Genomic DNA, 72,089 nt, shown 5'->3' with positions numbered 1-72,089 from the left:
GACCCTGCTCTAGCAAGGCAGGGAGCTGCATCCCCTCCCCATCAGGTTTTCAGGCTTAAGTGGTATAGAGCCAAGAAACACTTCTCCCAGAGGACATGGGGACTCAGGCTATGTCACGTAACCAGGGTAGGGGGCATGGGTCCATTGCTCCCTCTTTGTTGCAGCCCCCCGAGTCCTTCCATGATGGCCTCCCAAGTGATCGAGTCTGGCTTAGGTTGCCACTCCCTGTGAGGAGTCTTACCCATCGTCAACATTGACCATGCTTTGGGGGCAGGGGCAGGAATATGAGACAGCATTTGCTACCAGAGACAAGCTTTTGTCTCCTTTGGCTCAAATTCCAGAGGTCATTCACTCATTCTTAGCCATGGGGGGTATTTACAATTCCTGAAACCAGGCAGAGCAGTTCCCAACAAGAAATACTGAAATAAAGAACAAACTGAGAGTAATCAGCTGGGGTGGGGGAGAGGGATAATGGGGGGAAATAGAGGAAGGTCCATCAATGAACATGTATAAAGGACACAAGGGCAAAGCCAAAGGGGGTAGGTTCGAGGGTGAGAGGTGGGGGGCAGTGGAGGGGTGAAAATGGAAATAATTGTACTTGAACAACAATAAAAAAAAGACAAGCTAAGGCTATTTTAAAAAAGCAATGAAAGTGGACAACCCTGACTTGTTGCTGAACTAAAAGGGAACACTTTTACTTTTTGCCCCTTGAAAATGTTAGTTGTATGTTTTTCATATATGACCTTTATTATGTTGAGGGATGATCCCTGTACTCCATTTTGCTGAATGTTTTATTATAAATGGGTGGTGGATTTTATTGAATGCATTTTTCTTCATTTATTCATATAGTCATGTGATTTTTCTTTCATTTTCTTTAGGTATTGAATCATATTTATTGATTTCCAGATATTGTTCCAACCTTTCATTCCCAGGATAAATTCCACTTATCATGGTGTATGTTCTTTACAACATATTGCTCGATCTGGTTTGCTAATATTGGTTTAGGATTTTAGCACCTCCATTCATCAAGGATATTGCCTATAATTTTCTTTCTTGGTTGTGCCTTTACCTTGTTTTGAAATTAGGATAATACTGGCCTTGTAGAAAGAGCTTAAAATTCTTCCCTCCTCTTGAATTCTTTGGAATATTTTTAGAGTTTGTGACAGTTCTTTGAATTTTTGGTAAAATTCAACTGTGAAGCCATCTGTTCCAGAGATTTTGTATACCAGGACTTTTTTGATTACTGATTCAATTTCATGCAGTTATTGCTCTATTCAGGTTTTCTGCTTTTTGTTTCAGCTTTGGGAGATTGTATGTTTCTAGAAATTTATCCACTTCGCCAAGTTTGACCAATTTCTTGGTGTATATTTCTTCATAGTAATTTCTTACAATCATTTATATTTCTTTTTTTAATATATTTTATTGATTATGCCATTACAGTTGTTCTATTCCCCCCTTCATTCCCCTCCACCCTGAACACCCCCTCCCCCACCATTCCCCCCTTTAGTTTATGACCACGTGCCTCAAGTTCTTTAGATTCTATATTTCCCATACTATTCTTGCCCTCCCCCTATCTATTTTCTACCTACCATCTATGCTACTTATTTTCTGTACCTTCTCCCCCTTCTCCTTCTCCCACTCCCCTGTTGCTAACCCTCCATGTGATCTTCATTTCTATGGTTCTGCTCCTGATCTAGCTATCCTCTTAGTTTGCTTTTGTTTTAGGTGTGGTTGTTAATAACTGTGAGTTTGTTGTCCTTTCACTGTTCATCTTTTTTATCTTTTTTTTCTAAGGTAAGTCCCTTTAACATTTCATATAATAAGGGCTTGGTGATGATGAACTCCTTGAATTTGATCTTATCTGAGAAGCACTTTATCTGTCCTTCCATTTTAAATGAAAGTTTTGCTGGGTAGAGCAATCTTGGATGTAGGTCTTTGGATTTCATGACTTGGAATACTTCTTTCCAGCCCCTTCTTGCCTGTAAGATCTCTTTTGAGAAATCCGCCTACAGTCTGATGGGAAGTTCTTTGTAGGTGACTGTCCCCTTATCTCTTGCTGTTTCTAGGATTCTCCTTCATTTTAATCTTGGCTAATGTAATTATGATGTGCCTTGGTGTGTTTCTTCTTGGGTCCAACTTCTTTGGGACTCTCTGAGCTTCCTGGATTTCCTGGAAGTCTATTTCCTTTGCCAGATTGAAGAAAATCTCATTTATTATTTGTTCAAATAAATTTTCCACTCATGGCTGTTCCTCTTCCCCTTCTGGCACCCCTATAATTCGGATGTTGGAATGTTTAAAGATGTCCTGGAGGCTCCTAAGCCTCTCCTCATTTTTTTTGAATTCTTGTTTCTACATTCTTTTTAGTTTGGTCATTTTTTTTCTCTTTCTGGTCCACTCCTTTGATTTGAGTTCCAGTTTCCTTTCCATTACTATTGGTTTCCTGTGCATTTCCATTCATTTCAATTAGTTTAGCCTTCATTTGTTCCTCTAATTTGTGACTAAAATCAACCAGTTCTGTGAGCATCCTGATCTCCAGTGTTTTGAACTGTGCATCTGAAAGTTTGGCTGTTTCTTCATTGCTTAGATTTATCGGCTCTGGGGCTCTAAGTTCTTCTTGAGCTATGTTTTGATCTGTTTGTGCCTGTTAGGTATGAGGAGCAAAGCTTTAGTTGTTTATCAGGGTGGAGCCACCCAGGTCACTGGTTTGTGACACTGTAGGTGGGGGCGGGTCCGAGAGGGACAATGGTGGTCCCCTCTGCCACTTCCTGCCACTGGCGCCTGCATGGTCTGTCTCACCGCTCCCTCCTTCACCGGTTTATATGTGTGCAATTGTGTGGCTGTGGTCAGCCCTCAGTGAGTCCGCTGCCTTGCACCTCAGTGAGTCCGCCCGCTTCTCCGCACCAGGTATCCACCTAAGGCTGCCTGGGTCACGCGCCCATGTAGCTCCGGTGGATCTTTCCTGCCCGACCCTACTCTGTTGCTGGCTCTGCCCCTCTTACCGGTTTGGCTGAAGGGTTCCTTGTTGTCAGACTTCCGTGAAGTTCAATTTTCTGTGGTTTTGGTTGCGTTTTTGTTGCTAAAACTTTATTGTTTTTAAACTTGGTTGTGGGAGGAGGCACAGTGCTTCCACCTACGCCTCCATCTAGGTGGAAGTCCCTCGTTGATATTTCTGTTATACCAGTTGTTATTTCACCTTTTTCATTTCCGATTTTATTTGGGCCTTCTTCTTCTTCTTCTTCACCTCCTCCTACTCCTCCTTCTTCTTTTGTGATGAGTCTGTTTAAAGGTTCATTAATCTTGTTTATCATTTCAGACAACCAGATCCTAGTATCATTGATCTGTATTTTTTTAGTGTCTATGTCATTGATTTCTGCTCTGATATTGCTTCTACATGCTCTGGGCTTTGTTGTTGTTTTTTCAGGGTTTTTTTATAAGTAATGTTAGATTGCTTATTTGAGATTTTTCTTGCTTCTTGGGGTAAGCCTGTGGTGCTACAAATGTCTCTCTCAGGGCTGTTTTCTATGTGTTCCACAGATATTGGGTTGTTGTGTATTAATTTTTATTTGTTTTCAGGAACTTTTCCTCTTCTCCTTGATATCATTGGTTACCCATTCATTCTTAAATAACATTCTATATAGCCTCCAAGTATTTGAGTATGTTTGAGTCTTTTGATTGAGGTTAATTTCTAACTTCATGCCATTTTGGTCTGAAAAATGTTTGACATTCTTTTATTTTTTTAATTTGTTAAGGCTTGTTTTGTGACCTAACATGCAGTCTATCTTTGAGAATGATCCATGTGCACTTGAAAAGAATATATTATGCTTCTTTGAGATGAAATATTATGTAAATATCAATTAAATCCATTTTATCTAGTGTGTCATTTAATATCACTATAACCTTGTTGATTTTTTTGTCCGGAAGATCTGTCCATTGTTGACAATGGGGTGCTAAATCTTCCTATTATGACAGTGTTGTTGTCAATATCTTCCTTAAAGTCCACCAAGATTTTTTATATATATATTCATGTGCTCCTGTACTGGGTGCATATATGTTTATAAAGGTTATGTCCTTTTGTTGAATTAATCCCTTTAGTAGTATGTATTGACCCCCTTTGTCTCTTTTTATGATCTTAACTTTGAAGTTTATTTTGTCAGATGTAAGTGTTGCAATCCCAGGTTTTTTGTTTGTTTGTTTGTTTGTTTCCATTTTCATGGAAGAATTTCCTCCATTTATTTACTCTCAGCCTTTGTAAATCTTTTGCCCTGAGGTGGGTCTCTTGCAGACAGCATGTATATGGATTGCATTTTCTTATCCATTTGGCTACTCTATGTCTTTTTTTTGGAACATTAAATTTGTTTATATTTAAAGTTATTAGAGATACCTACTTATTTGTTGTCATTTCTTATATTGTATCTATGTCTCTCTCTCTCTCTCTTCCTCTCTCTCTCTCTTTCCTCTTTTTCTTAAAGAAGGTCCTTTAACATTTCTTGCAGTGCTGGTTTGGTGGTAATGTACTCCTTTAACTTTTCTTTGTCTTGGAAGCTCTTTATTTGCCCTTCAATTTTGAATGATAGACTTGCTGGGTAGAGCAATATAGGTTGCATATTCTTAGTTTTCATCACTCCGAATATGTTCTGCCAATCTCTTCTGGCCTGTGGTGTCTCTGTTGAGAAATCAGCTGAGTTTCTGTGGGCTCCCTTGTATGTAACTGACTGTCTCTCTTGCTGCCTTTAAAATTCTCTCTCTGTCTTCAGGCTTTACATTTTAATTATAATGTGTCTTGGTGTAGTTTTCTTTGGGTTCATCTTTATTGGAATTCTCTTCCCTTCTTGAACTTATGTGCTCTTTTCCTTGACCAGGTTGGGAATTGTTTCTGCCATTATTTCTCAAAATAAGTTCTCTATTCCTTTCTCACACTCATCTCCTTCTGGCACTCCTACAAAGCATATGTCATTACATTTGATGTCATTACAAAGGTCCCTTAGACTTTTCTTGTTTCTCTTAAGTCCCTTTTCTTTCTCATGTCCTGTTTGGGTTGATACTGTCATCTTGTCCTCTAACTTGCTTATTTGATCCTTTTTTTTTTTTATCTAACCTGCTCTTAATGCTTTCATTCAAGAGAATTCTTTATTTCAGATATTGTAATCTTCATTCCTGACTCATTTTTATGGTTTTTATATCCTTTTTAATGCTTACTATCTCTTTATGTTCTCACTAAGAACATCTATTCTTCCTTAAGATATTTGAGCATCCTTATATCAATTATTTTAAACTCTGCATCTGGTATTTGTGCTGCTCTCTTTTCATCTATATCTTTTAACTATTTTATGGGGATTTCTGTTTCTATTTTGTTTGGGACATTTTTTTAATTGCTCCATTTGATCTCTGTGTGTTAGGTAGGTGTGCTATGTTACCTGAACCTGCTTTCAATGGTTTTATGATAATGGTATCCTGCTGGGGTTAGTTGCCTGATCCTTCAGAACACCTGGATTCCATGGTTAGGGAGTGTTTCTTGTGGGTTCTGTGACCCCCTACTGTACTTGCATCTTAAATGCTGGCAGCTTTTTTGTGGGTAGGGTTATCCCTTCAGTCTCGGTGACTGTAGGTATAACCCTTGACCTCTGTGTGTGGGACCTCTGTGTGTGGGATACAATGCTGTTTCTTCCCCTTAATGAGGTGTTATTCCCAGCAGGGTGTGGAGCCCTCAGGAATCCCCCTTTTGGTATATTGATTATGTGGCTAGTTGGTTTGAGCTTTGGTGAGGGCCAAAGTCCACCACTAATTTTGTTGGTTCTGGGTCCAGTTGCATGGAGTTCAACTACCTGTCCCTTTCATACATTGTGTGTAACTGGCCTTAAGCTCTCTATGTTTAGCTACCAGGCTGTTCACTGCCTGTATCTGTGTTTACTGAATTTGTTTATGGATGTGAGGAGCCAATCTGTGTAAAAGAGTCAGCTTTTCCCTGCTTGGAGCTCATGACAGCTCTGTGAAAGAACAGAGGCACCCTGGGGTCAGCCTTCCCCTTTCAGCCACCTTACCCCACCCTGAGTTTACTTGATTTTTCTCCTGAACCTTTTGATGAAGGTCTGTAAGTTGAGGCCAGGTCTGTTGATATAGTGCTAGCAGGTTTCCACTTTGTTGGTCCTGAAGTCTGTAGGGCACTCAATGAGGGGAGAGGAGCCTCTACTCAAAGCCAACCCCTTCAGTCTTTGCCAGAGACTCTGGCACTTGCTTCCTTAGGGGTGTTCACTGCAAATTCAAGATGGGTACAGTCAGCTTTCCCCTTTGCAGGAGTGAGCTTCAGAAACTCTGGAATATATCAAAAGAGTCTTCCACTTGGCCTGGGAAAAGACCAGACTACAGGTGGATGCTAAGCTTTCTTTCTCATTCCAAGACCTTATTAAAAGGCCAAGCTCTCTCTCTCTCTGTCTTGTTCCCAAGTGATATCCTCCAAAACACTCACTTTGAAAGTTCCTCTTCAGAGTTTCTCTTTCCTCCCCCTGTAGAAATGCACCCAGCAGGGGCACTCTTAGACCTGGCAGTGATGTTCTGCAGAGTTTCCTCATTAGTGATGTGCCTGCGACCCTATAGGAGGAGGACAGGCATTCCTTTCCCTTCCCAGAATAGTTTGGCCTCAGAGCAGATTTGCCTCACTGCAAAGTATCCCAGGAGCTTGACTCTCACCCACCTAACTCCCAGCCCACATCCTTTGCAGGAGATACTCCTAGAGCTCTCCACACTATGCAGCACCCAGTTTGCTCATAAGTCAAACTGTGTAAGGCCCAACAAATCCCTCCTTGCACAAATTTTTTATCCCTCTACCCAGTTGATCTCAGTGGAAAAGGACCCAAAGATCTAATGTGGCTGAGAAAATTTCAAAATGGGCCAAAATTTTTTTCTCATTCTCCTAGGTTACTTTCGGCAGCCACAGCAGCAGGGGTAGCTCCCAAGGGGGGAAGGATGACACCCACATGTCTGACAATTGGGAAATCAGTTCTCTTTTCCAAGCCACTCGGCCAGTTCTCTGTTTTTGTCTACATCCTGTGCTTCCCCAGCAATCAGAGATCCTCTTTATGCCACTACTCACTGCCACCCTCAGAAGTTCTATTGCATCAGCATGGTTTCTCTCAGTCTGAGCTCATACAGTACACTCTTCAGTCTGGTGTCCAAACTGTAGACACTTCACACTGAATTTGCAATCTCTGATTTTCACAGGTGTGGTGGAACCTCATTGCTTCCCACCACCAAAGACCCGACAGTCTCCCCTTCCCTCTTTTGCTGTAGGTATATTTACAGCTCCACAGTCCAAATGGGAGGGAGCCCCAGAGCTGCAATTTCAATCTTGTCTCTGTTGGCAGAGCAGATCCATACAGGGTTTTTGTCCTGCCATGTTTCAGTTCCTTCTATCAGTCTATATGCAGTACCAACACCAAAAAACTGAGTCACTCTCTGGGTCTGTGTGCATAAAACATCCCTGAAGAATTATCTGTCTCTCAAAGTCACTGATGAATGCAGCCTGTGGGTGCCTCTGACAGACCCAGGTAGGGCAACCTGGTCCCTTTATCAGTCTGAGCCCCTATCCTGAGATCCCCATGTTGGCGTTGCAACAATGGAAGCTTTGCTAATTGTGAATGTGTAGCCTGGGTCTCACAGACATAGTGGATCCTTGCAAGTTTCCCTTGATTTGGGCTGGGGAATCCCTGTATGAAACTAATGCTCCTGGATCTGAGGGGAGAGGGAGTTCCAAAGCTGTGAATTCTGTCTGGTCTCTCAGCTGCAATAGGAGCCACACACCGGGTATTTCCCCTTCCACTTGTAAAACCACCGTACTAGATTCTGTGAGCAACTTTCTGCGCTCCTTGGCTTTAAAACTTCATATCAGCTAAGATTCAGTTAAGTGTTCAGGTTGATTGTGAGACATTCAGCTGTACATCTATATTGGAGCAGGAGCAAGTGGAACTCAGTTTCCACCTACGTTGCCACCATTTTCCCTCCCTGCAATTCTTGATGTAAGTAATTGTTCCTCTTGGAGAAAACAGACCCTTAAAAAGCCCTTACTTGGTTATAGATACAAAAAGATGATATTAAATAATGAGGAAAAGATAAATTATAATTCCAGTACACATAACAAGATTCTTAGATGAAGATATGCATGATACATTTGCATGAATGAGTTAATTTTATAAATTTGTTTAACACAGTTGGAAGATACCAATAAAATGTATAACAAATAGACCACAGCTTTCTTTTTTTAATTATTTTTTTTCAATTTCACTTGATGTACGATATTAGTTTCAGTATACAATATACTACTTGGACATTTCCATACCTTATGAAGTGATCGCCCCAATAAATCCCATCTGATTACATACATAGTTACTATAATATTACTGACTATATTTCCTATGCTATGCTTTACATACTCATGACTTTTTTGTAACCACCAAATTGTATGTCTTATTCTCTTCATCTTTTTCACCCATTCCCTCGACCTCCCTATACAGGCAATAGTCAAATTGTTCTCTGTGTCTATGATTCTGTTTCTGGTCTTATTAGTTTGTTTTGTTTTTTAGACTCCAGATGTAAGTGAAATCATTCAGCAGTTGTATCTCTCTGTCTGACTTGTTTCATTCAGCATAGCACTCTCTAGGTCCATCCATGTTGTTGCAAATGGCAGGATTTCATTCTTTTATGGCTCAGTCATATTCCATTGTATATATGCACCACTTCTTTATCCATTCATCATTTGAATTTTTTCTCTCATAAATTATATTTTATTGTTCATTATATTACAGTTGTTCCCACATTTTCCCATTCATTTATTGGTAAACACTTAACTGGTTCTATATTTTGGTTATTGCAAATAATGTTGCAATGAACATATGGATGCATATGTCTTTTTGACTTAGTGTTTTGAGATTTTTTTGGATAAATAACTAGAAGTGGAGTTGTTGAGTCCTTCTTTGAATCTTGTTATATCTTTTATTTTAGTCAGTTGTGTGAGGTATAAGTTTTGCAACCAGAGCGTTTTCTTGTTGTTGTTTCCATTTTCATGAAATACATTTTCCCATCCTTGTATTTTCATTCTCTGTATGTTTTTCTTTCTTTTATCCCCTCACATGAGGATATGCTTACTAATTTTAGAGAGAAGGGAAATGTGAGAGAGAGAGGGAAACAGCAATCGTTTGCCTGTCACACATGCCCCAATGAGGGACAAAACACACAACCTAGGTATGTGCCCTTTTAGTTTATGAGACAAGTCTCCAACCAACTGAGCCACACCTACCAGGGCTCATTCTATGTGTGTCTTTTGATGTGAAATGTGTCTCTTGTGGATAGCATATGTAAGAATAATGTTTTCTTATTTATTCAGCCTCCCTATATCTTTTGATTGAATATTTTAAATCATTTGCATTTAAAGTAATATTACTTTGAATATTTTGTGTCAGTCCTTTATGACCTGCACAGTTTCTGTTAAGAAACCAGCTGAAAGTCTTGTGGAGCTCCTTGTTGGTAACTAACTGCTTTACTCTTTCTGCTTTTAAGATTCTCTGTTTGTCTTTAATCTTTATTGCACTTTAATTACAATATGTTTCAATGTGTGCCTCTTTGTGGTTATCTTGTTTGGGTCTCTCTGTGCTTCATGGACTTGTGTGTCTTTTTCTTATACCATATATGGCATGTTTTTAAGTCATTATTTTTTCAAATAGGTTCTTAATACCTTGTTCTTTCTCTTCTCGTTATGCTACCTAGATGATGTGGGTGTTGTTACACTTCATGTTGTTGTAGATGTCCCTTAAACTATACTCATTTTTAAAAGTTGCGTGTGATGTTTTTTTAAATCCTCACCCAAGGATATGTTTATTGATTTTAGGAGAGACAGGATAAAGAGGAAGAGGAAAATGGAGTAAGGGAGAGAGAAGGGTGGGGAGGAGAGAGAGAGAGAAACACCAATTTGTTGCCTCCTGTACTTACATGTACTGACATGGGATTGGACCTGCAACCTCGGTATGTGTCCTGACAAGGAATTGAATATGCATCCTTTTGGTGTATGGGGTGATGCTCTAACCAACTGAGCCACCTGGTCAAGACAAACTATCCTTATTTTTTAATTTTTTTTATTTTTGCTATACTGGTTGGGTGTTTTCTACTACTTTGTCTTTTAAATTGCTAATGCATACTCTGCCTCATCTTATGTGCTAATGATTCCTTCTAGTGCATTCTTCATTTCAGTTATCATACTCTTCATCTCACTGTTTTTTTATGGTTTCTGTGTTTCTCTTTATGCTATTGATGTTCTTGCCTAGTTTCTTGTGAATCTTTATAATTATTGTTCTGAATTCTGCATCTGGTAGATGGTTTGCCTCCACTTTAGTTAGTTCTTTTTCTGGAGATTTCTCCTGTTCTTTTACTTGGAATATGTTTCACTGTCTCCAGTTTTGGCTGCCTCTCTATGTTTGTTTCTATGAACTAGGTAGATCTTGGTAGGATAGCCTTACAGTGTAGGTGTCCATTGGGGCACAATGGCACAGCCTGCCTTGTTGTCACCCAAACCAGGTGCTTCAGGTGTGCCAGTCTGTGGGCTCTGTGCACCTTCCTATTTTAGTCGAGCCTTGATTGCTATTAGTATATCAGTGGGAGGATTGATTCTCTGGCTAATTGGCTATGATAACCAGCTGTAACAGGAGCTTATGTGCAGGGGCTTACCCCATAGAGCAGAACTCACTTTAGTAGGGTCTTGTTGCCTAAGTCTTCCCTTTGAGTGTGTTGCTCTTGGACATGGTTGAGAGGTGCTCTTATGTGGTCTGAAGGTGTTAACTGGGTATGTGCAGGCTCTGGGACCTCTCAGGGGATGCAAACCAAGTTCAGTTGCTGCCTGTGCCCTGCCTAGGGCCAGCTGGATTGAGGTACAAAGTGACTTACAGATGGTCACCACTTAATATTGCCTTGGAGGTGCCCTGGAGAGGCCTGTGAACTGAGAGGCCTGACTCACTAGTGCTAGCATAGGGGCTGCTTAGCAAGAGGTATGGAGCATGGGGAGGACAGATACTGCTTGTTTGGGGTTTGTGGGCCTTTGAGGTAGAATGAGTCAAGATAGATAGTTTATATGGAAAAACCACTGGAAGTAGCTGGGGTGGGCCTAAATTTTGAGTGGGGCAGGATATCAGGGAATCACTAGGGTGGGGCAAGATGTATTAGCTAAGTTAATGGAGTCTCAGATATGGTGATCTCCTGTGTCTGCAAGGGGCAAGATCAGCAAAGGAACAATGGCCTCTTCCACCACTTCTACCTGGGAGAAAGCTTCTTCTCCAGCCCTCATCCTAAAGCCACACAATTGAGCTCAACCCCACATGTCCCCAAGGCCTTGTAAGCTGTTGCCCCAGCACCAGAGAGAGTATGTTCAGGGAGAGTATGTTCAGTAAGTCCGTGCACTGGCCCTTTAAGAATAATGAATGCCTGGGACTGCAGTAGCCCCTCCACCTCCAATTTTCCCTCAGGCAGAATCCCTGATGGTTTTCACAGACAGAAGTTATGGGGTCTCCTCCTGACACTGAAACCCTGGACTGAGGGAGCTGATATGGGATTGGGACCCCTTACTCTTCAGGGTAAACCTCTTAAGCTGAGATATTCTTACCACTTTATAGTTTTTTCTGCATCTTCAATCCTCCTATCAGTCTTGAAGTGTCTTCTTTATATTTCTAGTTATTGGACTTTTTTTCATCTAGATTTCAGGCATTTCTCAATGATGATTATTCTCTAGTTTGACTTGCTATTTTGACATGGTCATGGGAGATTGCCACTACTGCATTTTGTTTTAATCTGCCATATTGACTGGAAGTCCCCAAACATAATTCCTAGAATCATAAACATTTTAACCAAGAATAAAGTGGTGGATTTTAATTTATTATTTGTACTCATAAAAACAGCCTTCATGTAGTCTTCCTGATGTTGAAAAAGACTGAAAACTGTTATTCTATTCAGCATTTAAGATCTCAACAATGTTGCCATTTTGATTCATATAAGTTATTACACAAATTCTCTACAGGTTTGGATGTGCTTACATAACAGCTGAATGCAGAAACAGTCAGATGGAAGAGATGCACAAGGTAAGGTATGGGAAAAGGTTGTGGAGCTCTCATCTTCTTTCCTGGTACACCACTCCGCCAGTACCTGCACATATTCACCTACCCAGAAGCTCTCCAAATCGAGTGAAAATTTTTGGTAGCTGTCCTTTAAGAGTATATTTGATGTCCATTTGGTCATACTTTTAAAATGTTTTGTTATTATATCCAGCCAGAAAGACATCCATTGTCTTATTACACTACTTCATAATTAGAATGTTTCTTCGTATTTTCTTCTAGATGTTTCTTAACTTTCTGAATAGAGTATTGCTTTTTATTTCATGTGACATATGTTCTCTAAGGTCCTAGTCAATTAAAATGTAAATATGGTGACTTCCTGGTATAATTACAACCAGTATAGAGATGACTAGTACAGAGATGACTAGTTTCATGATATGTAGTCTTTGAAACAATTAACCTTTACTGACTCAGCATAACTTTGTTTAAAAGGGTACACATTGATTCAGCTATGAAGGAAGGAAAGGGAAACTAACAGACAGTTTTGCTACCCACTTCAGCTTGCCCTGTTCAACAGATATTGAAATTGTTAGATCCTAAGATACTTAAGAATTCTAGCTCTAAGTAATTCACCTCTGTTACTGTTACTGTATAAAGGTATACAATTACATGAATAAATATCTACTTCCAGAAAGTTCATTAAAGTCTATTTGTACTATTTTATCACAAACCACATAGGTATATGAAGGTGTGTGGGGATATTATAATTTTTTTAAAGATTTTTTTCTTTATTTTTAGAGAGAGAGGGGAAGTGAAGGAGAAAGAGAGAGAGAAACATCAATGTGTGGTTGCCTCTCATGCACCCACCACCAGGGACATGGCCTGCAACCCAGGCATGTGTCCTGACTGAGAATAGAACTGATGACATTTTGGTTCACAGGCTGGCACTCAATCCAGGGCATGTTGTAATTTAATGTTAAAGTAATTTCGTAAAAGGACTCATTGTGGTGAGGAGTAAGTATATTTTTAGAACGTGTGCGGCATAAAGTTATGTTCCTAGAGCTCACCCTTCAAGGTCTTTTCAGAGTTCAAATCCAAGAAAACTAGGTTAATCTTGTCTAGAGGCAGAGAAATCCTCTTATTGGCCTAATCAGTGTTTCATCTTAAACCTCATATCATAGGAAGTCTACAAGGGGGTCCTTGTAATGACTCACCTTCTCTAGTAGTTAATAATCAACACTGACTGCAAATGTAGCATTGTGTCTTGTAGTTCATTAAAATATCTTCTTTTATTAAATAAATGTGACATGTAATATTGTGTAAGTTTAAGAAGTTCAAGGTGTGACTTTAATACATGTAGCACTATTTGTAAATTACATAATTATGATACAATATAATTATCTAGATTCAATATACTGTGCATTAGATGTCTATAGCTTCTTTACTACTTGTTATACATTTGTACCTTTAAACACAATCACTCTTAGTCCTCACTCCCCATACCCTGCTAAACCACCATTTTTCTCTGTTGTTTTGGTTTTTAGAGGTTTAACAATTTTAGATTACATATATAAGTGATACCATAACACTTGTCTTTCTGTTTGACTTAATCTCATGTAGCATAATGTGCTCAAGGTCTATCAATGTTGTTACAAATGGCAAGATATCCTCCTTTGTAATGGCTGAATACATCCCATTGTGTATATTTATATCTTTCTTTTTTTCATTTATATCTTTCTTATCCATTCAACTGTTGATGAGGATTTGGGTTGTTTTTGTTCCTTGGCTAATACTTCAGTAAATATGGGAGTGCACATTTTACATTAAAATTCAGTTTTTATTTCCTTTGAATATATACCGAGAAATGGAATTACTAGATCATATGCTAGATCCATTTTTAATTTTTTGAGGAACCTCCATATTGTTTCCCATAATGGTTGGACCAATTTACATTCCAAGCAACAATGTATAAGGGTTCCCTTTTTACTACCTCCTCAACAACATTTGTTTGCTGATTTATTGATTATAGCCACTACAACAGGTGTGAGGTGATATCTCATTGTAGTTTTTATTTACATTCCCCTAATGATTAGTGATGTTGAGCATTTACACGTGCCTGTTGGCCATATGTATAGTTTCTTTGGAAAAATGTCTCTAGTTCTTCTGCCCATTTTTTAAATTGAATTGGTCAGTTCTACTGTTGTATTAAGTTGTATAAATTCTTTATATATTTTGGATTTAACTCCCTATCTGACATATGGTTTGTAAAAATTTTCTCCCATTTTCTAGGTTGTCTTTTAATTTTGTTGTTTCCTTGGTGAAGAAAATTTAGAGTTTAATATAGCCCTCATTGTTGATTTTGCTATTTCCTGATCTGGAAGAATTCAAATAATAATTATGTAATTTTTACTTAAGGCTTTGTTTGCACAGAATAAAAAATAAAACAAAGAATTTACAAAAATCTACATAAGTATGAAAACTTTGTTTGTCTGCTTTTTAAATTTAAATTATTTTATTGTTGTTCAATAGAAGTTGTCCCTATTTTCTCCCCACACCTCTCCCCACCCCCTCCAAACCTACCACCCTCCCTTGCTTCCACTCTCCCCTTGGTTTTGTCCATGTGTCCTTTTTAGTAGTTCCTGAAAACCCTTCTCCCCACTGTCCCTTCCCTCCTTCCCTCTGGCTATTGTTAGATTGTTCTTAATTTCAATGTATCTGGATATATTTTGTTTGCTTTTTTCTTTTGTTGATTATGTTCCAGTTAAAAGTGAGATCACATGGAATTTGTCACTCACTTCCTGGCTTATTTCACTTATCATAATGCTCTCTAGTTCCATCCATGTTGTTGCAAAGGGTAGGAGCTCCTTCTTTCTCTCTGTTGCACAGAATTCCACTGTGTAAATTTACTATAGTTTTTTGATCCACTCATTTGCTGGTGGACACTTAGGTTGCTTCTAGCACTTGACTATTGTAAATTGTGCTGCTATGAGCATTGGGGTGCATAGGTTCTTTTGAATTGGTGTTTCAGGGTTCTTAGGATATAATCCTAGCAGTGGAATTACCAGGTCAAAAGGCAGTTCCATTTTTAGTTTTCTGAGGAAATTCCATGCTGTTATCCACAGTGGTTGCACCAGTCTGCATTCCCACCAACAGTGTACTAGGGTTCCCTTTTCTCCACATTCTCTCCAACACTTTTTTGTTGATTCGTTTATGTTGGCCATTCTGACCAGTGTGAGGTGGTATCTCATTGTGGTTTGACTTTTCATCTCTCTGATGGCTAGTGATGCTGAGCTTATTTTCATGTATCTCTGGGCCCTCTGTATGTCCTCCTTGGAGAAAAGTCTGTTCAAGTCTTTTGCCCATTTTTTTAATTGGGTTTTTGTCTTCCTGGAGTGGAGTTGTGTGAGTTCTTTATATATTTTGGAGAGCAAACCCTTATCTGAGGTGTCATTGGCAAATATGTTTTCCCATACAGTTGGTTGTCTTGCTAATTTAATACTGTTTTCTTTAGCCATGCAGAAACTTTTTAATTTGATGAGGTCCCATTGTTTATTCTTTCTTTTATGTCCCTTGCTTTAGGGGACATATCCATGAAGATGTTGCTGCATGGAATGTCTGAGATTTCCCTGCCAATGATTTCCTCTAGGACTTTTTTGGTGTTATAACTTATATTTAAGTCTTTTATCTACCTTGAATTTATTTTGGTGTATGGTGTAAGTTGGTGATTGAGTTGCACTTTCCTAGAGTTAACAATGCCTGTGAATCAATTATTCACTGCATCTGGTATGGAGATCTTTGTGGCCTCCTTAGTTATAGAAATCCTCCTGAGGATCTAAAGTATTATCTCCATGTCACCCCTACTTGCAGTATTGGAGTTAAAAAACAAACTATCTTTCTGCCAACAATTTTATCCAACTAGCTTCAATTCACAATAGTGTTAAATTTAGCAGATCCTTATGACACCTGTTCTGCTTTTGCCAAATTTTAATTACATGCATCTCTGCTCAGGATAAGAAAAATACTTTTCTGAATTTGGTGTTGGGAGAGATACTGATTGCCTGGGGTGTAGAGTAAGCTTAGCAAACAGAAATCTTTCTCCTTAAAAACACCAACAGAAAGTTGCCAATAAAAAACAGCATACAAAACAAAAACAAAAGGAGAAACAAGTTCTTAAAGAAGTGTAGCATGAACATTTCTTGCTGGAATTTTTAAAATATGCCACTTCTTAATATGCGGTAGGTTAAACTAATCTGAGAAAAGGATGCTACTATGTTAATGAAATATATTTAACAGGACAATATTATACCTTTTGGAGGACAGCAGAGAAGAGAATGAAAACACTCTCAGATCATTACCACTGACTATGCAAATCCTGAAACCCTGACGAATGTGAGAATGAGTCCCAAATAGAAACTAGAAGCAAAGTGTTGTGGGTCAGAGTTTTAGTGGAAGAAATACTGAACCTTAGTAGTCAAAGGTTGAGTACACATGCTATAATTTCTTTTTTTTTAGTTTTAGTTCAAAAGGAAACAATTCTACAGTCATTGTGTTATTTTTATTATTACCTTTATTATATAGTTTTCTTGTTCATTATAGCAATAACAAACTAGAGAATGGTAGGTTATCATAAAAATACCATTTAAAATTATATGCTTGAATCAGAAGTAGGCAAGGTTAAACAGCACCCCTCTTCCCTTTAGGCAGGAAGCAAATAGTAAACCTTCAGAAGTTTTGAGAGGAGAATGTGGTTTGGAGGAGAGATTAGTTCATCTCTATGTCCTTTTATTTATTTTCCCAATCTGTTTCCCTATTATAAACAGGAGTAAACCTTTTAACATGAGGCTCTGGACATCCATTTATAATTAGTCAAAACTGCATTTTACTCCACAACCAGAACTCGGGGTAGAAGAATCCAAGAAATACTGTGGCTTGTGGCAGCCTTAAACCATAAAAGATGGACTGAGGAAATGCCTTTAGAGCCCAAAAAGATCACATGTATGTGTGAGGCATAGTAAAAGATTATTTGTTGAGTAGCATGACTTGTGGCAACCTGGAGAATGATATGTTTGCCAGAAGGTGGTCAAACTCAGATTCTGAAGAAAAAATGAATTGGTCAAACAAGTAAATCTGTGGGCCATTGCCCACCAACAGGTGCTAGTTCACTCCTGCCCTAGAATCTGCAAATAAATATTTGAATAAATAAGTGATTAATTTATAAAAGGGACCTTGAAAATTCTGCCTGGGCCTGGAAAGTGGCCCAAAGCTTTAAATTTGGAAAGGTCTTCCTAAATGGTACCCCCTGGTAGTTGGAGATGTTTTTATAAAGGAGGTGATATTGGACCTACAAATTGGGGAGTGTATAAAATTGTGCTTATAATTAATTGAGTTTTTGATAAGGGCATGAGTAGAGGCACAGAGTCAAGGAATACAGTCAGGAAACAGCAAATCTGTAGTAACAAGTGGTGATAAGTGAGGCTTTGAATATAGATTGGGTCATTGTGAAGGATATTGAATGCCATTTTAAGAAGTTGAATACTACAGGAAATGGAGAAACCAAAGAACTTATATGTATGAACCATAGACATGAACTAAAGGGAGGAATGCTGATGGAAGGGTGGGAGGAGGGGGATAAAGGGGAAAATGAGAAAACTGTAATAGCACAATCAATAAAATATACTTTAAACAAGAATTTGACTATGTCAGATATAATATGAAGCAGCTGGGAAGATTTCTGAGATGGATTCTCTTCTGACTTTTGAGAATGAATATCTGTAGGGGAAAATTAGTCTGGCACATTAGATAGGCAGTAGATTTTAAAGTCCACTGCCCTTGTACAGGGACGTTAGTTAAAGAATGTCAGAGGTGAAGAGAACATTTTTATATTATCTACTTCAACCTTCTCATTTCACTGATCGGAAAACAGGAATCTATGGAATTGATATAGCTTGTTTAACATTACACAAGTACAAGAACTAGAATATTCTTTCTACTACCCCAGACTAACCATCTCATCAGGTTTAGTCCAATTTCTCTTTGCATGGGTGTTCTACTTTGCTTCCATTTTTGTTGATTTCAAAATTCAGCTAGGCAAAGCTGCATATCACTTCTGAAGAGCTATGTAAGTTTCTTCCAATGAAATTAATAGTTCTTGATGCTCTGCAGTCTCCAGATGTGAAGAAAGATTATTTCGTGGGCTTCTGGCTAGCCTTTGCTATTTTAAGTGAGATGAGAAAAAGATTTGAATTTCAGTCCTGGCTGGTGTGGCTCAGTGGATTGAGTGCCAGCCTGTAAAGCAAAGGTCACTGGTTCAATTCCCAGTCAGGGCACATACCTGGGTTATGGGCCAGGTCCCCAGTAGGGGGCACACAAGAGGCAACCATCCACTGATGTTTCTCTCCCTCTCTTTTTCCCTCCCTTCCCCTTTAAAAATAAATAAAATCTTTCCAAAAAATATTTCAATTTCATTGTAGATTAACTGTGACATATCTGTTACAACAATCTTGAGCATGTTAATTTACAAGTAGTCATTCTTTTCAGTGACGATTCATTATGTAATCATGAGCTGTCTTCCTCACTTTGCATCTAAGCAAGATTGATCTTATTTAAAGGTAAAAGAGATAGATGCCTATTCAGTGTGATTTGAAGTCCAATCCCAGTGTGAAGTTTCTAATTAATATGCCTAGGCTCATTTTTATGGATCCATGATATGCACATACATTTTAATAATGTAATTCCTTCATTACTGATTATAGCTCATATCACTAGTAAATGACCCTTCTTATCTCCTTTTAATACATTTGCTCCAAATTTTACTTTTATTATATTGATAATGCCATCCTTGATAGTTTGCTTTTGAGTTTGATTAATGTATCTTTGCAACATATGAATTTTAAGTGCATTTAAGCATTGTGTTTCTGAGAGTGATGACATATTAATGAGGTGACATGCTTCTGGGGATTCATTTTTGTGATTTACCCATTGTAAGCACCCAAGTGATACAGATGCAGATAATTCAGGGGCCCATTTTGAGAAATCCTGTATTAACACTCTTATCTGTTTCACATGTTCCCAAACCTCTAGTTTTCACTACCTGATATATGAAATGTGACTTTAAAATAAACATAATTCATAAACCCCACAGAAAAATCCTATCTAATTCTCGTGTCTGAGTAAATGTACTTTGTGATTGTCTTAGGTGTTGGCCATTTAGAAATTTGGGAAATTTTCTACCTATGTACCTGTTAGTTAAGAAAAAGTTACTTAGAGACTTCCGCCAAGATGGAGGTTTAGCTGGATGTGCCTGCCTCCTCACACAACCAAGTTTAGGGACAACTAAATATTAGCATCACAAAACACAACCAGAACACGGAAAACTGAACTTTTCGGAAGTCCGCTAACAACAAATTCTTCAGCCTGACCGGTAAGGTGCGAAACCAGTGTCCGGTGAGGACTTACAAAGGAGGGCTCGGTCGGACCAGCGCGGAATCGGCGCGCGAATCCAGTTACGCGGGTTCCAAACCCAGGATTGGACCTGGTGAGCCGCCGAGCAGCCCACCGGGGGAGAGACACAGTGGGGAGGCGGTGGCAACGAATTGACTCTGGTTGCGCGCGAGTGAGGGAGTAAGCGGTTGGACCAGCCCGGCGGCGGCGGCGGCGGAGGCGGCGGCCATTTCCCGCTCTGACCACACCCCCACATACAGCGTCACAACCCAGCGACCTGGGACTCCAAGGCGCCGCTTGTCCCACTTAAAGGGCCAGAACAGACCAAAAATGTCGCAGGCAGAACTCAAAGCCCCAGAGATAAATCTAAATGACGAAGAAATAGCAAAACTCTCAGATGCACAGTTTAAAACACTGGTCATCACCTTTCTCACAGATTTGGTGGATTACAGCCACAAATTAGAGAAACATATGGAGGCTAAATTAAGGGAAATGAATGGAATTCCACAGGAATCCCATAGAGATGAAAAGGAAACTGGGACTCAAATCAATGCAAGGGTCCAGAAGAAAGCTAATAATGGACAAGCAGAAAAGAGTCAAGGAGCAAGAATTCAAAGAAATGAGGAGAGTCTTAGGAACCTCCAGGACATCTTTAAACGCTCCAATATCCGAATTATAGGGGTACCAGAAGGGGGAAAGACACAACCACCAGTGGAAAAACTATTTGAACAAATAATAAAAGAAAATTTCCCCAATCTGGCAAAGGAAATAGACTTCCAAGAAATCCAAGAAGCCCAGAGAGTACCAAAAAAGTTGGACTCAAGAAGAAACACACCAAGGCATATTATAATTACATTAGCCAAAATTAAAATGAAGGAAAGAATCCTGGAAGCAGCAAGAGCTAAGGGGACAGTCACCTACAAAGGAGTCCCCATCAGGCTGTCAGCAGATTTCTCAAAAGAGACCTTACAGGCAAGAAGGGGCTGGAAAGAAATATTCCAAGTCATGAAATCTAAAAACCTACAACCAAGATTGCTCTACCCAGCAAAACTTTCATTTAGAACGGAAGGACAGATAAGGTGCTTCTCAGATAAGACCAAATTCAAGGAGTTCATCATCACCAAGCCCTTATTATATGAAATGTTAAAGGGACTTATCTAAGAAAAAGAAGATAAAGAAACATGAACAGTGAAAAGACAACAAACCCACAGTTATTAACAACCACACCTAAAACGAAAGCAAACTAAAAGGACAGCTAGAGCAGGAGTGGAAACAGAAATGAAGATCTCAAGGAGGGTTAGCAACAGGGGAATGGGAGGAGGAGAGGGGGGGAGAAGGTACAGAAAACAGGTAGCATAGACAGTAGATAGAAAATAGATGGGGGGGGCAAGAATAGTTTGGGAAATATAGAACCTAAAGGACTTGAGACACATGGACATAAACTAAAGGGGGGGGGTAATGGTGGGGTTGGGGGGGCAGGGTGGAGGGAAATGGAGGGGGGAATAGAACAACTGTAACAGCATAATCAATTCAAAAAAATAAATAAATTTAATTAAAAAAAAAAAGTTACTTAGAAATCAGATTTCATTAATTGGAAGAATGAAAATTCCTTAGAAGCGAGAATTCAATGACAATATTACATTTTTATAACCGTTTAACAAATTAGCACACATTAAATGGCTTAAAAACAACATATAGTATTATTTCACAGATTTCATGACTCAGAAAATCTTGATATGACCCCAACTGGGTCAGATTTCTCATCTCAGTCAAAGTATCAGAGATCTCAGGATCTCACAAGTCTTCACTCTACTTTTGGCAAGGTTTTGTTAATTTATAGATGAAATGAGCTGTGATATTGAGATTTATAATAAGAAATAATATTTGGTCTCTGTCCACTGTTCTTGGCACAGAACCCTTGGAATTCACTAAGTGTTGAGAGAGGTAAATGTGTCTTTATTAATGACATGACTTTTGTAAAGCACCTAAGGATGGAGGCTGGTTAGCAGAGGAACCAACAATGTGATTAAAGAGTTGGAACTTTCAATCCTACCCTCCCGAGCTCCTGGGAGGGGAGAGTGCCTGGGGCCTGAGTTCAGTCACCACTTGTCAATAGTTTACTCAATCCTGCCTATTTAATGAAGCATCCATAGAAACCCAAAAGGACAGGCTTTGGAAAGCTTCTGGGTTGGTGAACATGTGGAGATTTATAGAGGATGGTTCTCTCTGAGAGGGCATGAAAGCTATGTTTGCTTTCCTCACACCTTTCACTATGTTTCTCTTCCATCTGGCTATTCCTGACTTACATCTTTTTTACAATAAGCTGGTAATCTTGTAAGTAAAATGTTCCTCTCAGTTCTGTGAGCCATTCTAGCAAATTAATCAAACTTAAGGAGGGGATCATGAGAGCCTATAATTTATAGCCAGTCAATCAGAAGCACAGATGACAACATGGACTTGAGATTGGCACCTGAAGTGGTGGTGGTATTGTGAGACTGACCCCTTAACCCGTGGGATGTGATCTATGTCAGGGCAGATAGTGTCAGAATTGAGTTGAAATGTAGGACACATTCTGCTTGCTGGTGTGGGCAATCCCCACCATGTTGAATTGATCCTAGAATCATCAAGCTCCTGTGGTAACAGGCAGAAATCTGTTGCTTTCAGTCATGGGAATGAAGTTCCCACTTTTTTGCTACACATCTGCCAGAAGAGACTCTCAGATCCTAGAGGACCCCATAGCAGTTCCTTGTCACATTACCCTTTCAGAAGTTCCCTCACAACATGGCAGCTTATTTCTTCAATACCAGCAGGAAGGAAAATACTTCATTTTGGTCGGCTAAAGTACAGTCTCATATAAAGTAACAGTTTGCTGTAATGCATACTCTAATGAAGGGAGTCCTTTGCCATATTCTATTGGCTGGGAGAAGGTCATAGGTTCTACTGTATCTCAAGGGGAGGACATTATATAAAGGCTTGATTCATTGGGCAACATCTTAGAATTTTGTTTATGACAATGACTAAATAAAGAGGTACCCTAAATATCAACTATGTCTTAGAAGGAAATATAGTAAATGGAAAACAAAATCAAAGAAAGAATTTGAGCGATTTTATGCCCATGGAAAAGCTAAAGAATAGGAGAAAAATCTTCAAAATAAACTTTAATAGAGAAAAATTTAAAAAGATTTTATTTGTAGATAGAGGGGAAGGATGGGAGAAAGGGAGAGAAACATCAATGTGTGCTTGCTTCTCATGCCCCCCCTACTGGGGACCTGACCTGCAACCCAGGCATGTACCCAAACTGGGAATCAAACCAGTGACCTTTTGGTTCACAGGCCGGCACTCAATCCACAGAGCCAAAACAGCCAGGGCTCTTCAAAATAAATTTTATTTTTATTTATTTTTTATTGTTGTTTAAGTACACTTTTCTGACTTTTCCTCCCACCCCTCCCCACCACCCCAGCCATCCCCACCTCTTTCTCCTGTTTCCACTCCCCCTTGCTATTGTCCATATGCCCTTTATACATGTTCCTGTAAACCCTTCACCCTTTCCCCCCATTATCCCCTCCCCTCTACCCTCTGGTCACTGTCAGCCTGTTCTCAATTTCAATGTCTTTTGCTATACTTTGCTTGCTTGCTCATTTTGTTGATTAGATTCCTGTTAATGGTAAGATCATATGATACTTGTCTTTCACCACCTGGCTTACTTCACTTAGAATAGTGCTCTCCAGTTCCATCCATGCTGTCACAAAGGGAAGGAGCTCCTTCTTTCTCTCTGCTGTGTAGTATTCCATTGTTTAAATGTACCATAGTTTTTTTATCTACTAATTTGTTGATGGGCACTTAGGTTGCTCTCAGCAGTTAACTATTATAAATTGTGCTGCTGTGAACATTAGGGTACGTAGGTTCTTTTGGATTGGTGTTTCAGGGTTCTTAGGATATAATCCTAGCAGTGGAATTGCTGGGTCAAAAGGAAGTTCCATTTTTAGTTTTCTAAGGAAATTCCATACTGTTTTCCACAGTGGCTGCATCTGTCTGCATTCCCACCAAGAGTACACTAGGGTTCCCTTTTCTCCACAACCTTACCAGCAGTTATTTGTTGATTTGTTTATGGTGGCCATTTTGACTTGTGCAAAGTGATATCTCATTAGGCTGGTGATTTTTAATGTGATGCTGTTATAGAATATATGTTCCATATAATGCATTTAAAATTTAGATTCTTTTAGATGGGTCCATGAATTGAATATATTTAAACCAACTGTTAGGTGATACTCTTTGCAATATGACCTTGGATGTACAACCACTAGTTTTTTCTTGTCCAATTTGGGATGAATTCAGAATACAGTCTTGAGACTAAGTTCATGGAAGGGGTTGACTACTCTCTCACTCTGGCGCCAGTACAACTCAGTGACTTTAAATGTTTTATTTTTTACATTTAAGTATTTTATTTAATTTTGTGAATATATTCACATGGCTCAAAAAATCAACAAGTATAAATAGGTACATGGTGGAAAGTCTGCCTTCTACTCCTGTACCTAGTTCTTACCTCATGCTTCATATTTAATCACTGTTAATTTGTCTATTCTGTATCTTTTCATGTCACTATGCATTGGATCATTTTTATTCTGTTGCATTGATCTGTCTGTAAATTCATACAGCAATATGGCTGTGTTTTATTTTGAGGCTTTATATTAAATTTTAATGTCTAGTAGAAAAAAATAATGTCTAGTAGGGCTGATTTCTCATGCTTACTTTTCTTTTTTCCATTTTCTGTGATGATTATTTGCTTGTTTTAATATAAACTCTAGAATCAGCTTGTCTAGTTTAAAATTATTGGTATTTTAAACAAACTACATATGTATAAATTGATTTAGGGAACACTTATATTTTAATGACATTGTCTACAGAAGCATAGTAAAGTCTCTGAATGATTGATTTATTTTCCGATCGTGCTAAAGGACAAGTGAAATAAAATTTCCAAGTTTCTTTTTTTTTAAGATTTTATTTATTTATCTTTAGAGGGGAAAGGAAGGAGAGAGGGAGAGAAATATCAATGTATGGTTGCCTCTCGTGTGTCCCCTGATGGGAACTGGCCTGCAATCCAGGCATGTGCCCTGACTGGGAATTGAACCGCGATACTCTGGTTCACAGGCCCATGCTCAATCCACTGAGCTACACCAGCCAGGGTTAATTTCCGAGTTTCTAGCTTAGGATTCTGGGTGGAAGCATACTTGTAGCCAAACAAATTATAGGTACATAAACAAGATAAACCAAACAAAATTAACACTGTGTGTGTCTGTGTGTGTGCATGTTGGGGAGGGAAAGAAGGGAAAAAAATCAATTCACTTGATTTTTACTTTTATTTGGAAAAATTTCAAACATTAAGAAAAGAAGCTAGAATAGAATAAATAACACCGGAACACCATCAGATTCAATTATGAACTGGTTGCTTCACTTGCTTTCTTTCTTATACTCACACACACAACAGCACATGCACACACACACAAATTTTTTGTGACTTATTGTCACCCAAATTAAAAAAAATAACAACAGCAAAATACTTACAGAACAAATCACAAACAGGTGGCTAAAATTTTAAATGTGACCTCTCTCTCCTCTTTAGGATAAACTCTACAGCAATTTTCTCTTCCTGTATCTGAACATGTTTGTAGGTTTCTGATAATTTACTCTAATAGTAAATCATCCTAAGAACCTGCATTTCCAGGATTTTTCGTTTTTGTTATGATTTCTACCTCATTAATTTTTTAAAGAGGAAATGCACTCTCCTTTTTCTCCGTGTGATTATTCATTGTTTTTTCTGGTTGAGAATTTGAATTTTCAGCATCACCGTTCTTCTCTGCATTCCTTGGCCTGGCAGCTTCACTGCTGGAGTCTTGCACTGGGCTTATTTCTTCTACAGGCTCTCTAGATGCCACTTCAAAAGAAAGATTTAATGTATTTATGTTTGGAAAGTGGGGAAGAGGGAGAGAAACATCAATTGGTTGCCTAGTATGTATTCCAACTGGGGACTGAACCTACAACCCAGGCATATGCCCTGGCTAGGAATCTAACCAGCGACATTTCACTTTGTGAGGTGATTGATGCCCAACTAACTGAGCCAGACCAGTCAGTGCAATGCCATTTTTTCTTCCTCTGTTTTGCTATTTACATGAGGAGCTGATAAGGAATTATTGGAGCCCTTAGATACTTTTTTTGTGTGTATATGATGGGAGATTTGACTGTTATGACTGGTAGTTGGAGAGACAGGCATTTTCTGGGCTATGCTTCCCTCTGACTCTTTATTCCTAGGTAGTACCTAGATAAAATTCTCTGAAGACATTAATATTTCCGGATGAACTGTAGGAGCTTTCTGCTTTCTATTCTGTCTCTAACTTAATAAACAAAATGCTCCAGAGCACTCTGCTTAATATTGGGAATAGTATTTTCCACAACAGCTTCATGATGAATAAATTTTATGAGAGGAGATTTCAAATTTCCATATCCAAGCTCACCAAAACTTTAAACAATGTTATGCTAGGACTCATAAGATGCTGTAACGATTCCTACCAGTTAACAGACCCAGTGACAATTCCAGTTTTAATAATCAGTTTTTTTCCTTTCTCTGACTGGCTTATTTCACTTAACATAATGTTATCCAGATTCACCCATACAGTCACAAAGGGTAAAATTTTCTTCTTTTTAATGACCAAACAGTATTCCATTGTGTGAATGTTCCATAGTTGTTTTGTCCACTCATCTACTAGTGGACATTGGGTTGCTTCCATATCTTGGTGATTGTAAATAATGCTTCAATAAACATAAGGGTGCTTATGTACTTTTGAATTAGTGTTTTGGGTTCCTTCTGACATATTCCCAGAAGTGGGACCACTATATCAAAAGGAAGTTCTATTTTTAACATGTGAAGAATCTCCATACTGCTTTCCACAGTGGCTGCACCAGTCTGCATTTCTACCAATAGTGTAAACGTGTTCCCTTTCTCCACATTCTCACCATCACTTGTTGTTTATTGATGTATTGATGATAGCCATTTTGATCATTGTGAGATAGTTTCTCATTGTGATTTTAATTTTCATTTCTCTGATGATTAGTGACCTTGAGCATCTTTTCATATGCCTGTCTGCCATGTATATGTCCTCTTTGGAGAGGTGTCTATGTGGAAACTAAAGAACAAACTGAACTAACCAGCAAAACAGAGACACACTCATAGATGGAAAATAGAGCACAGCGAGCTGGGAGATATTAGAGATTGGAGGAATCTAACAACAACAAAAAGGACTCATGGGCATGGATAATAGTATGGTGACTATTGGAGGGAAGGGAGTATGAGGGGCTTAAATGGTAATGAAAAATACAATAAAGAACAGGGCCAAGATGGAGGCATAGGTGTACCTCCTCGCACAACCAAGTTTATGAACAACTGTTGTAGACCACTCTGCCTGGTTCTAGGAATTGCAACTCTACCTCCTGTGGCTAAGGACCTCTGGGATGCGCGACACAGGAGACAAAGCTTGTCTCTGGTAGCAAATGTGCTTCAGTTTCCTCCCTGCCCCCAAAGCATGGTCAGAAGTCCTTGGCAGATAAGAGTCCTCGGAGGAGGGGCAACCTAGGCCAGACACGATCACTTGGGAGGCCATCATGGAAGGACTCGGGGAGGCTTTGACAAAGAGGGAGCAATGTACTCTCACCCCCCGGCTTTGACAAAGCCCGAGTCTCCATGACCTCTGGGAGAAGCACTTCCTGGCTCTAATCCCCTTAAGCCTGAATACCTATTGGGGAGAGGTGCAGCAACTTGCATTGCTAGAGCATGTCCAGGAGGAAAAATCTGGCATCACAAAGACTTCCTGATAAAACTGAAATCTGGACTTCCACCAAGATGGAGGCATAGGTGGATGTGCCCTGCCTTCTCACACAACCAAGTTTAGAGACAACTAAATATTAGCAACAGAAAACATAGCCAGAACACGGAAAATTAAACTTTTTGGAAGTCCGTTAACAACAAATTCTTCAGCTTGACCGGTAAGGGGCGAAACCAGTGGCTGGTGAAGCAGGATTGCACAGGAGGACTTGGTCAGGCGGAATCAGGCGCGCAGAATCCAGGCGCGGCGGAATCCAGGCGCAGGGTTGGACCTAGTGAGCGACTAAGCGAGCCACCAGGCGAGCAACCGCAGGGGAGACAGCGAGGCAGTGGTGCTACGTGTTGATTGTGGTCTCGCATTTGTGCGCAGGTGGACAGGCGAGGGAGTGGGCGGTTGAACCGGGGCCCAGCGGGTCCCGCGGCCAGCGGCAGTGGAGGGCGCCGCAATTTCCCTGCTCTGACCCCACCTCCACATACAGCGTCATAACCCAGCAACTCTGAGTGGCCTGGCCCAGGGGAACCACCTAAGGCACTGCTTCTCACCCAGCTGTGAGAAACAGCAGAGGGGGTCGCCATTTCCCCGCTCTGACCACGTCCCCACATACAGCATCACAACCCAGCCACCTGGGAGTCCAAGGCGTCGCTTCTCACACTTAAAGGGCACGAACAGACCAAAAATGGCACAGGAAGATCTCAAAGCCCCAGAACCTATAGATCTAAGCGATGAAGAAATAGCAAAACTCTCAGACACACAGTTTAAAACACTGGTCATCAGGATCCTCACAGAACTGGTTGATTATACCCACAAATTAGACAAATATATGAAGGCGAAACTAATTGAAATGAATGGAATTGCACAGGACACCAATAGCAATGAAAAGGAAACTGGGACTCAAATCAATGGAGTGGACCAGAAGAAAGCAAATAATGGCCAAACAGAAAAGAGTCAAGAAGCAAGAATTCAAAGAAATGAGGAGAGTCTTAGGAACCTCCAGGACATCTTTAAATGCTCCAACATCCGAATTATAGGGGTACCAGAAGGGGGGAAAGGCACAGCCACCAGTGGAAAACTTATTTGAACAAATAATAAAGGAGAATTTCCCCAATCTGGCAAAGGAAATAGACTTCCAGGAAATTCAGGAAACTCAGAGAGTCCCAAAGAAGTTGGACCCAAGAAGGAACACACCAAGGCATATCATAATTACATTAGCCAAAATTAAAATGAAGGAGAGAACCCTAGAAGCAGCAAGAGCTAAGGGGACAGTCACCTACAAAGGAGTCCCCATCAGACTGTCAGCAGATTTCTCAAAAGAGACCTTACAGGCAAGAAGGGGCTGGAAAGAGGTATTCCAAGTCATGAAATCCAAAGACCTACAACCAAGATTGCTCTATCCAGCATAACTTTCATTTAGAATGGAAGGACAGATAAGGTGCTTCTCAGATAAGATCAAATTCAAGGAGTTCATCATCACCAAGCCTTTATTATATGAAATGTTAAAGGGACTTATCTAAGAAAAAGAAGTTAAAGAAACATGAACAGTGAAAGGACAACAAACTCACAGTTATTAACAACCACACCTAAAACGAAAGCAAACTAAAAGGACAGCTAGATCAGGAGTGGAAACATAGAAATGAAGATCTCAAGGAGGGTTAGCAACAGGGGAGTGGGAGGAGGAGAAGAGGGGAGAAGGTACAGAAAATAAGTAGCATAGACAGTAGATAGAAAATAGAAGGGGGGGGCAAGAATAGCATGGGAAATATAGAATCTAAAGGACTTGAGACACATGGTCATAAACTAAAGGGGGGTAATGATGGGGATGGGGGGTAGGGTGGAGGGGAATGAAAGGGGGAATAGAACAACTGTAACAGCATAATCAATAAAAAAAATTTTTAAAAACTGTGAAATATGCTCTGCTAAGAGAGCTTTCATTCATATGTTAAGAGTTTGAGCAGGAAACCCTAAAACTCTGTTCCTGACAGACTCTGACTCATACTAAGCCCTCAGATTTCTTTGAAATGTTATCTACTGTTTGATCCTTGCCATCCTGTATTCCTGTGTATTACAACCCAATAAAAGCCTTTGGAGGAAGAGCCTGTTCCCCTGAGAAAATGACCAGTGCTCAAGGCCTGTTTCCCCTGAGAATCTGGCCACCTCTCCACCCGAAGCAGATCACATTATGTCTCAGTCATGTTTACTCTCATCTGTGGCGCACCGGGTGACTTGTGAGGAAAGTCACCTCCACAAAGTACCAATGGCGTATTTCACAGACATAGAACAAACACTTCAAAAATTTATATGGAACCATAAACGACCCTGAATAGCTGTTGCAATTTTGAAAAAGAACAGCAAAGTAGGAGGGATCACAATACCTAATACCAAACTATTACAAGGCCAACTGTAATCAAAACAGCCTGGTACTGGCATAAGAACAGGCGCATAGACCAATGGAACAGAACAGAGAGCTCAGAAATAAACCCAGGTTTCTATGGTCAATTAGTATTTGGCAAAAGGGGCAGAAGCATAAAATGGAGTAAAAAATACCCTCTTCAATAAGTGGTGTTTGGAGACCTGGACAGCTACATGTGAAAAAAGGAACATCAACCACCAAACTACACCATACACAAAAATAAATTCAAGGGGGAATGAAAGCCTTAAATATAATTCTTGACACCATAAATGTCCCAGAGGAGAACATAGGCAGGAAAATCACAAATATTTTATGCGGCAATATTTCACCAATATGTCCCCAAGAGCAAAAGACATAAAGGAAAGAATAAACAAATGGGACTTCATTAAAACAAAAACCTTTTGCATAGCTAAAGAAATCATTCGAAAAATGAAGAAGAAACCAACCATGTGCAAAAATATATTTGTAAATGATACCCTTGGACAAGGGTTTGATCTCCAAAATACATAAAGAACTCACATGACTCCACTCTAGAAAGACAAACATCCCAATTAAAAAATGGGCAGAGGACCTGAACAGACACTTCTCCAAGCAGGATGTACGGAGGGCCCAGAGACCTATGAAAAGATGCTCAGCATCACTAACTATCAGAGAGATGCAAATTAAAACCACAATGAGATATCACTTCACACTGGTCAGAATGGCCATCATAACCAGATCAACAATCAAGTGCTGGTGAGGTTGTGGAGTAAAAGGGACCCTAGTGCACTTTTGTTCAGAATAGAGACTGGTTCAGCCATTGTAGAAAACAGTGTGGAATTTCCTAAAAAACCTAAAAATTGAATTTCTTTTTGACCTGGCAATTCCACTGCTGGGATTATACCCTGAGAATTCTGAAAGACTAATTGAAAATACCCTATATGCCCCAATGTTCATAGCAGTACAATTTACAATAGCTAAGAGCTGGAAGAAACCTAAGTGCTCATCAGTAAATGGATCAAAAAACTATGGTACATTTACGCAATGGAATGCTGCACAGCAGAAAGAAAGAAGGAGCTCCTGCCCTTCAAGACAGCATGGATGGAACTGGAGAGCATTATTGTAAGTGAAGTAAGCCAGGCGGTGAAAGACAAATACCATATGATCTCACCTTTAAGTGAAACCTAATGAAAAAACAAACAAGCAAGCAAAATGTAACCCGATATATTGAAATAACGAACAAACTGACAGTAGATAATGAGGACAAGAGGGAGAGAGATAATGGGGTACAGCAAGGAAAAGGTCATCAAGGATCATGTATAAAGGACCGATGGACAAAGCCAAATGAGGATAGAATTGAGGGTGTTAGATGGAGGAGAGGGGGAATCAGTGAAAGTGATGGTGGGAAAATGGAGACAACTACATTTGAACACCAACAAAAATGATTTTAAAAAGTTCGATTTTAAAAAATTCTAACTTCATTTTATAAGCCAGGAAGAATCATCCAATTGTTCCCTTTTGGTTCTTTGTATTCCTCAATTTGACATGTAGTTAGTTCTTTTTCATAAAATTTGAAGCTTTGTTCTCTCAGTGGAAAGAACCATTGAATGTTATAGAGTGGTTATGCTCCAGCTTTTCACCAGCTCCTACCCACTTATTTAGAATCTCTTCAATGTAAACACCATTTGCCTTAAATGGATTTTTCCTGTTTTTCTAAATTACATTTATTTCAGGATTTGTAGGGTAACAAACTGACAGTAACTGTAGAGGAGGGGAGAGAGGGATAAGAAGGCAAAGAAGCAGAAGTGTTATCAAGGAACATGTATAAAAGACCCATGGACAAAGACAATGGGGGGATTGAATGTGATAGGTGGGGTGGTTAGGATGGGGTAAAGTAACGGGGAGAAATTGAGGAATGGGGGAATTTACTATGGCATAACAATAAAAAATTAAATTTGCTGGAATGACTTTGGTTAATAGAGTTCTATAGGATTCAGATATACAGATCTACAATACATCACCTCTATATTGTACTTTGTGTTCACTACCCCAAGTTGCCTCCTTCCATCAACATTTATCCCCTCTTTACCTTCTCCTACCTTTCCTCGCCCTCTTTCTCTCTGGTAATCTCCATACTGTTGTCAGTGTTTATCAGGTTTTTTTCCTTGCTTAATCCGTTCACCTTTTCCACCCAGCCCCCAACCCTCTTCTCTTCTGACAGCTGTTTGTTAGTTTATTTTGTTTATTAGATTCCACATATAGGTGAAATCATGTGGTATTTATCTTTCTCTGGCTAGCTTACTTCACTTAGCATAATATTCTCCATGCTCTCTCAAAGGGTAATATTTCCTGCTTTTTTATGGCCAAGTGGTATTTCATTATATAAATGTACCACAACTTTTTATTTATTTTTATAGCAAATTTTATTTTATTTATTTTTTTATATTAAATTTTATTTAGTTACTTTTCAAGTACATTTTTTTACACATCTACTGATGAGCATTTGGGTTGCCTCCAAATCTTGCCTATTGTAAACAATGCTGCAATGTATATATAGGGTGCATATATTCTTTCAAATTAGTGTTTTGGTTTTCTGTGGATATATTCATAAAAGTTTAATTGCTGGATTATAATGCAGTCCATTTTAATTTTTTTTTTTGAGAGAGGGGAAAGGAAGGAGAAAGAGTGGGAGAGAAACATCAATGTGTGGTTGCCTCTCATGCGTCCCCTGCCAGGGACTGGCCTGCAACCCAGGCATGTGCCCCGACTGGGAATCGAACCGCGATCATTTTAAATTTTTTGAAGTAACTCCATACTGCTCTTCACATTGTGTGCATTCAGTAAAACCTCAGATATTTCTCATAGCTACATATTTTCTGATGTATCTTCTCAGGCAAGGTAAACAAAAGAAAAATTAAACAAATTGTTCTACATCAAAGTAAAAAGTTTTTGCACAGCAAAGGAAAACATCAACAAAATAAAAAGACAACCACTGAATGGGAGTACACATTCCCCAATATATCTGATAAGGGCTTAATATCCATAATTTATAATAAACTTACAGAACTCAACACCAAAGAAAAAAACAATCCAAGTAAGAAATTGGCAAAGTACCTGTATAGGCACTTCCTCAAATAGGACAAATGGATGACTAATAGATATATGAAAAAATACTCAACATCACTAATCATCAGAGAAATGCAAGTTAAAACCACAATGAGACATCACCTCACACCTGTCAGAAAGGCTACCATCAATATATCAACAAATGTTGAGGAGGATGTGGAGGAAAGGGAACCCACCAGCACTGATTGATGGTGGGAATGGAATTTTATTCTTATAAAAACAAATGTAGCTTAAGTAATTTTAATATCAGTATCTTTGAAGCTTTGGTACTGGTGCTGGTATTTGTACAAATCCTTCGCACTATAAAAATTTCTTTTTGATTTGTCATTTGCTTCAGTGGAATCAGCACCCTGCCCAGCTGACACCTACTATCTGGGCCTCCTGGTCCACTGCAAAACTTGCATGATGCAGGGCAGCCCTATGGCTGGCTCCAGGGGCTGCTGGGGCTGCTTGGGCTGCTCAGGCTGGGGCTATGAATCTGTCTGCCAGGTGGAGTTGCAGTCCTCCACCATGATGTGCTTGCCCAAGCTGACCTTGCCCAGCAGGCTGCCCACTGAAGAAGTGAAAGTGGATCTGGGGCTGCTGCAGGACTTCTTTGGGTTGCTAGGACCCTAAGACTCAGGCATGGCCACAGCAAGGGGGCTGGGTAGCAGCTTCTGATTACCCACCAAAGAACTACCAAAGTAAGTTGAGCAGCAGATAAGCACACTACTTATTTTTTCAAATGAAACCTTTACTAGGGTTTTAATGTATCAGCTTGAAGTTATGTGTGTTTATGTGTGTATATAAATGAAATTATGATATCAAATTTCAGCAGAAAAATTTTGGAGACAGCCACAGCATGCCTTTTCTTTTTAAGGGTTATCTTCCTATGGTTTTATTTCTTAGGAGTCTCGTTAGCACTTCTCTGACAACCCTCCCCCCAAGCAAATGAAAGAGAATCAAAGAACAGTGAGGGCTGTTAAAAATGGTATTCTGGAACATCATTCTGATTTCCCTTAGCGAACCATTTTGACATTTTATCAGACTGTGTGTAGTAGTCTATGGAGATTTCACTTATATTAAGACTTAAAACCCATAAAAATCAATTGTACTTTTTGTTGTATTTGCATTTATATAGATCTTTTAATATATTTTATATTATAGTTCTTTACAGACCAATGAATTATATAGTTTTATGGTAAGGGCTATAACTAGCAAAATTGACAGCTCTTATTTACAAAAGTTTCTATTTTACACATTTCTGCATGTGTAAAGGAATGTTGCAGATTATATAAAAGTGTAAATGTAGGGGAATTAATTAATACATAGCAGCAGTTACAGCCTGGCCTTACTATGTTAACAGTGATCAGAAAACATGCTCAGTAAATGGATATGAAGGAACTTTTATTAGCTCAGGCAACCAACCATTGATACATCACATCAGTTATGATCACATCAGTGCTCCTTTACATAGCATAAGGATTTACTTTTGCTAAACAACAAAACAAACAAGCAAGCAGAATAAACACAATAGACACTGAAATAAAGAATAGGGGGACAGTGACCACAGGGGAGAGGGGAGGAAATTTAAGGGGAAAAAAGGGGAGGGGTTTGGAGGAACCAGTATGAAGGACACAAGGACAAGAACTAACGGGGGTGGAAATGGGAGGGAGGTAGGGAGCACGGGGTGGGATGGGCTGGGATGGGAGAAATAGACAAAAAACTGTACTTGAAAAGTAACTAAATAAAATTTTTTAAAAAAAGGATTTGCTTTTGGCCAGGACATATATCTAGAGGTGGCAAACATTTATTCACAACTTAGACTTGAACTCTTGGCTATAAAAGGGATGTTTGAAAGCCTATGTATCACTAAGCAGGATTACAACAATCATAGAATCTTGTCTACTCTTCATGACTATTTTCACAGCACACAATTGGAAAGATTTTCCATGTATTTGTAAGAATACACAGATTGTGTAATTAGCAAATGAGAAAAGTAATGAGTTGAGGTGAGAAAAAAAGAGACAATGTATAAAAAATGTAATTTATTCCAAAAATTAGGAGTTTTACTATTTTCTAAATTCATCTCCCTCTCAATGGTCATGTTTTAAAAAATATTACATGCCTTAATGTGTCAGTGTATTAACTATATGGAGCCCTTCTTGTCTTCATACTGGGGGTACTCTTATGCTTTGAAAAAAGATGTTTGATCTTCTTTCATATAACTTAAATTCAATAATAATATACTTTAAGGACTACTATGAAAACTTTTAACTGATATTATCAGTTATGGATCTTCGGGTTGTATATGAAGTAAAAACTTACTGATTCATGTGTATATATTAACCCTTTACAAATAATCAGAAAACCTTAGAATTGAATGAACTCTTTATATAACACTTATCATGGAATTAAGAATTTAAAGGTTGCCCTGGCCAGTGTGGCTCAGTTGGTTGGAGCACAGGTTTGATTCCTGGTCAGGGCACTTGCCTAAGTTGCTTGTTGGGTCTCTAGTTGGGGTGCAGATGAGAGGCAACAAACTGATGTTTCTCTCTCACATCAGTGTTTCTCTCCTTCCCTTCCCCAGTCTCTCTAAAACTAATAAGCATGTCTACAGGTGAGGATAAAAAATTTTTTTAATTTGTTTTTTTTATTTTAATTGTTGTTCAAGTACACTTTTCTGCCCTTTGCCCCCATCCCAACCCACCACTCCAGCCCCCCACCTCTCTCCCATTTGTACCCTTCCCCGTTGCTTTTGTCCATGTGTCCTTTATACTTGTTCTTTAAACCCTTCCCCTTTTCTCCTGAAATTCCCTCCCCACTCCCCTCTGGTCATTGTCAGCCTGTTCTCAATTTCAATATTTTTGGTTATATTTTGCTTGTTTGTTTGTTTGTTTTGTTGATTAGGTTCCTGTCAAAGGTGAGATCATATGGTATTGTCTTTTACCACCTGGCTAATTTCACTTAGCATAATGCTTTCCAGTTCCATCCATGCTGTCCCAAAGGGTAGAAGCGCCTTCTTTCTTTCTGCTGCATAGAATTCTATTGTGTAAATGTACCATAGTTTTTTTGATCCATTCATTTACTAATGGGCACCTAGGTTGCTTCCAGCACTCTCATCAAAATAAAAAGCTTCTGCACAGCTAGAGAAAACAGAATTAAAATAAAAAGAGAACCAACTGTATGGGAAAACGTATTTGTCAATGATACCTCAGACAAGGGTTTAATCTCCAAAATATACACAGAACTCACATGACTCCACTCTAAAAAGACAAGCAACCCAATTAAAAAATGGGCAAAAGACTTGAACAGACAATTCTCCAAGGAGGACAGACAGAGGATTCAGAGACACATGAAAAGATGCTCAGTATTGCTAGCTATCAGAGAGATGCAAGTTAAAACCACAATAAAATACCACTTCACACCAGTCAGAATGGCCATCGTAAACAAAGCAACAAATAACAACTGCTGGTAAGGTTGTGGAGAAAAGGGAACCCTAGTGCACTGTTGGTGGGATTGCAGGCTGGTACAACCACTATGGAAAACAGTATGGAATTTTGTCAGAAAACTAAAAATGAATCTGCCTTTTGACCCAGCAATTCCACTGCTAGGATTATATCCTAAGAACCGTGAAATACCAATCCAAAAGAATCTATGCACCTCAATGTTCATAGCAGGATAAAAAAAAAAAATTTAACTTGAAGGTTAAAAGTTTCTTGCCATAGAGTTAGTGTGTCCCCCAAAATTCATTTGTTGCAACCCAATTCCCAGTGTGATTGAATTTGGAGGTGAGGCCTTTTGGGAGATGATTAAATCATGAGGGGCAGAGCCTTCAGAAGTGGGATTAGTGTCCTTATAAAAGAGACCTCAGAGGCATCCATTTTCCCCTCTGCCCTGTGAGGAGAGCAAAAAGCCAGTTATAAGCTAGGAAACTGGTGCCAGACATCATGTCTGCTACTTTCTTGATCTTGGACTTCCATTTAGTTATCCTCATGGTTCCTGTGTCTGGATCATCACTAGAATCCACCTGAGAAGCTTTATAAAACAGATTGCTAGTCCCAGACCAGACCTACTGAATCAAATTTTTCCAGGAGCAGTGAAATATTTCCAGTACTTCTAGGGGACTCTTATGACAAGCCAGATTTGAGAATTATGGATTTGGACAAAAGCTAACCAAATTTGGTGGATTTTTATCTCATGGTTTAATGAAAAATGAGGATTCCACTATATCTGTAGATGATGTGCATTTTGAATTAATTATGCTGTCGTGACATAATTTTATTTTTTTAAGATTTTATTCATTTATCTTTAGAGGGGAAGGGAAGAGGAGAGGAAGAGAAATATCAATGTATGATTGCCTCTGGTGTGTCCCCAGCTGGGAAATGGCCTGCAACCCAGGCATATGCCCTGACTGGGAATCGAACCGCAATCCCTTAGTTCATAGGCCTCTGCTCATGACATAATTTTAGATGACTTCACCCTGCACAACAAAAATATAGGCTCTAGCTTGACTTACCTAAGAAACTTACATCTAGCTTTGCTCTACTTTTTTTAAATCAGCTATTCAAAATGTTGAAGTGATATTTAATTATCCCCCAGGCAGTTTTGCTCTGTACTAACCAGCCCCTAAAAATCTTATAGGTCCTATATTCTAACTCTTCAATGGCTTTTGCTTTCCTCAGAAATCTAGTTTCTCTAAACACAGAGACATAGCACCAATAGCACACTAACACTGAGGAATATAAAGTTGACTAATAACTAGTCTTGCTAGAATAGCCATTTCTAATGCCAAGAAATTAAACTTAGTTATTTCAGTTTTGGTTGACCATTAGAGTAGATAATTAAAATTAATACTATATAAGCATTTCTATAGTCAATCCAGACTTTACGAAATCAGACCTTCATATCTTTTTTGTTTTTAAGATATCTAAGCACATATGTATACATGAACCTATGCATAGTTGTCTGAGTGTTAATTGGACCACTGTGATCAGAAATAGTTGATTTGACATAACACTGACAATATTGCATTACCTAGTTTCTAATAACTAAAATAAGATGCTTGAACTAATCATGAGTTCCTCTCACAAAAATAACGAATTTAAGCTAATTGGCTGAACTTATCTAATATGCTGAAATCTGAACAAAGCCTTCCTTTTCACCCACTTTTTTAAACCTAAACCAACAAAGAACCAGCTGAGATATCAATACAAAGTAAAACTGAAATATCAAAACATCTGCCACACTGATTGTGAATTGCCGAAACCTTAGTTTAATTCCTTAGTGCAAACTGCCAAATGAGGATATAGCTCTATTTTGTCTGGTTCAGTAGACAAGTTGATCCTCAGGGGGAGCAGGAATAGAAACTCTTAATCAAAAACCACCTGGCTCCATCTAGTTAACTCTGGTAAATTAAAACTAATTCCTCCTGCCCTGGCTGGCATAGCTCACTGGATTGAGCATGGGCCTGCGAACCAAAATATCGTGGTTCAATTCCCAGCCAGGGCACATGCCTGGGTTGCAGGCCAGTTCCCAGTAGGGGACGCATGAGAGGCAACCATACATTGATACTTCTCTCCCTCTCTCCTTCCCTTCCCCTCTAAAAATAAATAAATAAAATATTTTTTAAAAAACTAATTCCTCCTGAATATTTTCTGTTAGATTATCTATATGTTTATTATTTGTTCTGAGTATATACAGACAGACATACCCATGATTTCAACTGCATTGACTATTGCATAATACCATTTAATTTATGAATTTTCTTGTTAATTTACCTGAGCATTGTCTTTTACTTTGTAGCAACACACCATACCCATTTTAGAGAGTTTTCTAATAAGAAAACATTTTGTGGAACAATATTTAAATAAACTCAGTTGATTGATCCCTTGATATTTGCTAACTGAGGTTCAACATAATATGCTTTCAGTCTCAAATAGCAATAAGCATCAAAATTTCTGTTGTAAAACTGTTCTGGAGTGCATGTGTGTATGCCTAACACCTTATTTCTGTACAATCATTTTATCTTTTCAATGCAGTTTCACATCCATTATTCTAGTTAACCTCCATATTTTAAATTAAATATATTCACATTAAACCTATTTAAAATTCCCCCATCATCAAAGCAATATAACTTACTCATATATTTAAATAACACATATTTGCTATTAAAACTGACAGGAATTACTTCATGTTTTCTTTATGTTGCCTTCTTCTGTTTCTCCTTTTTTTTTTAAGATTTTATTTATTTGTAGAGAGAGGGGAAGGGAGGAAGAAAGAGAGAGAGAGAAACATCATTGTGTGGTTGCCTCTCACTCACCCTCTACTGGAGATCTGGCCCACAACTCAGGCATGTGCCTGAGACTGGATATCGAACCGATGACCCTTTGCTCAGCAGGCCAGCGCTCAGTCCACTGAGCTATACCAGCCAGGGCTGTTTCTCTTGTTTTTAGTGGTACCCGTACTTGTCAATTTTGCTCCTGTGTCAACATTTAATATTTAAGTTTCTATTATGTCCAAGAGCCCTTGCTAGATGCTAAGGAAAATACAAAAAGCAGTGAAATATCTTTTGCCTCAAAGTATTTGCATTCTAAAAGGAAAGTAAATAATATACTATTCTAAGTATAATTGACTTTCCTCACATTTTAAATTTAGTCCCACCAGGGTCCTGGTTTTAAGCCTCTCTTTCCTGTTTGCTAATGAATTACCTAAAGGCAAAGATTGAGTTTTACTGATTTTTCCAATCCTAGCATTGATCCCAGTGTTGAACATGTACTAGATGTTTGCTGTTTCATGTAACTCCCTGTTTTAAACCTTTAATTTCTCTTTATTGCCTTAAATATAGAATATAAGCCCTCAGCATATTAGGTAAGCCTTTTGTGATTTAGGTCTACACTCTCCTGTGTGATAGCCACTGGCACATATTTTGAGCATTTGAAATGTAACTAGTCTGAACTGAGATGTACTTAAAGGCAAAATACACATTAGATTTCAATGACTTAGTAAGAAAGCAATGATATAAAAGTTCTCATCAATAATTATTATCTTGATTATATGTTGAAAAGACATTTCAGTCATATTAAAGTAAATATAGTTTATTAAAATCAATTTCATTTTATTTTTGCTTTTTAAAATGTGGTTAATAGAAAACTTTAAATTACATACATGGCTTATATTTATGACTCATTTTTGATGACAGAGATGCTCAAGCACCCTTCTCACCTCATATCCCTTATTTTTCACATCCACCTTTTTTCCCACCCTTAAAAAATCTCTGTGCTCTGTGAACCGGACAATCGCAGTTCGATTCCCAGTCAGGGCACATGTCTGGGTTGCAGGCCAGTTCCCTACAGGCCAGTTCCCAGCAGGGGATGCACGAAGGCAACCATACATTGATGTTTCTCTCCCTCTCTCCTTCCCGTCCCCTCTAAAGATAAACAAATACAATCTTAAAAAAAAATCTCTGTGCTATCTTCCAAAACACACGCTAAACTCTCACATCAATACCTTTGCAGCTTTGCCTGGCATACATGCTTTTAGCACAGTCCCTGGAAAAAGCTAACTCACTGCACTTCACCTCAGACCACTCCCTCCCAAGACATATTTTAGATGTCCCGTGTCTGTAATACCACATCATCCCGCGTAAAGCTTTATCTAGGACTCACACACTATATTGTACTTCTTAGTTTACTTTTGCCACTTTTTTGGTAGATTTTATTTATTTATTTTTAGAGAGAGGGGAAGGGAAGGAGAAAGAGAGGGAGAGAAACACCAATGTACGGTTGCCTCTTGAACACCCCCTACTGAGGACCTGCCTGCAACCCAGGTATGTGCCCTGACTGGCAATCAAGCCGGTGACCCTTTGGTTCACAGGCCCATGCTCAATCCACTGAGCTACATTAGCCAGGGCTACTTTTGCCTCTTTTAAAACTTGAGCTGAGCCTTTCTGACTCTACTGCACTGAACACAGTTTCTAGTTTAGAATATCTCTTAATTTTTGTTGAGGGAATACAAGAAGGACCTAGTTGAATAGCAAATCTAAAGGGAAATTTTTAGATATTTTTTCTTTGAATCTGGACAATAGCCTTAACCCAAACATACTAACGGAGACACCCCTCCCCTCTCACCCTCTTACCAGGTCAAATTGAAGTCCACAGTGGACCAAAAATCCCTCCACTCATCCCTCAGAAACGAACAAATAAAAACACCAACCCCCCAATAGAAACCACTACAGAGTTTCATGTAAAACTATTAAACATTTATTTTTGAAAGGTTAACTTTCATAAAACAAAAAACTCAGTGTCATCTGGTCATCACTCTAATGTCAGAAGGTCATGGGAAAATAACTGCCTCTTATAAATGGCTTGGAAAAGCTGTGGAACAAAGTGACATGCCATGGCTGGTGTGGCTCAGTGGATTGAGCACCAAACTGGGAGTGTCACAGGGTCGATTCTCAGTCAAGGCTCATGCCTGGGTTTTGGGCCAGGTACCCTGTAGGGAGTACACAAAAGGTGACTACACATTGATGTTCCTCTTCCTCTTTTTCTCCCTCCCTTCCCCTCTCTCAAAATAAAGAAATAAAATATTTTTAGAAGGAAAATGACAGTGCCCTCTCAAAACAGTCATTAATTCATTTTTTATCAGAGCCTTAACTTTTCACTTGAAGACAGGGTGTTTCTGCAATGGTGGCTTCCTCTTTCGTACTCAGAAAGGTCGATAAAGTCTCTGGTAACCACTACCAAAAGCAGCCGCCTGGTTTAGTTGCACATTGTAAATAGCAAATGCAGTTCCAATGGTTGAGTCCCATGGTTACATACAACAATATACTTTCCACCACCCACCACCACAGCTATTAAAAACTGGCTGGTTATTGTAAGCATCATAGAAATGGCCATACATTTGATCAGAAAAATTAAAGCCTTGGTTTCAGGCTGAAATTGAAATTGAAACAAGCATCAAAAGAGATGTTCCCAACATCTCTCATTGCCCCACAAACATTTTGGTTAACTCCACAAGCATTCGGGTTTGTGGGGAACTCTCCTCCTACCCAGTGGTTGCCTAGCCTGGGAAAGGGAATATCTCCATTTCCCTTCAGTTGTGGCTTTCAACTTTCATTGTCCATGGCAATTTTAGCTTTACACCACCTGGAGCCAATAAGATGATATCTGGTTTCTAACAGTCTCCTCAGTGGGGTGTCATCAGTATAGGTAATAAAAGAAAAAGCTCATCTATTTGTTCTTGAACAAACTGGCAGGGCAGCTCAATATTATCAATCAATCCAAATGTCCCAAAGTACTCTCTGCTTTTTTCTTCAAATAGCTTAGGGTTACCGCACCCACAGAAACCTTTTTTGGAGGGAATTTTAATTCCAAGGCTTGAGCCCTTCTAAGTTCAAATTTCCTGCCATCCACTTTGTGCTATTTGATTTGGAGCACCTTGTCAATGGCAGCACTACCTTCGAAAAGCACAAACGTGAACCCTCTGGATACTCCTGTTTCTGAGTGGGTTTTAATAGTAAAATGGATAATCTCACCATATTGAGACAAATATTCAAAAAGAGCTCCCTTACTACTTTTATGGGAGAGCCCCCCGATGAACATTTTGCTGGCCATATGCTGAATCTTGCTGTCCTCAATTCTGAAGTTTTAAAGGGAGTTTTACAATTAGTTTGCTCATCACACAGCTGAGGTGGTCCATTTTCCTGAGGTTGGCAGCTTTGGGGCTTTCTGGGAAAACACATGCTTGATCCTTAACTGTTAGGGCACAGCATGGCAGTAAGTGCTGGAGGGGATGCAACAGAGACATAATGACATGAGACCAAGGAAGTGAGTGATTGGAAGTTTTGAAATGAGCAATCAGAATTCATGATTTTATCGAAGCCGTGAATGCCACATAGAGGTTGGCTTGCCATCAGGCATTTATTTATTATACTGTCCTTAAAACGTTAGTCCTCCACAAAAGAAAAGCTTGGCGAGAGCACAAGCACCTTGTTCTCTTCAGGTAGTAGCTCTCTCAAATTCAGTTTAACTAATGTTTTTGTCTTTCAGATGGGCATTGCCTGTGTAAATGATCATCCTTTCATTGCCTTCTTTAGGTAAATTCTTATTCCATTACTGTATTTGGGGGCAGAGTTTGGAAAAGAGTTGGGGAGGACATAGAATAGAAAGTAGATTACAGGAAAAGCAACTTTCTATGCTAAAACATTTTAAATAATAGCGATGTTGAGTTAGAATTTACTTACCATACAATTTGATGTTCTGAAGTTTTTCATGTATTTAGAGAGTTATGTGATTGCCAAATGTAATTACCACCATTTTATTTTATTTTATTTTTAATTTATTTGATTTTAGTCCTTGTTCAAGTACAGTTTTCTGCCTTTTACCCCCATCCCAGCCCACCCCCAAGCCCTCCCCACCTCGCTCCCATTTCCACCCTTGTTGCTATTGTCCAAGTGTCATTTATATTTGTTCCTGCAAACCTTCCCCCTTTTCCACTGAAATTCCCTCCCCACTCCCCTCTGGTCACTGTCAGCTTCTTCTCTATTTCAGTGTCTTTGGTTATATTTTGATTGTTTGTTTTGTTGGTTAGGTTCCTGTTAAAAGTGAGAACATATGGTATTCGTCTTTCACAGCTTGGCTCATTTCGCTTAGCATAATGCTTTCCAGTTCCATCCATGATGTCGCAAAGGGTAGGAGCTCCCCCCTTTTTTTTCTGCTGCATAGAATTCCATTGTGTAAATGTACCATAGTTAAGTGCTGAAAGCAACCTAGGTGCCCATCTTTATTCCATTGTAATTTTTCTTCTTTCAATTCACTCGTGTTCCAATAAGACACTACTCTTGATCATGTACTTTCTATTCTTGTCATCCAAATCATATATTTCTTGTCATTATTGCTTTTCCAGTACTATTGTAAATAATTGTTGCTCCATACAATTGTACATACTACACAGCAACCATCAGTGAACTTAGAACACTTCATTTTATTCCTGAGCATTAGTATTGTTGTGGATAACTATATTCTCTCTCACACTATACTTAATTTCTATCCTTTACTCTCACTATACCACCATTTCATTTTAGAAACCATTTGTCTCCCCCCAAACAGAATTTTTTTTATCTCATTAATCAGTCACTCCTGATTTTCCCCTCAACCTTCCCAAATCAGACAATCTGTGATCTTTTGTGTCTGACTTCTTTCACTTCGACCATTGATTGCTAGGTTCTTCCATGGCATGCCATGTTTCAGTATTCCATCCATTTTTATAGGTGAATAGTATTTCATTGTATTGAGATATCACATTTTGAATATCCATTTCTCTAAAATAATATTTGAAAGCACTGATGCTCTTACAGCATTCTACATCTGTGTCATAGTTAAAATAAGTACAAGAAATTCTTTTCTGGCAGTCATTTGCATTTCTGAATTCTGGCACCATCCATTGGTGCACTTAGAATTCATCACAATTGTCCAGTCTATTGAGATGTTATTTAATATTAGCTTAACTGTTACTTACACATGAAGGCCAAACATTAAATTCTTCAGCTCAGTTTGGCTACTTCAAGGTGGGCATTGCTTAACCCCTGTATTGTTCAAATGTCAACTGAGTTAGCTTTTAAGGGGAAGTGCTATTATTCCTCCACAGCACCTTTCCCCAGGATCTATATATATTATACTTGCAACTGAATAGTATTCCATTGCATCAATTCCTGCAATGACTCATTTCTTTTTAAAAATCCTACTGTTAATAATAATACCACCTTATTCTGTCTGCAAATGTGTACTCATCATCATTTGGAGATAAGTAAAATGAAACTGTTTTTAAAATACCCTCAGTGAAATAAAATTGTACAGAAACTGAACCATTTAACAACAAAGGTAAAAGCAAAACCTTTAGGGGAAAAAAAACTCTGATTCACACTTTAACCATAAGCTATTTGAAACCACAGCTGCTCCCACATTTTACACACTATTCCACATCCTCATGTTTTTTTTCATTATGAACATTCATCCCCAAATGCCTTTATTTTCTCCTCAGCCAGAGACTGTTCCCATTCGAACTGCCTAACCCTTATAGCCTCTTCTAAGAGCCTCACCTCTGTAAAACAATCACATTTTTTATACATGTTTATCAAGGAGCTTATAAATGCATTGGTCAGTGAACTTCTCATTGGACAGGCAGTGTGCCATACTTAAAGGTCTCAACACTTAGGATAATACATATAATATTTAACACAATAAAAAAAGAAAAAAAGGAACTGGCTAAGTGCTTGCTGAAATAAGCTAAGCACTGGAGTTCTGAGAGACACAATTTTAAAAAGCATTGGTCTAACTGCACTGTGAGTAGATAATCCAGCAGCAGATTACTTCCTGAATGCTGATCTATCACAAATTTGGACCTATGACCTATAATTCCTATGAAAGAGGCTGAAAGTTTGAGATTTTCTTATTTCTGGGTCATTTTAAAATTGACTGAAATAACCACGGAGTAGCCAGAGCTCCCTTCAGCTCCCGCTTTCACTAGAATGAAAATCTTAGAGTAATTATACCCTCTGTGTATTTCTAAACTAATGAGGCACCTTGATGACTAGTTATTTACCTGTGGCTATCATTAGGCCATGGCTGAAGTCATAGTTTTGACCCTTGTGTGGGCTGCTTAGCTTTACTTGATTATATGACTATAAATTGCACCCATTACCCCAGTTCTGAGCCTTGTAAATGCTTGTCCCCTGGTCACAGGGACCACTGGGTCTGAGCATATCAATGAATCAGTGAAAAGACTATCTTCATTTGTGTATACCAAATTCAAATAATTTAACCTACTGATCTTGGGTCACTGGTGTCATCTTGGTACCCAAAAGACAACAAATTATTGCAATAATTACTTTTAAGGCAGTTAAAGGAAGCATTTTTTTTAAAAGTTATATCTACTCCTGGACCCCTAATAAAAATAATTATGCTCAATGAGGTACTTCCCCCCACACACATGCTCCAAGATCTTTAAATGTCTTAAATGTTTTTGAAGTAACTCCTTTTCACTTTAGTGTATGAAGAAATTAAAACCTGTGCTATTTAGCTTTAGCTTTCCATGTTGATGTTGCCACAAAACGTTTTTTCTTATTTGTTTTTTAATTATTCTATTGTTGTTCAAGTACAGTTGTCTCATTTACCCCCATCCCTCCCCCTCACTCCAGCCATTCCCACCTTCCTCTCCTGATTCCACCCACCCCTTGCTTTTGTCCATGTGTCCCTTATACTTGTTCTTGAAAACCTTTCCCCCATTTCCCCCATTATCCCCAACCACTTCCCCTCTGCTTACTGTCAGATTATTCTTAATTTCAACAACTCCGGTTATATTTTGCTTGCTTGTTCATTTTGTTGATTAGGTTCCACTTATATGTGAGGCCATATGGTATTTGTCTTTTATACCCTGGCTTATTTCACTTAGCATAATGCTCTCCACTTCCATCCATGGTGTTGCAAAGGGAAGGAGCTCCTTTCTTTCTGCTGTATAGTATTCCATTGTGTAAATGTACCATAATTTTTTGATCCACTCATCTACTGATGGGCACTTAAGTTGCTTCCAGCTCTTGGCTATTATAAATTGTGCTGCTATGAACATTGGGGCATGTAGGTTATTTTCAATTAGTCTTTCAGAATTCTCAGGGTATAACCCCAGCAGTGGAATTGCCAGGTCAAAAAGAAATTCAATTTTTAGGTTTTTTAGGAAATTTCACACTGTTTTCTACAATGGCTGAACCAGTCTCTATTCTGAACAAAAGTGCACTAGGGTCCCTTTTACTCCACAACCTCACCAGCACTTGATTGTTGATCTGGTTATGATGGCCATTCTGACCAGTGTGAAGTGGTATCTCATTGTGGCTTTAATTTGCATCTCTCTGATAGTTAGTGATGCTGAGCATCTTTTCATAGGTCTCTGGGCCCTCCGTACATCCTGCTTGGAGAAGTGTCTGTTCAGGTCCTCTGCCCATTTTTTAATTGGGATGTTTGTCTTTCTAGAGTGGAGTCATGTGAGTTCTTTATGTATTTTGGAGATCAAACCCTTGTCCAAGGGTATCATTTGCAAATATATTTTTGCACATGGTTGGTTTCTTTTTAATTTTTCGAATGATTTCTTTAGCTATGCAAAAGGTTTTTGTTTTAATGAAGTCCCATTTGTTTATTCTTTCCTTTATGTCCTTTGCTTTAGGGGACATATTGGTAAAAAATATTGTTGTGTGGAATATCTGAGATTTTCCTGCCTATGTTCACCTCCAGGACTTTAATGGCATCACAGCTTATATTTAAGTCTTTTATCTACCTTGAATTTCTTACAATTCAGGCCTGGGGCTGCAGCCACCCTGGTCCCCTGCTGGTCCCAGTGACCTTACCATACCAAAGCAATCTCCTTACCATCTGTTTTTCAATGTCCTCTACAGTTTTTGCCTCTAACCTTCATATATGATGGGATGCCATTGGCTGTTCACTCTTTTCCTCAGAAGATCATCCAGGTGTTCCACCTGTGGGCTAGGGTTAGTGGGCTCCACTCCCACCTACCTTGCTGCCATCATCCAAGATCACCACAGGACTTAATATATTTTTTAAGTACTGAAATACTGTCATCAGATTCCTAATGTTAACTTTCCTTGTGGAGCAGTACAGTAACAATAATTCTTACCAAAAATTTATTCTTATTCCCTATTAAGTTAAAACACATATAATATTGAACTAAAGCACCTGGAGGTTTCTGTGTTGAGAAATGAATAAATTAATGAATGTTAGGTACACAGACAGGTAGCAAAGGTATTTTATATATGTGCAATGCCTGTAAAAATTAATACTATAAATCAAAGATCAAATGGCACAAAAGTTAAAGATATAAAATAAGGATTGGCTGCTCCTGGAGTAAGGGGACCAAGTGCTGTGACACATATAGACCATAATAATTTTTGTATCTTAGGGAACATGGCATACCTGATTTGGATTTGTTTTACTCTGATTTACACCATGCCTGCAGTATTTATAGCTCTTAATTTGGTCATCCTTTAGACATTTGTATCTCATTTATAATTGTTGGAGAATGGGGAGTAAGAGGATGGATGACATATGCCTTTAGAATTAATTGGCCTCTCTTATCGTGGGACTCAACCATGGAAAAAGGATGCTGAGGGAACCATAAATTATAAAGGTAGCATGGATGTATCTTGATTTGATATGCTGGCATAGACCTATCTCTGTGGTAATATGTTCTTTAATGCTCTGTTGAACTTGTTCTCTTTAGTGAAATGAAAATGTATGTGTTTGACATACTTTGTCTAGCTGGTTGTTTAATAAAATGATATTTCCCTTACTCTTTGTTCTCCTTATTTTCCACAGAAACAGCCAGTGCCCATTACTTAAATTAAGTTTCAAGTGCTTGCAAATAGTTTGAAAAATGATCTAGCCCTGACTGGTATGGCTCAGCGGATTTGCATGCCAACCTGCAAACCAAAGGGTCACCAGTTCAATTCCCAGTCAGGACACATGCCTGGGTTGTGGGCCAGCTTCCCAGAAGGGGACATACAAGAGGCAACGACACATTGATGCTTCTCTCCCACTCTTTCTCCCTCACTTCCCCTCTGTCTAAAACTAAATATATAAAAACTTAAAAAAAAAGATGATCTGGGAAATTCTATTCTCTACTAACTTTGAATATATACAACTAGTAACCTAGCTGAATGTAGTACAATGGAAATAGACAAAAATTAATTTGAAATCAAAGGTTTTTAAAAGATTTTATTTATTTTTAGAGAGAGGAAAAGGGAAAGAGAAAGACACGAAGAGAAACATCAATGTGTAGTTGCCTCTCACATGCCCAAAACTGCAGACCTGGCCCACAACCTAGGCATGTGTCCAACTGGGAAAAAAAACAGCAGCCCTTTAATTCACACACCCATGTTCAATCCACTCAGCTACATGAGCCAAGGAAGGACATGAAAAATTTTTAACAGCTAAATCCTGCTGCTGGACATCTGCCTAGATGAACCTAATTTAAAACGTCTCTTTTGACAGAGAAGATGGTGGTGAAGTAGGTAGGAGATGAGCCCACTTGCACTTGCACCTAACTAAGACACTTAGCTGATCTCCAAAGGACAAAGTAAACAGCCAACAGAATCTTAGCTGATAATGAGGTTTGGAAGCCAAAGTGTGCACAGGACACTTCAAAAAGGGGGAGTAAGACAGTAAGACCTAGACCAGAGAGAAAGCCAGAAAGAGATCCCAAAGAAGTCATAAGCCAGGCAGTGAGGGACAAATACCATAGGATCTCACATTTAACTGGAACATAATCAACAAAAGAAAAAAGCAAACAAAATATAACCAGAGACATTGAAATTAAGAACAATCTAACAATAGCCAGAAAGGAGAAGAAAGGGGAGAGTGGGTAGAAGGGTTTTCAGGAACTACTTTAAAGGACACATGGACAAAACCAAGGGAGAGGGTGGAAGCAGGGGAAGGAGGTGAGTTTGGAGGGGGTGGGGGAATGGGTGGGGGAAAAATACAGACAACTGTAATTGAACAACAATAAAACAATTTAAATTTAAAAAGAAGCCAAACACCAACAGCTGAAACAAATTTCACCTTGTTCTTCACCAGAACTTGCAGGGTTTTTTAAATTTCTCCTTCTTCTCTTTATTAATATAGTTTTTTGTTTGTTTGTTTTTAAATTATATTTATTTATCTTTAGAGGGGAAGGGAAGAAGAGAGGGAGAGAAATATCAGTGTATGGTTGCCTTTCGTGGGTCCCCTGCTGGGAACTGACCTGCAACCCAGGCATGTGCCCTGGCTGGGAATCGAACCTCGATCCTTTGGTTCACAGGTCCGCGCTCAATCCACTGAGCTACAACAACCAGGGCTTTTTGTTTGTTTGTTTGTTTTAATTTTCATTGTTATCTCATTTTTCTACTCCTTTTCCTTTTTTGCTGTATATATATTTTTAATACAAACAATATGTAGTTTTTCTTTCTCTTTTTAACTTGCTGTTCAAGTACAGCTGTCTCCATTTTGCCCCTATCACTACCGCCCACCCCAGCTATCCCCACCTCTCAACCCTGTGGCTTTGTCCATGTGTCCCTTATACATGTTCCTCTACAACATTTTCCCCTTTCCCCCTGTTATCCCCTCCAACCTCCCCACTGCTTACTGTCAGTTTGTTGTTTATTTCAATGCTTCTACATTACATTGTGCCTACTTGTTTGTTTTGTTGATTAGGTTCCCCTTACTGGTGAGATCGAATGTTATTTGTCTTTCACCACCTAGTTTATTTCACTCAGCATAGTGCTCTCCAGACCCATCCATTCTGTCACGAAAGGTAGGAGCTCCTTCTTTCTTTGTGCTGTGTAGTATTACATTGTGTAAATGTACCATTGTTTTTTAAACTTTTTTTATTGTTCAAGTATAGTTGTCTCCATTTCCCCCCCAACCCCAGCCTTCACCACCATCCGCCCCTGATCCCACCCTCCCTTGGTTTTGTCCATGTGTCCTTTATACATGGTCTTGAAAAACCATCTTCATTTCCTCCCCATTATCCCCTCCCACTTCCCATCTGCTTACTGTCACTTTGTTCTTAATTTCAGTGTCTCTACTTATATTTTGCCTGCTTGTTTTTTTTATTATGTTCCACTTATTAGTGATATCAACTGGTATATGTCTTTCACAACCTAGCTTATTCCAACCTGAATGATGCTGTCCAGATCCACACATGCTGTCATGAAGGGTAGGAGCTCCTTCTTTCTTTCTGCTGTGTAGTATTCCATTGTGTAAATGTACCATAGTTTTTTGATCCACTCATTTACCTATGGGAACTTCGGCTGCTTCAGACACTTAGCAATTGTAAATTGTGCTCCTATGAACACTGAGTGCATAGGTTTATTTTTATTGCTTTTTCAGGACTCATAGGGTATAATCCCAGCAGTGGAATTGCTGAGTCGAAAGGCAGATCCAGTTTTAGTTTTCTAAGGAAATTCCATACTGTTTTCCACAGTGGCTGCACCAGTCTGTATTCCCACCAACAGTGCACTAGGGTACCATTTTCTCCACGACCTTGCCAGCACTTGTTCGTTGGTTTGTTTATGATGATCATTCTCACCTGTGTGAAGAACTCATTGTATTTTTAATTTGCATTTCTCAGGTGGCCACTTATGCTGAGCATCCTTTCATATCTCTTTGGACCCTCTGTATGTCCTCCTTGGAGAACTGTGTAATCAGGAATTTTGCCCATTTTTTAATTGAATTGTCTTCCTGGAGTGGAATTGTGTGTTCTTGATATAGATTTGGACATCAAACTCTTGTCCGAGATATCATTTCGAAATTTATTTCTCCATATGGTCGGTTTACTTTTTATTTTACTGATGTTTTCATTAGCCACGCAGAAGTTTTTATTTTGAGGAACTCCCATTTGTTTATTCTTTTGCTTATGTCCCTTGATCAAGGGGACATATTGGTGAAGATATTGCTACCCACAATATCTGAGATTTGCCTTCCTATGTTAAATTCTAAAAATTTTATAGTGTCATAACTTACATTTAAGTCTTTTATCCATCTTCAGTTTATTTTTGTATATGATTTAAATTGGTGGTTGAGCTTCATTTTTTCCATGTAGCTGTCCAACTGTCCCAACACCATTTGTTAAAGAAGCTATTTTTACACCATTTTATACTTTCCCCCTCTTTCTTGAATATTAATGGACCATACAGACTTGGGTTTAATTCTGTGCTCTCTATTCTGTTCCATTGATCTATGTGTCTGTTCTTATAGAAGGACTGAGCTATTTTTATTACTGCACTATTGTAGTGTAGTATGATAACAAGTATTGTGATCCCTCCTACTTTGTTCTTCTTTCTCAAAATTGCTGAAAATATTTGGAGTCCTTTATGGTTGCATATAAATTTTTGAAATGTTTGTTCTATATCTGTAAAATATGTCATTAGTACTTTAAGAGAGATTGCATTGAATCTATAAATTGCTTTGGATCGTATGGACATTTTGATGATGTTAATTCTTCCAATCCATGAATATGATAAATGCTTCTATTCACTTGTGCCTTCCTTAATTTCTTCAGTGTTGTGTAGTTTGGTGAGTATAGGCCTCTTACATAATTGGTTAAGTTTATTCCTAGGTACTTTATTTTTCTTGTTGCTACATCAAATGTGATTTTTTTCCTGATTTCTGTTTCTGATATTTCATTGTTGGTGTACAAAACTGCCTTTGATTTCTGAATATTGACTTTATATCCTGCTGATTTGACAAATTCACTTATTAGGTTGAGTAGTTTTTGGTGGAGTCTATAGGATTTCCCATATACACACAATGTAATCTGCAAACAATGACAGTTTTGATTCCTACTTTGCAATTTGGACACCTTTTATTTCTTTTTCTTGTCTGATTGCTGTGGCTAGGACTTCCAATACTGTGTGCAATGGAGTGGTGAATGTGAACATCCTTCTCTTGCTCCTGATCTTAGCGAGATAGATTTTCATTTTTGCCCATTCAGTTTGATCTAGGGTACAGGTTTCTTGTATATGGCCTTTAAAATTTTGAAGCATGGTCCCTCTATTCCCACATTGCTGAGAGTTTTTATAATAAATGGGTGCTGTACATTTTCAAGTGCTTTTTCCACATCTATTGATATGATCATGTGATTTTTGTCTTCCCTTTTGTTCATGCAATGTATTGCATTTATTTATTTTTAATATATATTCTTTTTAATTTTTTCTTTTTAAAAATTTAATTATTGTTCAAGTACAGTTTTCTTTTACTTCAAACCCAGTCCACCCACCTCCCAGCGCTCCCAACCTCCCTCCCATTTCCACCCCTCTTAGTTGTTGTCCATGTGTCATTTATAGTAGTTCTTGTGAATCCTTCCCCTTTTCCCTGAAATTCCATCCCCTCTCCCATCTGGTCCGTGTCAGCCTATTCTGTATATTAATGTCTTTGGTTACATTTTTCTTGTTTGTTTGTTTTGTTGTTTAGCTTCCCGTTAAAGGTGAGATCATACGGTATTTGTCTTTCAATGCCTGGCTTATTTCACTCACCATAATACATTCCAGTTCCATCCATGCCATTGCAAAGGGTAGGAGATCCTTCTTTCCTTCTGCTGCATAGAATTCTATTTGTGTATATGTGCCATATTTCATTTACTGACGGGTAACTAGGTTGCTTCCACCTCTTGGCTATTGTAAATTGTGCTGCTATGAACATTGGGGTGAATAGGTTCATTTGGATTGGTGTTTTAGGATTCTTAAATCCTAGCAGTGGAATTTCTGGATCAAAACACAGGTCCATTTTTAGTTTTCTGAGAAAATTCCATACTGTTTTCCACAGTGGCTGTACCAGTCTGCAATCCCACCAACAGTGCACTAGGGTTCCCTCTTCTCCACAACCTCTCCAACACTTGTTGTTTGTTGCTTTCTTTATGATACATATTCTGACCAGTGTAAAGTGGTATCCCATTGTGGTTTTAATTTGCATCTCTCTGATAGCTAGTGATATTGAGCATCTTTTCATGTTTCCCTGGATCTTCTGTATGTCCTCCTTGGAGGAATGTCTGTTCAAGTCCTTTGCCCACTTTAAAATTGGGTTGCTTGTCTTCTTAGAGTGGAGTCATGTAACTTCTGTGTATATTTTGGAGATTAAAACTTTGTCTGAAGTATCATTGGCAAATATGTTTTCCCATACAGTTGGTTCTCTTTTATTTTACTACTGTTTTCTTTAGCTGTGCAGAAGCTTTTTATTTTCATGAGATCCCATTTGTTTATTCTTTCCTTTATTTCCTTGCTCTGGGGGACATATCAGGAAAAAAGTTGCTGCATGAAATATCTGAGATTTTCCTGCCTATGTTCTCCTCTAGGATTTTAATGGTGTCACAGCTTATATTTAAGTCGTTTATCCACCTTGAATTTATTTTGGTGTATGCTGTAACTTGAGGCTCAAGTTTCATTTTTTGCATGTAGCTGTCCAGTTCTCCCAACACCATTTGTTGAAGAGGCTATTTTTATTCCATTTTATGTTACCGCCCCCTTTATCAAATATTAATTGACTGTAGAGAGTTGGGTTGATTTCTGGGTTCTCTGTTCTGTTCCACTGGTCTATGTGCCTGTTCCTATTCTAGTACCAGGTTGTTTTGATTACAGTGGCCTTGTAATACAGTTTAGTATCAGGTATTATGATCCCTCCTACTTTGTTCTTCTTTCCCAAAATTGTAGCTGCTATTTGGGGTCATTTATGGTTTCATATAATTTTTTTTTAATTTTTTTCTTGATTATGCTGTTACAGTTGTTCTATTCCCCCCTTCATTCCCCTCCACCCTACCCGCCCATCCCCACCATTACCCCCCCTTTAGTTTATGACCATGTGTCTCAATTCCTTTAGATTCTATATTTCCCATGCTATTCTTGCCCCTCCATCTATTTTCTATCTACTGTCTATGCTACTTATTTTCTGTACCTTCTCGCCCCTTCTCCTCCTCCCACTCCCCCTGTTGCTAACCCTCCTTGAGATCTTCATTTCTGTGTTTCCACTCCTGATCTAGCTGTCCTTTTAGTTTGCTTTTGTTTTAGGTGTGGTTGTTAATAACTGTGAGTTTGTTGTCCTTTCACTGTTCATGTTTCTTTAACTTCTTTTTCTTAGATAAGTCCCTTTAACATTTCATATAATAAGGGCTTGGTGATGATGAACTCCTTGAATTTGATCTTATCTGAGAAGCACCTTATCTGTCCTTCCATTCTAAATGAAAGTTTTGCTGCATAGAGCAATCTTGGTTGTAGGTCTTTGGATTTCATGACTTGGAATACCTCTTTCCAGCCCCTTCTTGCCTGTAAGGTCTCTTTTGAGAAATCCGTTGACAGTCTGATGGGGACTCCTTTGTAGGTGACTGTCCCCTTAGCTCTTGCTGCTTCTAGGATTCTCTCCTTCATTTTAATTTTGGCTAATGTCATGATGATGTGCCTTGGTGTGTTCCTTCTTGGGTCCAACTTCTTTGGGACTCTCTGAGCTTCCTGGATTTCTTGTAAGTCTATTTCCTTGGCCAGATTGGGGAAATTCTCCTTTATTATTTGTTCAAATAAGTTTTCCACTGGTGGCTGTGCCTTTCCCCCTTCTGGTACCCCTATAATTCGGATGCTGGAGCGTTTAAAGATGTCCTGGAGGTTCCTAAGTCTCTCCTCATTTCTTTGAATTCTTGCTTCTTGATTCTTTTCTGTTTGGCCATTATTTGCTTTCTTCTGGTCCACTCCATTGATTTGAGTCCCAGTTTCCTTTTCATTGCTATTGGTGTTCTGTGCAATTCCATTCATTTCAATTAGTTTTGCCTTCATATATTTGTCTAATTTGTGGGTATAATCAACCAGTTCTGTGAGGATCCTGATGACCAGTGTTTTAAACTGTGCATCTGAGAATTTTGCTATTTCTTCATCACTTAGATCTATGGGCTCTGGGGATTTGAGATCTTCTTGAGCCATTTTGGTCTGTTCTGGCCCTTTAAGTGTGAGAAGTGGCGCCTTGGACTCCCAGGTGGCTGGGTTGTGATGCTGTATGTGGGGGCGTGGTCAGAGCGGGGAAATGGCAACCCCCTCTGCTGTTTCTCACAACTGAGCGAGGATTAGCATCTTAGGTAGTTCACCTGGGCCGGGCCACTCAGAGTCGCTGGTTTATGACGCTGTATGTGGAGGTGGGGTCAGAGCAGGGAAATGGCGGCGCCCTCCACTGCTGCTTGCCACAGGGACGGGCTGGGCCCCGGTCTAACCGCCCACTCCCTTGCCTGTCCACCCGCGCACAAATGCGCGACCACAGTCAACATGCAGCACCGCTGCCCCGCTGTCTGTCCCGGGGTCACTCGCCTGGTGGCTCGCTCGGTCGATCACTAGGTCCAACCCTGCGCCTGGATACCGAGCATCTGGATTCCGCTCCTGAGTCCGGCTGACCGAGACCTCCTGTGCAATCCCACTTCACCAGCCACTGGTTTCGCCCCTTACCGGTCAGGCTGAAGAATTTGTTGTTAATGGACTTCCGAAAAGTTCAATTTTCCATGTTCTGGCTATGTTTTCTGTTGCTAATATTTAGTTGTCTCTAAACTTGGTTGTGTGAGAAGGCACGGCACATCCACCTATGCCTCCATCTTGACGGAAGTCCTCATATAAATTTTTGAAGTGTTTGTTCTATGTCTGTGAAATATGCCATTGGTACTTTAATAGGTATTGCATTGAATGTGTATATTGCTTTGGGTACTATGGACATTTTGATGATGTTAATTCTTCCAATCCATGAACAAGGTATATGTTTCCATTTGTTTGTGACTTCCTTCATTTCTTTCTTCAGGGCTGTGTAGTTTTCTGCATACAGGTCTTTTACCTCTTTAGTTAGGTTTATTTCCAGATATTTTATTTTTCTTTTTGCTATATCGAATGAGATTTTTTCCTTGATTTCTGATTCTGCTGTTTCATTGTTACTATACAAAAATGCCTTTGGTTTCTGGATATTCACACTGTATCCCACTGTTTTGCCAAATTCATTTATTAGGTTTATCAGTTTTGGGATAGAGTCTATGGGATTTTTCATGTACACTATCATGTCATCTGCAAACAATGGCAGTTTTGATTCCTCCCTTCTGATTTGGATGCTTTTTATTTCCTTTTCCTGTCTGATTACTGTGGATAAACTTCCAATACTATATAGAATAGAAGTGGAAAAAGTGGACATCCTTGTCTTGTTCCTAACCTTAGTGGAAAAGATTTTAGGTTTTTCCCACTGAGCATGATGCTGGCTGTAAATCTCTCATATATAGCCTTTATTATATTGAGGAATGTTCCCTCTATTTCCACTTTGCTGAGTATTTTTATCATGAATGGGTGTTGTACATTATCAAAAGCTTTTTCCACGTCCATTGATATGATCATGTGGTTTTTGTCTTTGCTTTTGTTTATGTGATGTATTACATTTACTAATTTGTGAATATTGAACCTTCCTTGCATCCCTGAGATAAATTCCACTTGCTCATGGTGTATGATTTTTTAATGTATTGTTGGATGTGATTTGCCAATATTTTGTTGAGAATTTTGGCATCTACCTTCAGCAGCGATATTGGCCTGAAGTTTTCTTTCTTTGTTGTGTTTTTATCTGGTTTTGGAATCAGGATGATGCTGGATCATAAGAAGAGTTTGAAAGTCTTCCATCATTTTAGATTTTTTGGAATGGTCTGTGAAGGATAGGGGTTAGCTCTTCCTTAAATTCTTTGTAGAATTCTCCTGTGAAACCATCTGGTCCAGGGCTTTTGTGTAATGGGAGTTTTTTGATAACTCTTTCAATTTCATCTGCTGTTATTACTCTGTTTAGGCTTTCTGCTTCTTCTTCATTGAGGTTTTGGAAGATTATATTTTTCTAGAAATTTGTCCATTTCACCTAGGTTTTCAAATTTGTTGCCAGATACTTCTTCATAGAAATGTATTACAATGCTTTCTATTTCTACGGTGTCAGTTTTAATCACTCCTCTTCCATTTCTGATTGAGTTTCTTTGGGTTCTCTCTCTTCTTTTCTTGATGAGCCTACTTAAAGGCTTGTTGATCTGCTTATCTCTTCAAAAAACCAGCTCTTGCATTCATTGATCTTTAGAATTGTGCTTTCAGTCGCTATGTCATTTAATTCTGTTCTAATCTTGGTTATTTCCTTCCTTCTACTTGCTCTGGGTTGTCTTTCTTGTTGTTCCTCGATTTTTAGTAGGGATATGGTTAGGTTGCTTCCTTGAAATGTTTCTGTCTTTTTCACATAGGCCTGTACTGCTATGAACTTCTCTCTGAGGACTGCCTTCACTGTGTCACAAAAGTTTTGGGTTGTTGTGAATTCATTTTCATTTGTTTCGAGAAACTTTTTGATTTCTTCCATAATTTCATTCTTAACCCATTCATTGTTTAATAGCATAGCATTCAATCTCTATGATTTTTGGGTGTTTGGAGTTTTTTCCTTTGAGGTTGGTTTCCAGGTTCAGTCCCCTGTGGTCGGAGAAAATGCTTGGTATGATTTCAATTTTCTTGAATTTTTAGAGGTTCCTTTCATGTCTTATCACAGTCTATTTTTGAAAATGTTCCATGTGCATTTGAAAAGAATGTGTATTTAGATTTTTTGGGATGAAGGACTCTATATATATATCAGTTAAGTCCATTTCTTCTAGGGTGTTTTTTAATGCTGCAATATCTTTGTTGATATTTTGTTTTGAAAATCTGTTTATTTTTGATAGTGGGGTGTTAAAATCCTCTACAATAATTGTGTTGCTGTCAAAATCTTTCTTGAAGTCCTCTAAGATTTTTTTTATATATTTGAGTCCTCCTATGTTGGGTGCATATGTATTTATAATGTCAACGTCTTCTTGGTGGATTCTTCCCTTGAGTATTATGAAGTGACCAGCTGGGTCTCTCTTTATGGACCATTTTTTGAAGACTATTTTGTCTGATATGAGTATTCCCACCCTGGCTTATTTTTCTTGTCTATTTCCTTGGAAAATTTTTTCTAGCCCTTCACTTTTAGCCTGAATAGGTGTTTTGTCCTTAGATGGGTCTCTTGTAGGCAGCATATGTGTGGGTCATGCTTCCTTATCCACTCAGCTATTCTATCTCTTTTGATTGGAGCATTTAAACCATTTACGTTTAAGGTTATTATTAATAGGTACTCATTCATTGCCATTTTTGTACCTGTGTTCCTCTCTGTTTCTCACTTTTCCTTCCTTTCCTTAAAGCAGTCCTTTTAGTATTTCTTGTAGGACTGGTTTGGTGGAGGCATATTCTTTTAGACTTCTTTTGTCTTGGAAACTCTTTATTTGGCCTTCTATCTTGATTGAGAGCCTTTCTGGGTAAAGTAGCCTTGGTTGTAGGCCTCTGGTTCTCATTACTTGGAATATTTCTTGCCATTTTCTTTTTCATTGGAGTGTTTCCATTGAGAAGTCAGTAGCTAACCTTATTGGGTCTCCCTTATATGTGACTTCCTTTTTCTCCTTTGCTGCCTTTAAGATTCTCTCTTTGTCTTGGAATTTTGCCATTTTGATGATGATGTGTCTTGAAGTGGGCATCCTTGGGTTCCTCTTGATTGGGACTCTCTGTGACTCCTGGATTTGTGTGACTTTTTCTCATCAATTTAGGGAAATTTTCCATCATTACTCTTTCAAATAGGTTTTCTATCCCTTCTTCTTCTTCTCCTTCTGGTATTCCTATTATTCGGATATTATTACGTTTCATATTGTCTTGCATTTCTCTTAATCCATTTTCATTCTTCTGAGCCTCCTTTCTTTTTCTTGCTCTTTCTGTGAGATGCTTTCTACTTTGTCCTCCAACTCACTAATCTGGTCCTCTGCTTCATCAATCCTGCTTTTGATACCTTCTACTGTATTCTTCAGTTCAGAAATTGTATTCTTCATTTCGTCTTGTCCCTTGCTGATGGTTTCTATTTCCTTTTTCATGTTGATATAGTTTTCAGTGAGATTTTTATAGCTCCCCTGTAGTTTCTGGTATCTCATTATGAGCTCTTTGAACTTCGTGATACCAGTGCTTTGAATTCAATATCTGATAGTTGACTTGCCTCTCTTTCACCTAACATTATTTCTTTTTTTTTAATTTATTTAGTTATTTTTCAAGTACAGTTTTTTGTCAATTTCTCCCATCCCAGCCCCCCCTCCGCCCCGTCTCCCCACCTCCCTCCCATTCCCCCCCCCACAGTCATCATCCCTGTGTCTTTCATACTTGTTCTTCAAAATCCCTCCCCGTTTTTTCCCCTTAAATTCCCTTCCCTCTCCCCTCTGGTCGCTGCCCACTTGTTCTCTATTTTAGTGTCTTTGTTTTTATTCTATTTGCTTGTTTATTTTGTTATTTAGCTTCCTGTTAAAGGTGAGATCATATGGTATTTGTCCTTCAATGCCTGGCCTATTTCACTCAGCATAATGCTTTCCAGTTCCATCCATGTTGTTGCAAAGGGTGAAGCTCCTTCTTTCTCTCTGCTGCATAGAATTCCATTGTGTATATGTACCACGATTTTTTGATCCATTCATTTACTGATGGGCACCTAGGTTGCTTCCAACTCTTGGCTATTGTAAATTGTGCTGCTATGAACATTGTGGTGCATAGGTTCTTTGAAATTGATGTTTTAGGATTCTTGGGATATAATCTTAGCAGCGGAATTGCTGGGTCAAAAGGCAGGTCGATTTTTATTTTTCTGAGAAAATTCTATACTGTTTTCCACAATGGTTGTACCAGTCTGCAATCCCATCTAACATTATTTCTGAGGCTTCCTCCTTTCCTTTTTTTCATTTGAGGATTTTTTTTTGTCTTCCCATTGTTTGTGAGACTCTTCTTGTTAGCCTCAGCTTCTTAAATTGATCTGTTCTCACTCCCTGGGTTTATGGTGTGAACTTCTGTAGTAGAACACCTGTGAAATTCAGTGGTACAGTCTTCTTCAGGTATCCTGGTGTTCTCCGCTTCCACTTAGTCCTTTTTGTGTGTGTCTATTCACTTGGACAGGTAGGCAAAATGGTTTATGACAGAGGGAGAGTATTTTATGATATTTACAGTCACAGCCGGTAAAGAAGAGTTAGGAGAATTTTAGGTTATATATAGTGTTAACTGTAATCTTCCACCCAACTTTCCACTTTTAAGAAAAGATGGGGGCTGCTTCGGAAGTTGGCGATGGAGGAGGACAGAGCTGATTCTTGCTCCCGTACTGGTGGGTGAAAATCCTGGCAGATCTATAGAGAAACAGTGCACTAATCCATCAGTTATCCAGCATTTGTGAAATTAAAAGAACAGAGATTGTGATGGACGCTGAAACACCAGAAAGCAGCAGGTCAGTGGGGTCTTGGGGACCGGAGGGAAGACAAAGCAGTGGCGGGGGCCAGTGCTCCCGGCCAGGTGGCCCAGGTGCCGCCTCTACAACCAGGGACCTGAGCCATCCATCTGAGACCAACATCAGAGGTGTCTGCCACAGGAGCCTGGGCACCCAGCGGCCCCAGTGGCTACCAGCATGGGCCAGCAGCTCCCTCACCCCCCATATAAGCAAAACTGGACAACATTGGGCAGAGACCCGTCTGCTTGCCGGCTTGCATTATCAGGGAGTGTTACAAAGACACAGGGCCCGATTCGACTGCAGACTCTGTGGTCGCAAGCCTGGGAGAACTGAGAGACACATTGGTCTCACTGGTCTCGCTGTGGACTGGGCTGTACTGAGAGGCAGGCTGTGCGGAGAGTTTTGTTTGTTTTTTTTTAGAAAGTGGATGAGGTGTTATCCTGCCAGGACAGCTTGGCTTGCTTCCCACCTGGCCTTGCAGTGAGCCAGGGGGAAAGCAGAGGCATTTGTGGACTCGCCACAGGACTGGGAAGAGCCCTCCCTGTTTCTCGGGTCCCAGACTGCCCAGCAGGTTCAGAGGCCTCTGAGCCACCACAGGATTGGAAGCGCCCTGCAGGTTTCACGGGTCCCGGACTGCCTGGCTGCTGCACGCAGGCGTGGAGACCTCGGGGTCGCTGCCACAGGACCCAGAAGCGCCCTGCTGGTTTCTCCATGCGGACAGCCTGAGGGGGCTCATGCAGGCGCAGAGGCTTCTGGGTCCCCACCACAGGGCTGTGTGGCACCTTGCTGGTTTTTCAGATCCCGGACAGCTTGGCAGGCACACACAGGCGCAGAACACTCTGAGTCCCTGACACAGGACTGGAGAGCGCCTTGCTGATTTCAACTGACTGGTGTGCACAGGTGCAGAAGCAGCTGAGTCCCGCCACAGGACTGGGAAGGACACTAACAGAACCCGTGGGACCCAAGCAGCTTGGCAAGTGTGCGGATGCCCACACCCCAATCTGGTACCCTGGCTGGTGCACACTGTTGCACCAGCATCCCAGCCCACAGAGAGATCCTTCTGCAACCAGAAAAACCAGGCTGGACAGTTTGAAATCAACAAGGGAAGGGTTTCTCTGTTGTTATTGTTGTTGTTGTGTTGTTATTGTTATTGTTGTTATAACTGTTATTCTGTTGTTGGTTTATGTTTTGGGTTTATTTCTTTTTTCTTTTCTCTTTTTTTTAGTAACTTTTTCTGCGTTTGTTTAGTAAACATATATTTTTTAAATTTTATCACTGCTTTATCTTTCTATACTTTGTTCCTTTCCTTTCTTTTTCCCTGTTTTAGTCCGTCTTCCTTTCCTCTTAAACTCATCGCTTTCACCTCCCTTCTCCTGCCTTTTTGTTTGATTGTTTGTTTGTTGCTTCATTTCCTTTTACCCACAAGAGACATAATCAACTAGGAACTGTGAAATGACCAGAATGGGACCCAAAGAGGGGGCATCTCAACAGTAGAGATAGAGAGATAAATTTTACCTTCCTATAGCAGAGAAGCCATGATGTGTTGCATTTTTTTCATTATTTTCACTTCTTTTATATTTTAATAATATCTCTGCATTCCTCCTCTTTCTCTATAGGCTTCTCAGTCTTGAGTAGTTATATTGTATTATTAGAGAGGCTCCCCCTGTTCTTTCCTCCACAATGCTTTGCTAATCCTCTATACCCCACGCCACTTGTTTTCCTTTAGCACACTACCTAAAGCTCTATACCCCTACTCAGACAGATAATATAAAGTTTGTTATATGAGTGCTATTCTAATATTACTGTAAATAATAGCTGATCTATACAACAGTAAATACTTCACAACACATCTCCCAGACCTTAGCCCATTGTACTGGTCCCTGAATTCTATCACTGTAGTGATTAACTCTATTTGCTCACACACTACACCTATTTACTGTTCCTTACACTCACTTTACCTCAAAATCTGACAGTCTGAAACCTCACTGCTTTCTAGTTCCAACTAACAAGACTTCCCTCCCCAACAAGATGCTTATCTTTTGTTCATCCTCTCATAAAAGTGGCAAGTTAGGCTAAAGAATATGGTTAACACTATATATAGCCTAAAGATCACCTATCTCCTCTCTACCGGCTGTGACTGTAAAAATCATATGAAAACTCTTCTACTGTCATAAACCATTTTGCCTTCTCCTACAACTGATTACACATAAACGATAAAAGGAGTAGGTGACAACAGAGAACATCAAGATAACTGAAGGAGTCTACAACACTGAAATTCACAGGTATTATACCACAGAGGTTCACAACATAAACACAGGGAGTCAGAAGAGATCAATTTTACAAGCTCAGACTAACAAGAAGAGTCTCACAAACAATGGGAAGACAAAGAAACAATCCCCAAATGAATGAAAAAGCAGAAACTTCAGAAAGAATGTTAGGTGAAATACAGGCTAATCAACTATCAGATATTGAATTCAAAGCACTGTTTATCACAAAGTTCAAAGAGCTTACAATGAGCTACCAGAAACTACATGAGAGCTACAATGATCTCACAGCTAACTATATCAACATGAAAAAGAAAATAGAAACTATCAGGAAGGGATAAGAGTAAATGGAGAATACAATTTCTGAATTGAAGAACACAGTAGAAAGTTTCAAAAGTACAATAGATAAGGCAGAGGATCAGATTAGCAAGCTGGACTACAAAGTAGAAAGTATCTCACAGAAAGAATAGGAAAATGAAAAGAAACTCAGAAAGAATGAAGAGGGATAAAGAGAAATACAAGACAATATGAAACATAATAATATCCAAATAATAGGAATACCAGAAGGAGAAGAAGAAGAAGGGATAGAAAACCTATTTGAAAGAGTAATGATGGAAAATTTCCCTAATTTGATGAGAGAAAAAGTCACACATATCCAGGAATCACAGAGAGTACCACTCAAGAGGAACCCAAGGAGGCCCACTTCAAGACACATCATCATCAAAATTCCAAGACAAAGAGAGAATCTTAAAGGCAGCAAGCGAGAAAAAAAGAAGAAACATACAACGTAGCCCCATTAAGGTTAGCTACTGACTTCTCAATGGAAACACTCCAAGCAAGAAGAGAATGGCAAGAAATATTCCAAGTAATGACGAAGGCTACTTTACCCAGAAAGGCCCTCAATCAAGATAGAAGGCCAAATAAAGAGCTTCCAAGACAAAAGAAGTCTAAAAGGATACACCTCCACCAAACCAGTCCTACAAGAAATACTAAAAGGACTGCTTTAAGGAAAGGAAAGAAAAGTGAGAGAGAGGAACACAGGTACAAAAATGGCAATGAATGAGTACCTATTAATAATAACCTTAAACGTAAATGGTTTAAGTGCTCCAATCAAAAGATAGAGAATAGCTGAATGGATAAGAAAGCATGACCCACACATATGCTGCCTACAAGAGACCCACCACAGGACAAAAGACCATCACAGACTAAAAGTGAAAGGCTGGAAACAAGTTTTCCAAGCAAACAGACAAGAAAAAAAAGCTGGGGTAACAATTCTCATATTAGACAAAATAGACTTCAAAAAAAGGGCCATAAAGAGAGACCCAGAAGGTCACTTCATTATACTCAAGGGAAGAATCCACCAAGAAGACATTAACATCATAAATATATATGCACCCAACATGGGAGCACCCAAATATATAAAGAATATCTTAGAGGACTTCAAGAAAGATATTGACAGCAACACAATTATAGTAGGGAATTTTAACACCCCACTATCAAAAAAGGATAGATCTTCCAAACAAAATACCAACAAAGATATTGCGGCATTAAACAAAACCCTAGAGGAAATGGACTTAACTAAAAGCCCTTCATCCCAAAGAAGCTAAATACACATTCATTTCAAATGCACATGGAATATTCTCAATGATAGACCACATGATAGGACACGAAATGAGCCTCTAAAAATTCAAGAAAATTGAAATCATACCAAGCATCTTCTCTGACCACAAGGGACTGAAACTGGAAACCAACACAAAAGGGAAAATCCCAAACCATTTAAAATCATGGAGACTGAATAGTATGTTATTAAACAACTAATGAGTCAAGAACAAAATTAGGGAAGAAATCAAAAAGTTTCTAGAAACAAATGAAAACGAACTCACAAAAACCCAAAACTTATGGGACACAGCGAAGGCAGTCCTGAGAGGGAAGTTTATAGCAATACAGGCCTACCTAAAGAACATAGAAACATTTCAAACAAACAACCTAACCCTACGCCTGCAAGAACTCGAGGAACAACAATAAACACAGCCCAGAGCAAGCATAAGGAAAGAAATAACCAAGATCACAGCAGAACTACATGACATTGAGACTAAAAGCACAACCCTAAGGATCAATGAATCGAGGAGTTGGTTCTTGTAAACAAAATAGACAAGCCTTTATGTAGGCTCATCAAGAAAAGAAGAGAGAGGACACAAATAAACACAATCAGAAATGAAAGAGGAGAGATTACAACTGATACCACAGAAATAGAAGGGATTGTAAAAAATTACTATGAAGAACTGATTGCCAAGAAATTTGAAAACCTAGGGGAAATGGACACATTTCTAGAAAAATACAATCTTCCAAAACTTAATGAAAAAGAAACAGAAAATCAGAACACACCAATAATAGCAAAACAAATTGAAGCAGCAATCAAAAAACTCCCATCACACAAAAGCCCTGGACCAGATGGTTTCACAGGACAATTATACAAAGCATTTCAGGAACGGCTAACCCCTGTTCTCCACAGACTATTCCAAAAAATCTAGAAGGATGGAATACTCCCAAATTTCGTTATGAAGCCAGCATCATCCTAATTCCAAAACCACATAGAGACACAACAAAGAAAGAGAACTTAAGGCCAATATTGCTGATGAACATAGACGCTAAAATCCTCAACAAAATATTGGCATATCACATCCAACAATATATCAAAAAGATCATACACTATGACCAAGTGGGATTCATCCCAGGGATGCAAGGATGTTTCAAAATTCACAAATCAGTAAATGTAATACATCACATAAACAAAAGCAAAAACTAATCCACATGATCATATCAATAGACACGGAAAAACCTTTTGATAAGGTACAACACCCATTTATGATAAAAAACACTCAGGAAACTGGGAATAGAGGGAGCATTCCTCAATATAACAAAGGCCATATATGAGAGACCTACAGCCAATATCATACTCAATGGGCAAAAATTAAAAGCTTTTCCAGTAAGATCAGTAACAAGACAAGGATGTCCACTTTCACCACTTCTATTCAATATAATTTTGGAAGTTTTGGCCACAGCAATTAGGCAAGAAAGGGAAATAAAAGGCACCCAAATAGGAAAAAAGGAAACAAAACTGTCACTCTTTGCAGATGACATGATTGTGTCCATGGAAAATCCTATAGACTCTACAAAAAAACTGCTGGAATTAATTAATGAATTTGGCAAAACAGCTGGTTACAAAGTCAATATCCAGAAATCAAAGGCATTTTTGTATACTAACAATGAACAGCAGAAGCAGAAATCAAGAAAAATATCCCATTTGATATAGCAAAAAGAAAAATAAAATATCTGGAAATAAACCTAACCATGGAGGTAAAAGACCTGTATATAGAAAACTACACAGCACTGAAGAAAGAAAGAAGGGAAGACACAAACCAATGGAAACACATAGCTTGTTCATGGATTGGAAGAATTAACATCATCAAAATGTCCATACTACCCAAAGCAATTTACAGATTGAATTCAATACCTATTAAAGTACCAATGGCATATTTCACAGACATAGAACAAACACTTCAAAAATTTATATGGAACCATAAACGAGCCCGAATAGCAGCTGCTCTTTTGAGAAAGAAGAACAAAGTAGGGGGGATCACAATACCTGATATCAAACTGTATTACAAGGCCACTGTAATCAAAACAGCCTGGTACTGGCATAAAACAGGCACATAGACCAATGGAACAGAACAGAGAGCCCAGAAATAAACCCAACTCTCTACAGTCAATTAATATTCGACAAAGGGGGCAGTAACATAAAATGGAGTAAAGATAGCCTCTTCAACAAATGGTGTTGGGAGAACTGGACAGCTACGTGCAAAAAAATGAAACTTGAGCACAGACTTACACCATACACCAAAATAAATTCAAGGTGAATAAAAGACTTAAATGTAAGTCGTGACACCATTAAAGTCCTAGAGGAGAACATTGGCAAGAAAATCTCAGATATTTCACGCAGCAACATTTTTGCCAATATGTCCCCTAGAGCAAGGAATGTAAAGGAAAGAATAAACAAATGGGATCTCATCAAAACAAAAAGCTTCTGCACAGCTAAAGAAAACAGTATTAAATTAGCAAGACAACCAACTGTATGGGAAAACATATTTCCCAATGATACCTCAGACAAAGGTTTAATCTCCAAAATATGCAGAGAACTTACACGACTCGACTCTAAGACACCCAACCCAATTAAAAAGTGGGAAACGGACTTAAACAAACACTTCTCCAAGAAAACATACAGAACATTCAGAGATAAATGAAGAGATGTTCAATATCATTAGCTATCAGAGAGATGCAAATTAAAACCACAATGAGATACCACTTTACACCAGTCAGGATGGCTATCATAAACAAAGCAACAAACAAATGTTGGAGAGGTTGTGGGGAAAAGGGGTTCTTAGTTCAGTGTTGGTGGGATTGCAGACTGGTACAACCATTATGGAAAACAGTATGGAATTTTCTCAGAAAAAACAAAAATCGACCTGCCTTTTGACCCAGCAATTCCACTGCTAGGATTATATCCTAAGAATCCTAAAACATCAATATCAAAGAACCTATGCACCACAATGTTCATAGCAGCACAATTTACAATAGCCAAGAGTTGGAATCAACCTAGGTGTCCATCAGTAAGTGAATGGATCAAAAAATCGTGGTACATATACACAATGGAATTCTATGCAGCAGAGAGAAAGAAGGAGCTACTACCTTTTGCAACAACATGGATGGATCTGGAAAGCATTATGCTGAGTGAAATAGGCCAGGCATTGAAGGACAAATACCATATGATCTCACCTTTAACAGGAAGCTAAACAACAAAACAAACAAGCAAGCAGAATAAAAACAAAGACACTGAAATAGAGCACAAGGGGACAGTGACCAGAGGGGAGAGGGAAAGGAACTTAAGGGGGAAAAAGGGGAGGGATTTGGAGGAACAAATAAGAACGACACAGGGATGAGAACTAAGGGGGGTGGAAATGGGAGGGAGGTTGGGAGCACAGGGTGGGGGAGGCTGGGATGGGAGAAATAGACAAAAAACTGTACTTGAAAAATAACTAAAATTATTTTAAAAAAAAGAAAAGATTTACAAAAGATGTCTCTTGTTGGAGAGGAAAGGCTTGTGAGTTGGATCTAGAAAGCAGTGAGGTTGTGGGAGGTCAGATTCTGAGGTAAAGAGAGAGTAAGGAGTAGTAAATAGGTGTAGTGTGTGAGGAAATAGAGTTAATCACTACAGTAATAGGATTCAGGGAACTGTGAAGTGGGCTAAGATTCAGGAGATGTGTTCTGAAGTATTTACAGTTGTATAGAACAGCTATTATTTACAATAATATTATAGCAGCAATAATATGCAGACTATGTGATCTGGATAACATAAATAGGAGTTATAGAACTTTGGGTAGGGTGCTAAATGAAAACAAGTGGCATGAAATATAGAAAATTAGGAATCTACTGTGTAGGAGAGAATAGGGGTAACCTGTCAAATGATACAATATAACCAGCCAAGGAAAAGGAGCCTATACAGAAAGAAGAGGAATACAAAGATACTATCAAAATATAAAACAAGTGAGAATAATGAAAAATAATAAAAATACAAATATGCAGCACCTTGTGGCTTCTCTGCTACAGCAAAGTGAAATTTGTTTCTCTGTCTCTACTGTTGGGCTACCCCCCTCTTTGGGCCCAACTCTGGTCTTTTCACAGTTCCAAGTTGTTTGTGTCACTTGTGGGTAAAAGAGAAAAAGAAGGCAGGAGAAGGGAGAAAAAAGCAGTAAGTTTGGAAAGAAAGCAAGAAGGAATAAAACAAGAAAGAACAAAAGAGATGAAAAAATATTGAAAGATAAACAATAATAAAATTTAAAAGATACAAGATTACTGAAAAAAACAAAACATTTCTTGTTGGCTTCACACTGGCCAAACAAGTTTTTCTCGTTGCAGCAGGCCGAGGGTGGATTTTGTGGTCTTTCTAAGAGCACTCTCTAAAGAGCTCACCTGGCACCTCTCCCCAGCACCCCATGAAGAAGATATTTGTTCTTTTTTTTAAATAAAATTTATTGATCATGCCACTGCAGTTGTCCCATTTCCACCCTGCATTCCCCTCCACCCTGCACACCCCCTCCCCCAGGACTCCCCCCCTTTAGTTTTTGTCCATGTGTCTTAAGTTCTTTAGATTCTATATTTCCCATACTATTCTTGCACTTCCCCTTGTCTATATTCTACCTACCATCTATGCTACTTATTCTCTGTACCTTCCCCCCTTTCTCTTCCTCCCACTCCCCTGTTGCTAACCCTCCATGTGATCTCCATTTCTGTGTTTCTGCTCCTGATCTACCTGTCCTCTTATTTTGCTTTTGTTTTAGGTGTGGTTCTTAATAACTGAGTTTGCTGTCCTTTCACTATTCATCTTTTTTATCTTCTTTTTCTTAGATAAGTCCCTTTAACATTTCATATAATCAGGGCTTGGTGATGTTGAACTCCTTGAATTTGACCTTATCTGAGAAGCACTTTATCTGTCCTTCCATTCTAAATTAAAGCTTTGGGGGATAGATCAATCTTGGATGTAGGTCTTTGGATTTCATGACTTGAAATACTTCTTTCCAGATCTTTCTTGCCTATAAGGCCTCTTTTGAGAAATCAGCTGACAGTCTGATGGGAACTCCTTTGTAGGTGACTGTCCCCTTATCTCTTGCTGCTTCTAGGATTCTCTCCTTCATTTTAATCTTAGCTAATGTAGTGATGATGTGCCTTGGTGTGTTCCTCCTTGGGCCCAACTTCCTTGGGACTCTCTGTACTTCCTGGACTTCCTGGAAGTCTATTTCCTTTGCCAGATTGGGGAAGTTCTCCTTTATTATTTGTTCAAATAAGTTTTCCACTTGTTGCTCTTCTTCTTCCCCTTCTGGTCCCCCTATTATTCGGATGTTGGAACGTTTAAAGATGTCCTGGAGGTTCCTAAGTCTGTCCTCATTTTTTTGAATTCTTGTGTCTTCATTCTTTTCTGTTTGATTGTTTCTTTCTTCCTTCTGGTCCACCTCATTGATTTGAGTTCGTTTCCCTCCCATCACTACTGGTTCCCCATGTATTCTCCTTCATTTCACTTAGTATAGCCTTCATTTTTTAATCTAATTTGTGACTAAATTCAACCAATTCTGTGAGCATCCTGATCATCAGTGCTTTTAAATGTGCATCTGATAGGTTGGCTATCTGTTCATTGCTTAGTTGTATTTGCTCTGGAGGTTTGATCTGTTCTTCCCTTTGGGACATTTTTGTCTTGTGGCACCTGTTATTTATGAGGGGCAGAGCCATAGTTGTTCACCAGGACATGGCAACCCAGTGCCTGGGTTATTACTCTGTATGTGTGGGCGGGGTCTGAGAGGGAGCAATGGAGCTTGCTCTGCTCTCTGTTGGATTTCAGCGCCTTGCGCCACTTACCCCAAGCAAACTGGGCCTTTCTGTTGCTGATTCCCATGTGGGTGGACTTGTATATATTCTAGGACCCTGTGGGTCTCTCCAACAAACTCTCCTGTGAGGTTGGGAGTCTCTCCCAGCACCTCAACCCCCACAGGTTTTATCAATCGGTGTTTTGGGGCTTTTTTTCCCATGCTGGGACCTTGGGTTGCTTGTTCTTTCTTGCTCCCCAGTTTCAACTGGTTTATCTGCGTGCATGAATGTGTGACAGCCTGGTCAGCCAGCCACCTTGAGCACCATGCCATGCTTCACAATGGCTGCTTGCTAGGTATGCTTGTTGCCACCCTGAGTCAGGGATCTATCTGCCAGCCACTGCCTGCATGCCCAGGGTCTGCCCGTTGCTGTCTTGCTTTCCTGGGGTTTGTCAGCTGCTTTTTTGCCATGACCCCTCTCTGCCTGGTCGCCTGACTCCACCTTTCTTGCTGGTCTAGATGAATGTATCTATTTTAACTCCTTGGTTTTCTGACTTTCATACAGTTCAATTTTCTGTCAGTTCTGGTTGTTATTTTGTTTCTAAGTTGTTGTCCCTATTTTGGTTGTGCAAGGAGGCACAGTGTGTCTACCTATGCCTCCATCTTGGCCAGAAGTCTGTATTACACTTATTGATTTGTGAATATTGTACCATTTTTACATCCCTGGGATGAATCCCAGTTGACTGTGGTGTATGATCTTTTTAATGTATTTCTGAATGCAGTTTGCCAATATTTTGTTGAGGATTTTAGCATCTATGTTCATCAGTAATATTGGCCTGTAGTTTTCTTTGTTGTGTCTTTTCTGGTTTTGAAATTAGGATGATGCTGTCTTCATAAAAATGTTTATGAGACTTCCGTCTTGTCTTCTTGGATTTCTTGGAATAGCCTAGGAATGATAGAGGTTAGCAATTGTTTAACAGTTTTGTAAAATTCTCCTGTGAAACCATCCAGTACAGGGCTTTTGTGTACTGGCAGGTTTTGGATTACTGCTTTGATTTCACCAGCTGTGATTGGTCTGTTCAGGCTTCTGCTCCTTCTTCGTTCAGCTTTGGAGGGTTATTTTTTTCTAGAAATTGGTCTATTTCACCCAAGTTTTCTAATTTCTTGGCATTTACTTGTTCATAATAATTTCTTACAATCCTTTGTATTTCTATGATATCAGTTTTAGCCTCTCCTCTTTCATTTCTGATTTTATTTATTTGAGTCTTCTGTCTTTTTTTCTTGATGCTTGCTTAACAACTTGTTGACTTTGTTTATCTTTTTAAAGAAGCAACTCCTGGATTTATTGATCCTTTGAATTCTCTTAGTCTCTGTACCATTTAATTCTGCTCCAATCTTGAAAATTTCCATTCTTGTACCCACTCTAGGCTTTTTGTTTTTGTTCTTACAGCTTTTATAGATTTAGGGCTAGGTTATTTAGTTGAAATGTTTGTATCTTTTTTAGGTAAGCCTGTATTGATATGAACTTTCTTCTCAAGAATGTATTAACTGTGTCCCATAAGTATTGGACTGTTGTGTGTTCATTTTCATTTGTTTCCTGAATATTTTTAATTTCTTCCTTGAACTCATTCTTGACCCATTCATTATTTAATAGCATGCTATTCAATCTCCAAGAAC

The 72,089-nt window shown here is 39.0% G+C and overlaps 1 pseudogene; it reads right to left on the bottom strand.

The window, feature by feature from the left end:
- Positions 1 to 25,282: 25,282 nt before the first annotated feature.
- LOC128626207 (opioid growth factor receptor-like protein 1) lies at positions 25,283 to 61,449 on the bottom strand (annotated as a pseudogene).
- Between the last annotated feature and the right edge of the window lie 10,640 nt (positions 61,450 to 72,089).

This window comes from Artibeus jamaicensis, unplaced genomic scaffold, assembly GCF_021234435.1.
Source record: "Artibeus jamaicensis isolate MK-2021 breed Jamaican fruit bat unplaced genomic scaffold, CSHL_Jam_final scaffold_378, whole genome shotgun sequence".
Taxonomy (NCBI): domain Eukaryota; kingdom Metazoa; phylum Chordata; class Mammalia; order Chiroptera; family Phyllostomidae; genus Artibeus; species Artibeus jamaicensis.
Note: the sequence above shows the minus strand (reverse complement) of the source record. Positions and strands in the feature narration are given on the sequence as shown.